Genomic DNA, 65,140 nt, shown 5'->3' with positions numbered 1-65,140 from the left:
GACCGAGACAACAGCCGGATCTCTCTTTCTCGTAGGCGGCAGTTGCGTTGATTTGTAGCGGCCCCAAAAGGTAATCGGCCTCTAAGTTATGTCAAAGGCTGAGACAGTTCCTTAATTGAATTTCTTGGCCAAGCAAAGCTTAACATGCAGTTAAAATGAATTTTCCAAAAAATAACTTTGGGGTCTTAAAACAGAAGCCACTTTAAGTGTTAAACAACAGAGCAAAGAGCTCATGTTAAGAGTTTGCTGTTAAGCTTAACAGATATATTCTCTGGAAATAACATTTACAAGGTCCTAGGTTTATATTTTATATACTTCTCTACAGATTATACAATCTTTCACAAAAATTTTAAGCCCTTTTTTAAATTCTCATTTAAACCTTCATTTCTTGCACTCAACCCAAGTCTGAAGTGTTTCGCCTTTTTGAGTCTCGTGTTACGAATTTTTTTGATGGCCAAAAATGCCGAAAATATTTTACAGTTTATTATGGCTGATTGAAATTTGTGGTGCCCCGTCGCGGCACCAAATTGCAGCAGAGTGCAAATGTGTGTTTGATGCGGCTGCAGGTGTTGAAGCAACTGCATTTTTATGATAAGATAGCGCCCCAAAAAAGGCGAAACTTTAATGAGCCAAAGGGCAGCGGCCTGTGGACTGCCACTTGCAGCAGCCGCAGCAGCAGCAGGGGGGCCGGACTCCAAGCTGGAGCTGGAGTTGGAGCTGCATCCCATGGCGAGGCCATAAAGATTATAACGTAAAACGTTTAAGTGCCGTTGGAATGGAATGGGAATTATATAACCAGGTGAACTGAAGATTGAAGAGAATATAATCTGGTAGAAGTTTTCCTGCGGCAACGACTGGAAAAAGTTGCAACCAAAAACCGCAGTGGGATTTGAGCTGGGAACAACGCCCGAACCACGAACCCCGACACCCCGACGCCCGACAGCCGACGCCCACGCATGTGCAACATTGTTGCAAGTTGCTGCTTGTTGTTGTTTCTATTCGCTCGCAAATTGAGTTTGCAGTGGCTTTTGTTTGCCTTTGCGGCTGGCCCACAGCTGGCATCGCTGCCTGGACAAGTGCGTGGGCTATGCCCCCCGCTCAGCCCGTTGCGACAGCAGCTGCCACAAAGGGTTCGAGCATCGCGAGCCTGTTCCAGGCGACATCTGCGCCAGCAATCTAAGCCGAATGCCCAGACAGCAACCACGTCGACAACGTCAACGCTCGCTTCATATATGGCAAACGAGCCGACAAGCCGACGAGCCGCCGAACGCCGCCCGCTGACGTCTGCCGTTGGCATCAGTTCCAGATCCAGACTCGGCAGTCTGTGCCTGCATCCATGTAAGCTTCGAACATTGCTGTGCAGCTGCAGTTACTCGTAAAATGTTCTGCTTTGGCTCATTTATGGCAATGCCTGGGCAAATCTCTGTACAGGATGGGCAGGGGGGTGGGGGTCTATTGCCTGTTGGCTGTTGGCTGCGTGGGCTATGCTTGCAGGTGTTCCATAGACTGATGGGCGCCATTTCAAATGCAATTGCAGTCCACTTAGGTGGGACTCGGCCACGCCCCAGTTAATTTAAAGGCGCCAACTGACAACAAATTCAAATTAAATGCGTTGCGCGTCACATAAAAGTCGCCTTGTGTTTAGCATACTATGCAAATTATCAGCGACAACAACAACAGCAGCAACAACAACAATGGGTGACACATAAAATGCAAGCAAAGGTTGTCCACTCGCTCGTCCGGCAGCTCGGCGCTGGTCAGCCAGGCTAGTGGGCTACGTTGTCATCGTAGTCGTCGTCGTCGCCGTTGTCGCTGGCCGTTTATAAAGTCAAAGGGGGCACATGGCGAGTTTTAACTGACAGACAATTACGCTAATGGGACACAAATGGCAAATTAATTAGCTGCGGGGCCAACCACCAAGCATTGTGGTGGATGTTGCTGCTGCTGTTGCTGCTGCTGCTGTTGCTGCTGCTGTGCCTCGGAGTTGCTGTTTGTTTGGGCGCATAAATCACAGATGATGGCGCCTGGAATAGACCCAACACCGAGTTAATAGACAAAGACTCCTACAAATACCAGCGCCAAGCTGTTGCTGCAGCAGCCATGCTCAAGTATTTGACAGCACAGAAACTTTATAAACTTGAGATAATAGAAACAGCTAAGGAAATATCTGATATGTGTTGCTTACAGTTAAGCCTGGCAACACAAAGCTCAAAGATAATAAAAATATCTGAAGTATTTATTTCAGAGTGCAATTAACATATTCGTTGAGCTTGCATTGTCCAATAAATAAGCCAATTTTCCAATTGCAATTAAGTTACACAGTCATTTGATCCGTTGTAGGAGGAAGATGACGAGGCGGAGACGGAAGAAGAGGTAGAGCGGGAGAAGGCGGGTGAAAAGCAGATAGAGTAGGTGGAAATGGAAGAGGTAGTGAAGCGGGAGGAAGCGAATGGGAAGCAGGAGCCGGCTGTGGACTGAGGAGAGGTGGTGCAGCGGATGGAGGCTGATAGGAAAGACGAGGTGGAGATGGAGGAGACGGATAGGAAAGACGAAGTGGAGATGGAGGAGGCGGATGGGAAGCAGGAGGTGGACTGGGAGGATGCGGCTGGGAAGCAGAATAGGAAGCCTTTTAACGTTCTGTGTAAGAAAGTTCTCTGAATCCAAACCGTGAAGCGTGTAAGACCTACCTCTTGAATTGGCCAGTTTTTCAATATTCTTGAAAAAAGTGCTTTCCAAGCAATTAATTCCAAGTGCGGTTGAAATTTAAAAAATAATTGCACTATAAAGCTTTATAATTAACAAAATTCACAGCTTTTCTTAGAAGTAACAGAAAAGTATATCAAAAGAATTCCATTAAGAAATTAATTGCTTACCCATTAATTGCTTACAGATTATTCCTAATAGATATCATATAATAGCATTCGATTATCTGTAAAATTGATCAATAAGCTTACCTTTAACCCTCATTAAATGACTTTTCAATCAGTTTTGGTCTTACATTCCTTGACAATTGTCAAGTGATATTAAAACCGCCCAATGAACGAGTTAGCAATGCGAATTGACTATAATTTGGAGCTGGCATAATTTTGCACAGGTGTCGGTCAACAATCTGTTGATTTTTCGCAAACACAATGTAAAACATCTTGTTTTGTTATTGTTGCTGCCGTTTGTTGCTGTTGCTGTTGGTGGTTGTTGCTGTTATGGATTGGATATTTTCGGTAGCTGTGCGAATGTGGGACCGCCTCTTTGATTATTAACCGAGCTGCAGGCGCTACAGCATGTAAATGTGTGTAGTAGCCAACAATAATGTCCATAATTACAAAGCGCGGCCAAAGTCAACCGGCGAGCGACGACAACAATGCTAACAACAGCAACAGCAGCAGCAGCAGCAACAGCAGCAGCAGCAACAACAATGTGAACAATGGCAACGTTCTTATCGCTTACAACTTGTTTCGATTCCATTGACCAACTATGGTCAGGCGGCGGGCAGACTCTTAATTTGGCCAACAGGCGCATTGTTGTTGTTGTTGTTGCTGTTGTTGCTGGCAAGCGAATTGTTTAATTGCCGGCGTATGCGGCGCCATAAATGCGCCACAATGCAGACATGGACACACGGCCCAGACAGATGGACAGACAGACAGACAGACAAACAGTCGGACCGTGTTCCATAATTGTTGCAAAGAGCTATTGATGAGCGCACACTTTGAATCAGATCGCACATGTCCAACTCTGAAGCTAATGATAGGCCCCAATGCCAAGTGAAAAGAACATTTTGCCAGGCGGCAGCAACATCGAGCCCAAAACATCAGGGGCTGCGGCTGGGGCTACAATTGGTGTGAAATTGGTGTTCCTGGAAGATTCCGAGCTGCGACTCGTTGCCGTGTCCATGTAATTAGGCGCGATTCGGTGCAGCAGCATTTAGAGGTGTTGCCCGTCGCTGGGCATTTATCAGTGCAAACAAGCGCTAAGCGCTGCCCAAAATCCCAACGAAATCGGGCAAAAGCCCTTTGGCAACAAATGTTTTATGCCACGGCCGCGGTACTAATAAGGATAATTGCAAGTCAGAGCCACTGAGCCGGGAAAATTTTGACAAATTGCCATCAGCTCTTACTGGAGTCGACGTGTAAACGGTTGCAGGTGTTTTGACTGGGCGTGGTCGCGGCCCATTGCTGCCCAGACCCAGGCCCAGGCCCAGCCGCAGTCGGAGTCGCAGTCTCAGTTGCAGCAGTTGCGATTTGTATCGCTGTCCAATTAAGGCAGCAACATGCGGTGGCAGCAACATGTTGCCAACTCGGCTCAGTCCAGGCCAATCCAATCCCAGCACAGCCCAGCCGAGCCGACGATATTGCTAACGAAGCACTGACAATGAACGCGTATTGCCGTCAGTTTGACACTCCCGCAAAATCGCGTATAACGAAAAATTCATTACGATTTCGATTTAAGTTGAATAATTATTTATCTAGATAATGCTACTCACTCAGTTCGTTCACTCGCCCGGCTTTTGCCAGCCAGCGTGATTCATATCAGCGCAATTGCAGGCGTGTCAACGACAGCAGCAACTGTTGCTGGCTGCTGCCCGCAATCACAGCCAGCTAAGCTGCTGCTGCTGCTGCTGCTGGCGCAACTGCAACTGCAACTGCTGGCCATATGCACGGGGCTCAGCACCAAACTGAAGCTAAGGCTTGACATAAAACAAATAGACTGTCAGTTTATGTAGCATTTGGAATGACTAAATGTTGCCGTGATTGGATTTTGCATGGGCTTGTACATTAGATAGCATATAAATAGACGCTTGATATGGAAGGTGGACGAAGTGCAGCCACAAGAGCGGATATGGCGGGTGGGAAAGATGATAGAAATTGGAAATTAAAGCACACATGCTTAAAGAGTTGAGAGGGTAGGCGACATCGAACTCATATAGCGTACATATATAGTATTAACAAGCGGTTTCTGTCAGTCGGATATCTATCTGTCTTTCAACATTGATACTATCTTGATCAAGTGTTGCTAAATGCTACCCTTCTATGCAATTCTCATGAACTTAAGCTTGAAAGTCCAGAAAGTATAGTAAGTGCAGTGTTGCAAAAGTGTGTTGGCGATCTGGCCATGTTTATGATGTGCATATGTGTATGTGTGTATATGTGTGGGCGTAAGGACAGAAGTATGTATGTGTGTGTGTTTTCATGCTGGTATGTTGTCGTTTACCAAGTGCAGACAATGTTAACTTCACGCTGCACTTTCCATCTTTTAAATTAAAGGAAGAATTAAATAGGATGCCAACGTATTTGCTCCTTTTGTGAACTTCTCTATTTCCACTTTATTGCAATTTTTCCGACGTGGTGCATTAATCGATCTATTTATAGCTTGATCTCGGTATGTCACCATCGCAGCATAATGAGCCTTAACAGATCGCTTTGCTGAAATGTTGCCTGCTGATGTAATGGGAATGTTTATGTCATGATATCTTGATCGGATTAACATGGAGCCAGCGCTTGCCGCACTGACTAATCATGTGTGTGCGACCTGCACCTGCCACCTGCCAGCTGTCAGCTGCTGCTCAACGACAGACGCCCACCGTTTGGCAAAGAAAAACTGGGCGTGTCCATGGGGCATGCTTAGCATATTTCTTTATGCGCGCGCGCAATTCAATTAACAAGCTGCACATTTGCACACGACATATCTGCAGATCGAACTGGATACTGGATACCCGAGTGGATACCCGAGTGTATACCAAATTACAAGTACAACCAATTCAAGTGGAGGCATTAAAAATGCGTGAAAGCGCGCTATGTTATCGCGGCCCAGAGTCGGACGTGGAGAGCACGTAAATAAATCAAAGCTCTGCGCTGCTTGTGGACCAGTTTCACTTTAAGAGCGGCTCAATTGATAAAAATATATATATGTATATATGTTTATATATCCATTGCCAGGCACAACAACAACAAGAACAAGAAAAAGAAATAACAACAACGACAACTTTGTTAGGCAACGGCAAATTTTAGCCAAGATTTATGTGGCCATAAATGCGATTACCGAGCCCCAACGAAACGTCAAACAAATAAAATAGTAAAAATAAAGGCAAATACAAAACTGTGAGTCCAGTTTGCACTTTACACGGTTTTGTAATTTATTTCTGACGCTTCGATTGCATTCTAACGACAAGTGCAGCCGACGCCAACGCCGACGCCGATGCCGATGCCAATTCTTTGGCATAATTCACAGAAAGTTGCAGTCGCTTCGAGCTGTTGCTGCTGCTGCTGCTGCATGTTGCTGCTGTTGCTGTTGCCACTGGCGGCGTTCACACTTCAAATTGCCAATTTGCATATTTTCGGCATACGTAATGCAATTGCAAGCTGCAGCTGCAAATGCTTAACCAGAAGATACCCTATAACTAGATATTTAATAGGCGAACCACAGCATTTCTTAATATTTCTATCAAAAAATGTTGGGAAATTATCACAAAAGACTTTCAGGATACATGCTGCAAGGATATAAATGGATGATGGAATGAATGGATGAATAAACCTAAAAGAAATTTGTCGCCGATTCGTTTCACGGTTTGAACCAGCTCCCTGCTATTAATTTCGTTTTATGAAGCTGAGGTTATGGTTTAATCCTTAATTAATCATATACAAATGTTCAACATTTATATAAATAATTTTATTTTTTAAAATTTGATTGCCCGTCTTGCTGAAAATATTGCAAACCATGAATATCTTCATATACAAGATGCGGGCTAGATTTGATCTCTTCCCTAAAATTGGCATCTACTAAATATTAAAAAAAAATTTAATTGAATTATCGGAGCAATATCGTGATAGGTTTAACCAGGAGACAATCGATAATACCCCATACAGTTGAGGTACAACAGAAATAGCGTATGATTTCTTCGAGTTTCCTAAGAGTTGGTGCTACAAGTCGCATACAATTTTAAGGCCTTAAGGGGAATAGAATTTGATATTATTGTAGCTGTGTCCAGCATTTAGTTGCTTACACCAGCTACATAAGCACAGCTCGCCTCTTTACATTTAGCTACAGGGTAGGGCTCACAGCTTATATTGCATAAATCAACAGCAAGGCAGCCGACGCGTTTTCGGCGCGTTTTTTATCGCGCGCCAGCATCTCTGGCTGGCAATTCATCTCATTCTCATGCAGCACACTCAGATTTCGGATGTGGATATCTTGGCAATATGCGAGAATTTGTTAGCTTGAACGCTGCATTTGCCATAATTAATTCCGATTGCACATGCAAACGTTGCGCATACGCCGCGTAGACAGGCAAAAAAAAACGTAAGTGGATGTGTGTGTGTGCAGCTGACTTATGCTTTGAGGCGCATTTGACACGCCCATTTTGAAGCTGTTCATGTGGGAGTTGTTGCTGTTGCTGTTTGTATTGGCTGCGGCCTGTGTCTAGCCTGGGAAGCTGTTGATGGGTTTGTTGCTGTTATTGCATCGGCTGCTGCTGCTGTCGATGCTGATGTTGATGTGTTTTGACTTGTGCGCTGATTTACGGCCCAGCGCCTGCCGAGCAGCAATTTGTTTGGCTGCCACGAAGCGGAGGGGCAGTGAGGCAGTTGCAGACTGTAAAGAGGCAGCCAAGGCCAGGCCAGGCCAGGCAGCAGGCAGCAGGCAGCACAAATTAACGCGCCAGTCGCCACATAACTTGCCGTACGCATAAAACATGTTAAGTAATCAATTGCTGATGTGCAGAGGCGGCCGCAGAACGTGCACTATAGACCCGGCACCAAGTGTTCATTGCCAATGCCAAAGGCAATGCGGCCACATTTTAAGGGCAAGAAACACGTGCAACTGCTGCTGCTGCCAGTTGTTGTCGCTGGCAACTTCAAAGTATCCTGCGGCATAATGCGCTTAATAAACCATGAATCACTGTCCAAGCGGCTGTCAGGCGGCTCCGACTGCAGCGTCGGGGCAGCAACATTGATTTTGTCACGACGCAAACACTTTAAAAGCAACAATTGCTAAAGTGCGCGAGCTGCGTCCAGTAAATGATGTGCGCATGTGATAAAGGGCCCGCAAACGAGCCACGGCTTGCTCCAGCAGCAACATCCACAGCAACAGCAACAACAACAAAAACAACAACTACAGCTATAAGCCCTAGTCCCAGTTGGCAGTTGTTCAGAGTTCGAGTTCAGGTTCAGTACCAGCTCTGGCTCAGGCGGCTGTTGCTTGTTTTGGTCGCCTTGTCGTCGCTTGAGTGGCATAAAAAACGGCTTGCACTTGGACTTGAGAGCTTCGCTGGTTCAGTTTGAGTTTCTGTTTGAGTCTCTGGGCCTTGGGCTCCATGGGGGCTATCAACATTCTCAGGTGCACCGGCGCAGCCTTTGTTTGGCCAATGGGCAACTTTTGTCAGCTTCTTTAGCTGGCCAAAAATTGTACTCCCGTCTGCTCAGTTGTTGTTGTTGTTTTCGTTCTTCTGCTTTCTGTATGCTGCTTGCGTTTTGGCCACAACCCTAAGCCCACCATCCAAGCTAGTTAAGTTGTTAGCTGCCCTCGAGCACCAAGCAGCACAGCCTCAATTCGAAACTCCCAATTGCACAGTTGTATGCAAGTTCCCTTTGCCAGCCAGCCAGCCAGCCAGCCAGCTAGCCAGGCATCATTAATCAGCTCGGGTTCATCAGCGGCAACATGGTTCATTAGCTTTGGTTAGTTGTTGCTGCTGCCGTTTGCTGTTGCTGCCGTGCCCGTTTGGCGGCCTCCTGTCGACGATTCTAATCATAAGGCACCGGCAGCGGTTGCGGTTCAGCATTCGGCATTCGGCATCGGCAACGGCTTCGTCTGCCAGCACGCCAGTCGCCAAGTTAATTGGCTAGAAGTTTTACATAGACGCAACTGCAACTCCCAACAGCAACATTGGCGGCAAAATCTGAAACATCTTGCCAAACTTTACGTATGCTGTTGCCTATGTTGTTGGTATTGTTGTCGTTCAGCTTATTTGGTAGCAAAGTCTGCGACAGCGACACATTATCAACATGCTCATGCTGATGTTGCAGCTTCAAATCCCGCTGCTTATTGTTGTTGCTGCTGCTGCTGCTGTGCCTTATGCATATTTACATGTTGCGCCAGCCTAGCCGAGGCTCTTTGGCAGTGATCTTGTCGGAACGAGTGCCACGTCTGATTAGCTTGACAGTTTCCAGCAGCGTTTGCAGCTACTGTTAGCTTTGCGCATCGTGGGAAATACAAATCACAGACAGCTTGGCTAAAGGTTTACCGCAAGCAATTGTTTCGATTTAGATAAAGGCTTTATTTAGGGACTCCAACTAACACAAAGAAAAAAAAATCACCAGCTCTAACTCTCTCTCCCCTTATCTCTCCACTCTCGCTCTTTAAAATGTCGCCTTTCTATGCGATTTTCATGATTTCAAGTAAGGCTTAAGGATTGAGTGTGGGTAAGGAATTATAAGAGAGTGTGGGTGAATATGTGAGAAAGACATGTTATAGACCAAATAGAAACGCATTTAAAAATGCATTTCACAGGAAATATCGGACCTGTTTTCACAGAATTTGTTGGCATTGATCAGGCTGGTTAGACTGGCCAGGCGCACCTTGGCTGCTGGCAGCGTGCGTACATCCGTGGGCATCATTGACAAATCATGTTGGCAACTGTTTGGCGCTGCCAACAAGTCTATCAAAACTTGAAAACATTTGCATCTGGTTGCCGGTTGAAGCTCGACTCAGACAAGATCATATTTATGTGTGTAAAACCAGACACAGACCGGCTACTGTTGGCTTGGGACCTTGCTTGGACGCTCGGCTTGGCGTGGACTACTGTGTGTAAGCGACGGCGGCGGCGACAGGATGCATAAAATTTATGAAACAACGACGCCTTTTGCGCACATAATTAAATCAGACAAAGCGCAGCTCATGTAAATCCAGGGAAACTGGCCCAGCCCACGGAGGCTGAGACTCAACCGGATGCGGCGCAAGAAATGCAGCTTGACTATTTTTAATTACCACTGTCAGTGGCAAAGGCAACAAACAGCTGCTGCTGCTGCACTCAATCTCTGCGCCACAGTTGCATCTGTGCGGTGTGGGGTTGCTGCCTGGCACTGTAATTGTTATAGTTTGTCAAGTGGGGCTGTGGAGCTGAAGCCAGCAGCTTGGGGCTGGGATTGAGATTGAGGCTGAGGCTGGGGCTGGGGCTAGTCGCAGGCATGCGAATCAATTACATATTACTGCGCCGGTTGGCAATCGACGTCGCGTCGCGTCGTTGGCGATTAACTGCAGTGACTTTACCTGTTGGTTGCGGCCAACGACGCTTTCATTAAAGTGCAAATTATGACTTGCCAGTTCCGCCAGGTGTTGGCCTGGCCTATTTGTCTTTAGCCGGCTCAGATGCGACTACCAAGCCGCCCTTTTATATATAAAGTTATCAACGCCATCGTCATTGTGCGATTATTACCTACTGTTTTTGCTGCTGCTGCTTTTACGACATTAATTACCGCTCTTCTGGCTTTCAGAGATTTATAAATAAATTTATGGGCCAACAATAAAAGCAACTGGCGCTAACAGCTTTGGTTTAGTCATTTTATACATACATATATATGAATATAAACATCAGCTATATGAACTTGGCATTCACAAACTATATCTAAGGAACATTTGTACTTTAGGTCTAAGTTATTTATTCTTTAAAACTTAAAGCCCGGATTAGGCACATTTGTAACAGTCGATCGCCTCCGTAAAATAGATGTGGCAATCCAATATCTCATGCACTTTTTCCTGTATGTTCGACTCGATCTCATTGTACGCCATGTGCCAGCGACAACAGCTGGCGCGTTTGGCTTTGATGAGGCGACACAGGTACTTCATGACCTCGTAGACTTTATCCATTTTGTTCTCTTCCACCAAATAACAAATGTTCATGTACATTAAGTCCACATCGGCTGGTTTGGGCACCTCCTCCGATTTGACCCAAGTGGCCAGCATATTTTTATAATTAGGATCCACAAACACATTCTCATGTTGCGCAGGGTTAACAGGTTGCTTGGCAACCGGCGCCACAACATCCGCCGCAGGAGGAACTTTTGATATAGTATTGTTTGCTGTGAGATACTGTAAGATGGCGGGATGCATGTGCTGTGGCAGCTCCTGTACATAGTTAGCCACAATTTGATCAGCACGACAGACGCGCTTCTTATGCTTGGCCAAGGCCGCCTTCGAGGTGGAGGGCTGCAGGTCGCTCTCATTTAAAGAACTCGCGGTAGGACACGCAACCCGCATCGACGGTGGCGGCGGTGGAGGCGATGACGAACGGGATCTGGACCGTGAGCGCGACTTCCGCTTCTTTTTGTTGGCTTTATCCTCGTGGTCTTTGGCTTGGATGTCTCTTTTGCCGTGCACGGTGCTCTTGGTCATGCGTAAATACTCCTCGGGATAGCAGAGTATCTCGCGTCGTATTTCATCTGGCAGCTGCGCCAGAACATCTACATCAAACTGTGTAATGGCTGGGGGAGCAAGAGGCGGGGGAGCGTACTCGCTGCAAACTATTGTCTCTCCTGACGGAATGGCCTGAATACCCGTTTTCTTAGCCGTTGGGGCGTTCTTCAACATTGTGAGAACATTTACTTCTGGTGGTTTCGCTTTCTTTTCCATAGGCTGCTTGCGTGTCTCCGCTGGTGGTACCACTAGCGATTCATTCGCGTTGCAGCTTGTTGATATTCCCACCGGAATGGGCTCAAAAGCGGATGACTTCTTGTTGACTGCTGCGCTCTGCAACATGCTGAGGACACTCACGTTTGCCGACTTTGCTTTAGTCTCTACTGGCTCCTTGATTGACACTGCTTCATTTACAGTTTTCTCTGGATTGGCAAAAACTGTCAATTTTGAAACAAATGACAAAAGAAATTCGGCCTACCCTTTTGCTTTTCCGACATCTTGAAAAACATATTCTTGATGACATTCTCCTTTTTCGAATCGACTATATCATCCAGCTTGCCTAAATGTATGCCAATGCCACGCAGCTCATGTGGCGGGAAGCCAGACTCTTTCATTAGCTTGAGCACGTTTGACATAATTACTTCAACATCGTCGGTGCTTTGCTTCAGCAGCGAAGACTTTGTCTGATTGTCACAGACGCCGTGACCCATAAATTTAGATGTTTCAACAGGCGCCTCTGCAGCACGCACCATCAGCTTCAAAGTTATCAATTTTGTCTTGCGCTTTATCTCGACCAGACGGCTGTGCACTTCGATGCTAAGCTGCTGTAGAAACTTCTCCAGCTCCTCGTTCTTGGTGAAACGTATGCCGTAATTGACCTCAGCAGAGACAGATTTGCGTTGCTAGAAGAAAAGTGGATATATTATGGATAGTAAAATAATATGGATATAAAAAGGTCTTACCTGTTCATAGACTAGAGGACGTGGATCGATGCCACGACAGTTTTGGTATAGTGTTTGTGCCATTTTCTTGCCCAGTAGCATTTCCAGGCGCACCAGCGATACCAACTGAACATCAGCGCATGTGATAAGGCCTGCCTGATTGAGCTTATAGGTCATGCTGCTGCCCACACCAGGCAGGATATCTAACGCAAAGGGCGCCATATATTTGGCCGCATCATCAGTGTCCAGCAGATGCTGTCCATTAGGTTTCGCCAGCTTGGTAGCCATGCGAGCCAGCAGTCTGTTAATATAAACGTGCGTAATAAGTTCCAAATTTAGATAGTCATTCAGCTTTACTCACTTATTGCCACCCACGCCTGCGGAGCAAGGACAATCAGTTATATCACGCACTTCCTGGCGCAGATGTGTCACAAACGTCATTACATCGACTTGTAGTTCTTGCACCAAATCCGTCAGATCCACAAACATTTCATCGCAGCTAACAGCCTCAATATTGAGCGTGTACTGTGCCACAGTATCATACAGAGCAAACGCCACCTGAAATGACAGGCATTCATTACCAGAGAACCTGATACGTTAACCAAACGCGATGCATACCTCTCGATAGCCCTCAAAGTCGTACGGTATAGTCTTGAGGTCGGGGCATAGCTTGAGCGCCTGGCCAACAAACATGCCATTCTTAATACCTTTTTCACGCGCCTCGTAGCTACATGAAGCAATCTCCGACAGCGACATTTTCTTTTCAAAACCGTAGCGCACCTTGTCCGCTCGTATGTTGTCGTGTTTAAGGTGCTCAAAACGTTGGGCAAACAACTCCTGTTCAACTTGACGGTCAGCCTGTGGGTGCACGGGCACATCGGTGGCTGCGCTTCCACCTTTGGAATGTGTTACAGCAAGGGGCAGGCCACGAAGCTCTGGATGCTTCCGCAGACCCACAGATACAAAGAAGCAGTCCATATCAATATGCATAACATAACGTTTTGGAGTCGTTATCGAAATGTCTGGCTGCTTGCAACCTAGTTGTGAACGGAGTTCGGTGCGCTTCACAAACGATTTGTTGCCATGCGCCTGACGCAACTCGCAAACATATTGCTTGAAACCGGAACCGAGCGTTGCAATATGATGCAAACGCGAGTTTTTGTAGAACTCACTGAGGAATGCCGGATCGACGGCAGTGCGTGCGCTGTTGCTGGTACTTGTCGTCGTAGCGGACACATTGGTCACAGTGGATGAGTTTTTGTCGGGCGAAGTGGCCACAGCCTGCTGTAGCTCCTTAAGTATGCCACCCAGGGCGCTCTCCAGGGTGGCCGATCCTTCGGACACTGTTGAATCGTTGTTTTTACCCTTCCCAAAATTTAGACGCGGCTGAGTAGTTTTTTGATTGGTATACAACAAATACGGCTTGTAGTCGACAATACGCATCTGTTGTACACAATCTACTACCCATTGCGCACTAATTATCCGACTGGTGTCCATTTTACGCACCTTCACATCCGGCAAATTGGACGCAATGATGAAATTCGTGTGCGACCGTTCATAGTGATGAAATGTGCCGCCATGTACCATCATAATACGCTTGAGCTCGTCGGCTGAAGGATTGGTCAGGCCATTTACAAAAATCGAAATGCCATCAAAGAGATTTGACTTCCGAAATGGATCGCTAGCGGCCGCAAATTGCTCCTCGAGCTTTGCCTTTTTCGCTTCAAAGTAACCACCCTGCAAGAGTTATTTTAGACGCTGCTTTAAGTTGTTTTCTTTTCCTTAACTTACCCAATCACTAAATCCATTGTCTTCTTCGCGGGTCATTGCAGCGCGCTACCAAAATTGGGTAGCCAAAAATTTAAAACTCAGAAACAGCGTAAACTTGTCCGATAAGTACCTGTGGCTGGTTAAAATAAAACGATGGCCGATTGTTTCTTTTATTCGATATTTCGATAAGTGGCAACTCTTTCACGGTTAGTGCTGGTAAACCAGCCAGTTTTTATTGTTTTTGTTTGCCTCCGGCTTTATAGTTGTTTGTAAAATGTGGAAATTTGGTCAAAATCAGATGAACCAAAGTCCGCAAGGTGGAGGGGGACCGAACATGATGCCTATGGGTGGTTTTATGCAGGGAGGAGCCGGCATGCACATGTCGCCCCAGCAACAACAACAGCATCAAATGAACATGATGAGCGGAGGTGGACCGGGCGGACCCGGTAGCATGCAAATTAATCCCAATCCAGGTTCTGGAAGTGGACCGCCTGGTTTAATGCAAGGCATGGGTATGTCGCCGCAACACCAAATGCAGCAACAACACCAAATGATGCAAGGTGGCGTCGGCGTACCGATGTCAAATATGCCGCAGCAGCAAGCGAATGCAATGCAACAGCAAATGATGGGTCCTCAGCAGGGAGTGGGCATGGGTGGCGGTGGTGGCCCACAGCAACAACAAGCCAATATGCCTCAACAACAACAGCAACACAATCCAGGCACCAGTGCAGCTGGCGGAGGTGGCGGCGGCAACAACATGCTGGCAATATCTCAACCGAATCCGCACAAGGAAATCAATATAGTACAGCTTTCGCGCTTGGGCCAAGAGACAGTGCAGGATATTGCGTCTCGATTCCAAGAGGTCTTCTCAGCACTAAAGAACATACAGCCTACATCTCACAGAGACAATAACACGGAGAAAAAGGTTCAGGAATATTTTCGCACTATAAGGTTGCTCTTCAAACGGGTGCGCATCATCTATGAGAAGTGTAATGATGCAGGCATGGATTACATGAACGCCGAAAGCTTAATACCCTACAGGGATGAGCCCGATCCGCGTATAGAGCCATCGCAATGTGACGAATATCGAAAGGTATTGCAGGAGAACCAGGAGCTAATCGAAACTGTGAAGCTGAAAAACCGACAATTAAGAGAGATTATTGATAGAACGCGCATAATAATATGGGAAATTAATACTATGTTGGCGATGAGGCGTTCTTAAATCGAAATATTTTAATCAATTCCAAGCTATTGTTTATTTATGTAAATGTAATAAAAGAAACAACAAATAATTTTTTGATTTGATTTCTGCGCTTACCAACACTGCTCATTTGTGTTGCAGTAGAGAATAAGCAGTTTGTGTTTGTACGCGAAGACGGCGACTCAGTTTCTCATTTGCGCAAAATAACAAGCAAATAACAATTTCAATCGTTTTCTTGAGTGAAATTTAACTAAAACAACAACATCATGGCGAAGATGGCATTTCAGCATCAGGCCGGCACGGCTATGGAATGTTTGAGCGTAAGTTGTAAATTTTAGACACACACATGCACAGGTAGCAACAGCGTTCTTCCTGTATGTGGGTGCGTGTGTGTGTGTGTGTGTAATTCGTGTTCGTGAAATTGGGTCGCATATCATAGAGATGCATCATAAACAGACTTTCACACTGTTACCCAGTTATTATTTATGATGTTTCCCCGCGATAGATACCCATAACGCTGCATAAGGAAACGGACTACGACCAGGAGGGCAGAGAGATATTGAAGTGTGGCTTTAAAATAGGTGGCGGAATCGATCAGGACTACAAGAAGAGTCCACAAGGCTATACGGACTATGTACGTATTATATATTGGATGCTCTTATATACTAATCTACCATAAAACCGCTCCAGGGCATATACGTGACGGAGGTGCACGAAGGTAGTCCAGCTGCTCGAGCTGGTCTACGCATACATGACAAGATACTGCAATGCAACGGATACGACTTCACAATGGTCACCCATAAAAAGGCAGTTAGCTATATACGAAAAAACCCGATACTTAATATGCTAGTAGCACGCAAGGGTGTCACATCCACATAATTATATTGGCTGGTCCCCAATTCCATACAAGCAGCAGCATTCAAGCGGTATATAAATTTACTATCTAGTACTTCATTGCCTCTCATTGCTAAGGATCTCTTATTAGCGCTCTTTGGAAACTACTCGAATACTTATTTATATATATATAAGCATATATACTTACCTTTACACTATGCATATCGCGCACATATTTAGCTGTATTCGTAACAAAACATAGATGCATATGTGAATGTAGCAGTAGAAAAGCTTCTTGTTAAATTTCTGTTTCTTTGACTTGGCCTAAGTTGATAGCTAAAACCCCCGAACTAGGTTGTTATATTCTCCGCTCGTTGTACGATTTGCCAAGAAACCGTATAAAGAAAATTACCAAAACTAAAGGCCACACACAACAAACAAAATATACAATATGTTAACATAAGCTAAGTTCAACAACGGGCTGAATTTTTGCCCGATTTCTAAAGCATTAAAAAATGTATAAAACAAATTTCTCATGTACATTCTCAGCCCGTATTGAATAGTGAATCACACTCGTAAATACGTCAATATTAATATAAACAATTTTGTACTTTTATACACCTATCAAATATATACATATGTATGTATGCAACAAGCCACAGCTCTTATACAATCAGCAGCATTCCAAAAACACGCATAGTTGTTGAAACTAAATATTACATAATTGTGATAAATGCCGTTACTTGTGCAGATGTGTTTTTTTTTAATATGTATACACATTTATTAAGTATTTTTAAAATCAGTTTTTAAATGTTTAATTGCATTGAATAAATGTTTGCCTCTAGAAGCAGTTACCTTGAATTTGACCTTCACCTTGCAGTCGCACTGTAGCGATAGCTAATCATAGTAAAAATGTCGTAAGGTGCAGCTTGTTGTTTTTTATTACCATGTACTTTGGGTTTACATGCACACAGACACATACATACATCAAATTTTGTAACATTTTGCACTTCTGACAAACAAATTATAAACAACTAGTTGTACGCGTTTTGCTAATTAGAATAATTACAAATAACTGAAGTTTGAGGAGCGGTTGAGGAACTTGTAGAAAGAAGCAGTTGATAACAAAACAGGATAGCAGAAAGAACGTGGCACGATTACAGAACGACGACCTTGCCACGTGGAAGGCAAGAACGCATCAATATGAGAAACTGCCAGAAACTATTTATTGGCATAACCATTGGGATTCTGACTCTGCCAGCGCCACGTGTCCTCGCACATTTTATCAATGCCGCGTGTCGCCTTCCAGCCGAGCGCACGATATGCCAATTGAGCATCCGCATAGCAAGTGGCAACGTCTCCTGAACGCCGATCGACCAGCTCATAGTTGACTTTCTTGCCGGAGGCACGTTCGAAAGCATGCACCAGCTCCAGCACAGAGCAACCAACACCGGTGCCAAGATTGTAGGCAAAGAAGCCTGTTTCAGCAATGTTGCGCAGCTTGTCCAAGGCCTTGACATGACCCTCAGCCAGATCCACAATGTGTATGTAGTCACGTACGCCAGTACCGTCCTTGGTAGGAAAATCGCTGCCGTAGACACTGAGCTTTGGACGACGGCCAACTGCCACCTGGGCAATGTACGGCATCAGATTGTTGGGCTCACCATTGGGATCCTCGCCAATGCGACCGCTTATGTGGGCGCCCACGGGATTGAAGTAGCGTAATGAAACAACTGCCCAACGCTGCCAATAGAGAATGTTTAGTTTAAAGGGAACAAGGCAATAAGTTACGGATTGGTCCTACCTTATCTGACTTGCACAGATCCTTCAGTATTTCCTCTGTAAAATATTTGGTTTTGCCATAGGGTGATGTGCAATTGCCCGTTGGATGCTCCTCAGTAACAGGCAAAAACTTGGGTTCACCGTAAACGGTGGCGCTCGAGCTGTACACAAATTTGAATACATTATTATCGGCCATGGCCTCCAGCAGGACATTGGTGCCCGTCATATTGTTGTGGTAGTACTGCAGCGGTATGCGACAGGATTCCCCAACAGCCTTGAGAGCCGCAAAGTGGGCAACCATGTCGATTTTGTGCTAAAAATAAAAACAGTAGCCAAAGATTAGTATAATAGCAATCAGATTGTCGCCGCATCGAGTGCAACGTCAATGTTGACGCAGTCGCTTGCCAGCACACCAAGTTATGTGGCCGAGGTCACGCCTATGCCTTAGCGATCGTTGGCGCGGGGCGCGTCGCAAGTGTGCGCCAGCTGAGTAAACAAACGCTGAGCGCTGATAGCGTTAGCAATTGTGATAAGAAAGATGGAATACTTTTCGTATGAAATGTGCCACATATATCCAATTCATCAACATGCTGGCGATTTGCTGACGTGCCACTTTGGCTGCTACAACTCACCTCCTGGAATACGGAGCGGACTTGCTCGCGATCTGTTATGTCCACGCGATAGAAGTGAACCTTTTTGCCGGTTATTTCCTGTACACGACTCAGTGCCTCGGGCAGCTTTGAGGCACCTCCGCTGTAGGCATTGCACAGATTGTCCACACAGATGACATTGTAGCCAGCGTTCAGCATTTCCAGCACTGTGTGTGAGCCAATGTAGCCCGCGCCACCAGTAACTAAGACAGTTGGTGGTGCCATTTTCGAACCGTACGCTGCAAGCTTGTACTAACGACTGCTCTGGAGCTGGAAAGTGAAAATTGGGCCAAACTGAGCGAAATTCTTATTGACGTCACCAAAATTCTCCACGCACACATACATGCATCGGCAGAGTTCTGGTTAACGGTGCTTGCCAACGTGTGTATTTGTGTGTGCCACTCACCTCAGTACACGATAATTACTTGGCTGACTGCGACTACGCTGAGCAGCTGAATCACTTGGCTAGCTGCTGATATACACACGTTGCTTCTGCGTCTACCCTTGAAATCGAATGTTTTATTTTGTTTTGTTTAAAAAAGCACACGCACCAGGCATGGGCTGCTAATGGTGATGCCGACGCTGTTTAGGAGGAGCTTGGAGCTGGTTAAAGATCGCTGACCTCTCTCTCTCTCTCTTTTTAAGTGTGTCTAAATCTGAACGCTTCTTCTGTGTTTTGTGTGTTGTTATCGTAACTCGTTTCTTGCACTTGTCGTGTCGTCTTCGCACGTTCATTCATTCATTTGCGGGCCTCCTTACTTAAGCACTTGGCGATTTTTGTACGTCTGTTTTGCTGGGCGGTTTGCTCGCAACTGATTTCTGTTTTTGTGCCGTCCGCTTTTAACTTGTATTTCCGCTCCGTATGCTTGGCTTATCAACTTGCTTTTTATCAATGTGAACGCCAATGCAGCCAGCGCTCGGTAAGCTGCAACTGTTGGTTGCCGCTCTTTCTATATATGCCTATTGACATGCTTATCAATAACGCTCATTTATGGAAAAATTAAAGCAGGAGCAGGCAATAAACTCGCACTCAGAAGACCGCTCTCTGCTATTATCAGCAAAAAGTAAACAATTATGACGTTGGCGTTGCCACACCAGCACTCATCATTATCGATAACTTATCGATATGCTGCCACAGTGCGATAAAAAACTACGCAGGCAGCAAGCAAAAAAATATGCATTAAGTTATAATTAAACAATTTTTCATTTAAATTAGTAAACAGTTAGTCAAGCCACAATTAAATCATGGCATCCGCAACGGTAAGAAATGTATGTATGCCACACTAACAACTAATGCGCAGAAGTTTCGTCTGCAACTACCACAAAAACCAGACAACGTTAAAAACTAACAGCATCTAATCGCATCCAAGCCCAAATTCTGTGACTAAGTTGCAAACATTAACTAACTAAATGTTTTGCACAGGTGCCATTGCTAGACGATGATACGATACCTTTTGGTGAGGAGGACGAAATGCGCGATCCCAGCACTGCGGCCCAGAAATACACGTAAGCAATAAAAGCGTAAAATGTGTGTATGCGTTGCGTTAACCTGCGTCTGCTGCTAGGCATCCGTATGTCACCTTCTTTCACCTGTTCTTCCGCGGCGCATCAATCGTCATTTACATGTTCTGCGGCTGGTTCAGTGACTCCTTCATTACTAGCTTTGTATTCGTTGTGCTATTTCTATCCGCCGACTTCTGGACAGTGAAGAATATATCGGGCAGACTTCTGGTCGGACTGCGTTGGTGGAACTATGTTGATGACGATGGCAAATCGCATTGGGTGTTCGAGTCGAAAAACGTAAGCCATTCAAAATATAAAATAGCATTAAAACGAGATGATAAATGTAACGCAGTCTCCATCCTACCAGAGCCGGATCAACAAGAACGAGCAGCGCATATTCTGGTTGGGGCTAATTCTCTGTCCGTTGTTTTGGGGTCTCTTCTTTCTGATGGCACTGTTCGGACTGAAGTTCAAATGGCTGTTGTTGGTCATGATTGCCATAGCACTTAATGCGGCCAATCTCTACGGCTATATCAAGTGTAACTATGGTGCTAGCAAAGATTTAAACAGCGCCGCCACCGACTTTGTCAAAACGCAATTCTTTAAAAATGCAGTCGACATGATGACCAAACCCAGTGCGGCACCACCACCGACCAATGTGCGCCCAACCGGCGTTGTCTAAACTTGAATGCAAGCCTTTTTGCCAACATTAGCTGCGGCGCATTCCAAAGAGTATGTAGAGTTTATGGTCGATGTCTGTGTAACATATGTAAAACTTAATTTAGCATTAACTTTTCTTACATTTACGCTGCTTTCTATTGAGTAAAGAACATATGTATGTAATGAAATCTGTTTAACAACTCGTTAAATGGAGTACATCAAGTTTCGCCTAGTAAATTGTAGCCAACAAAATCTTAAAGCATTACAATTTCGCGCCACTTCAAAGTACGGTAACGCCAAAAGATATTTATATTTTTGGTATTTTATGTTTGTCCCATATGCGGTCACATTGAACTTACGAAACTGGCAACCTGCTTAAACATAAATGTCAACTCCTAACTTATTTATCGATTAAATAAGTGCACATCCCTAGGACATTAGCCATTGTCGGAAAATTTTTTCTTCGCTTACGGCTTGTCCTACAGTTGTGAAACATAAATCTAAAAAATAAGTGCAATCTCATTGCGCAAACGCTTAAAACCAAAAACTTAAAGCGTGTTACTTTCCGTACAATAATACAAAAGGTAAGCGAAGTGATATTTTGCTGTATTTTAGGCTAAATGTGTTTGCTACCAATATCGATTTTTTGCCGCTGTCAACGCCGGCGCCTGGTTTGAGGTGCTGGTAAAAGGGTGCTTCGCTAGACAAAAAAAAAAAAAAAGAAGCAAGTGTAAATATTCTGTGCTTTAAATTGTTGGTTTATTGTGTGCATGTTTGTTTGCTTTCATAGCAAAATGCGTGGTCGCGGCAACTACATTCCACGAGGAGGCGGCACAATGCGTGGCGGCGGCGGCTACTACAACAACCGCAATTCCAGCAATTACGTGAACACGCGTACCCAGGGCAATTACCGGCCAAACAACGGACGCTATGAGAACAACTATCAGAACAATCGATACAGTGGTGGCAACAACGCTGGTTCCAACAACGACCACTATGACAATCGCAACCGCGACAAGTTCAACAACCATCATAATTCGAGCACCGGCGGACGCTATGACTCCAGCTCCAGTCACAAGCGCAGCTATGTGAGTAAAAATTAAACCAAACTTGAGCTCGTTTCTAAATTATTCTTATCATCCGGGCGAACAGGATTCGTCACGGGATCGTAGCGATGACCGAAAACGGCCGCGTCAAGACGTAAGTTTATTTTTGACCCTACCAATAGTAAATGTGCCCAAAAAAAAAAAAAAAAAAAGTTTTCAGGTTTTTTAAGACATATGCATACGTACTGCGGTCATTGTATGTGTAATTTTAATGAGTTTCCAAATATTTATAGCACTATTTGTGAAGTTTTAACACCGGATTCTAGAGCGTAAAAGGAAATTGCACACATAAAAAATAGTTGTGCACTCAAAGTAGTCAGAGAAAAAGACTTTGAGAACGCAAGAACTCAATTTATATTGCAAATATATCTTATATATTATAAATAGCAGCAGCAGCTACGCATATAGCAAAGATTTTGCCACAGCGATCGAGATATATACATATATGCATATATATATTTTATATGCATAGAAACTGCAGCCATGGCTGCGATCGAGCCTGAATCAAAACATGATTGAGACCGTGCATTGTGTGTCTGTACCCCAAATAATATATATATCTTAATGCCTGTAACAGCAGACAATTTCTCCGTTCCGACAACAGATATCTATACCTACAAATATATACAATTAACATGTATATTTGTGTAATCAATCCATCTAAATAGCTCAAAGTATAAGGTTTGTTCATCATGCTACTACTACTACACACACTTGCTACAGGATAACGATTATTGCATTTGAGATAACCCAATTTATATAACTATATAAAAGTATAAATATATAGCAATTCTTTATCATCCACAAACAAGAAATTTATATGTATATCTACCTATGTATTCGAATATCAAATCAAAACAAAAAACAATGCTCCTCTACACTCCTTCCTACTCATCAATCGTCATAGGATTACCGTCGCACGTCCTCGTCAAATGATCACAATGATCGTCCATCGTCGTCATCGCAGAACATGGGCTCATCATCGTCCAGTTATCATCAACGGAACAGCACCGGCGGTGGTGGCGGCAGCTCAAGCTCGTATCGGCCACGCGATGATTCTGGCAGTCAGCGACATCAGCGCGAGTCGTCAATGGGACCGCCAAAGCGTCCGCTGTTGCGCAGCGTTGCCGGCACCAATTATATATCACGCCCGCGGGGCTCAATGTCCATACGCGGCGGCATGATGCGCAACAACATGCGTGGCGTTGGCAACATGCGGATTGTGCGGCCGCGCATCAACGAATCCAATGATCTGCGCACCATGCGCCGCCAACTGCTTTATGCTCAGCAGAAAGATCGCGCTCGTCTGCTCAAGATCCAACAGCTGAAAAGGTAATTAGTCAAAAAGTATTACAAACAAAAAAAAAAAAAAAGAAAAGTCGTCCAGTATATAGCGCATTTCGCTTTCGTGTGTAAGGCAGTTATGAATCCTATAAAGAAATTCAAGGCCGATGATAGTTTAAAGCACATACGCCATGCGCCAATGAAGGGCGACGGGCTCCAATCGAAGAGAGCATCAAATACATTTGGCTATGTTACCAATATGAATATGTGATATGAGCACTATGACTATTTTATAATAATAATATGCCACATATATGACTGAGAATTCCGAGGTTAAGAACTATTATTGGCCAAATTGAAAAATTGAAGGGTTATTTAAGAAACCATTGTTATATCGAGATACTAGAGAGATTTGAGATCTTCGCATATCTTGTAAACTGTTGTAACTGTATCTATAATCGTGTAGAGAATCAAATCAGACTACGACACCCGACACACTATGACAATGTATTTGTTAGCTTACATCTTAATATATGTGTACTTACCACAACAATTTGCATTTGCGCCTCCCCCCTTCACTACAAATATCAAAAACAAACCAAACAAAAAAACAAAAACAAAAATTCAATTCGAATTCCATGTATAGCTCGTTGCGGCGCCAACGCCAGGGAGGGAATAGCAGCGATAATTCTAGTGACGATAATGATGACTCTGATAACGCTGACAAGGAGGACGATTCTGATAAAAAGAAGAAGAAAAGCAATGACGATGATGGCGAAGACGATGGCAACGACGATAAAGATGGCGCCGATGGGGAGGAGAAGAAGAGCGAAACGACTAAAAAGTCGCCAAGCAAGAAGCGTAGCACCAAAACGGCAACCGAAGATGCCGAGGGCAAGTCCAACGATGAAAAGGATAAGGATGAGGACGATGAGCAGGAGCACGGCGATGGCCATGAATCGGAAAAAAAGAATGCCAAATCGGTTGGCTCCGATGATGATGATGATGAGGCCAAGGGCAAGACCGATGAGTCCGGTGATGCCGATAAGCCCAAAGAGAAGGGCAAATCATCGAGCACAGCCGAAAAGTCGACAGGTAAGAAAAAAGACAAGGACGGCGATGACAAGGAGTCCAAAACGAAGAAAACGTCCAGCAAGAAGGAGCGCTCCTCGCGCAAGGACAAAGATGAAAGTGACGATGAACGCAAGGAGCGACGCACCACCTCCACCTCTCGTCATCGCGACGACGATCATAACAATCTGCGCAAGCGTACTTTCATCAAGCTCACCTGTGTTCACTGTCACATCAAGTGCGTTACCTTTAAGGTAAGTTGAGAGAGGCCTATCATATCAAAATCGATGCACCTATCAATTATATGTGTATATGTATATGTTGACATATTACACAGGAATACCACTATCATTTGAACTCGCGTACTCACAAGAACTCGATGCGTACTGTCGCTTTGCGTCAGCGGGCGGATTTACAGCGCATGCGCGCCCGTCAACGCACCACACAGCGTGAGATCGAGGAGAATAGCAAGGAGGAGTATGAGTCCCGCTATTGCCGGCTTTGCCGTTTAGCCTATCGACAGCCGAAGAACCTGCATCAGGCATCGGAGCACCACAAGACGATCAAGAAGTTCTTGATGCCGTACTGTGGCTCTTGTCACTTGGCCTTCAAGAATGCTATGCTCTATGAGAACCATCGCTGCTCGCTGGAGCACATAAGAGTGAGTTTTGTAAGAAATAGGATTTCTTTTTTCCATTATTTATTAATTGTATAAACTGTCTACAGAATAAGGCGCGTAACGACGAGTCTGGATCGGAGGACAGCGTTGATGAGCGTGAAATTGATTTAAACAAATTCCTTACCGTCGATTCGGTGGGCGAGATCGATGACGATGTCATGGATGCTGATGTTGATGCAATGTTGCTTGAGGCTGAAACAGCACAGAAGAGCGCCGACGAGGAGACGCGCAAGCGCGGCCTTATCGGCCTGGACTTCATCAAGGCTGTGGAGGCATTCTATTGCGAATTGTGCAATCATTACTCGCCCAAGTTGAGCGATGATACATTGGACGCGTACACAAAGAAGCATTGTCTGCAGCACTTGCATATAAAGAACTATTTGCGCCACAAGGATGAGACCGAAAAGTCCAAGTCCAAATCTGATGCGGGCGATGACGATGACGACCATGAGGTCGATGAGGAGGGTAACAAAATACCCAAAGAGGAAGCTGACGCCGAAGAGGACATTGAGATGGACGGTAAGGATGATGATGAAGAGGACTATGAAGGCGAGGATGCTGATGAATCGCACGATGAAAAACTGTGGGAAGAGGTTGACAAGGATTTGGGTGATCTGTTGGCCGAGGTTGAGCCATTGGGCCAAGAAGAAGAAGAGGAGGAAGATGAATCTGTGCTGAATATTGACATCGAAAGGTGAGTTGGATTTAATTTAATACCAATCTAAGCAACCCATAATGTGCAACCATTATTGCAGTGAGAAGAACAAGCTTAAGGATGTCAAAGATGAACCAAATGGAAATGCCGAGGAGGCTCCAAAAGAAACCAAGCCGACAGCTACAAAAGCGGCAGATAAAAAATCAACTACAGCAATAACAACACCAACAACAACAACACCTAAAGCAGCAGCTGCTGCAAAAAAGGAGGCGGCACCGCCCAAAAAAGCAACGCCAAAAGCAACCGTGACCAAGGCCAATCGACCCGGCCCAGCCTCAACGAAACGTCAGGTCTTGGTCAGTTTGAAGCGCACTTCAGCGGCGACCATCAAGGCGGCCACCAAGTCCGCGGCCGACTCCAAATGAGCTCGATCTGTCCACAAACCAACCATACACACATAGATAACTGCAATGACCAAAACCCAGTGATTTGGCTGCAGCAAAACACCAACAACAACAAAAAATACACATTTGAAATTCAACTTTTACATGCACGTTCAAAAGAAACTCCACACAACAATGTGCTACTTGTGCGCGAGGCATGTTTAATAAACTTTTAGACATAAAATTAACTAAACAAACCACCTGTGCAGCATATGGAGCACTCTCTTAGTGTACCTTTCCAAGAGCTGTGGCCTTTCTAAACTTAAGCACCAAACAATGAGCCAGCGAATTGTGCTTTATCCGCCAATTTGCTGGGCATTGCAGGGCAGCAGCCGTTAGAGAGCGAGAAATGGCAGTTGCTTAATTTGATTAAGTGGATTTTTTGGTGCGCCGCCTTTTTATCGGATGTATTTATTAACCTTGTAGACGACGAGTGTGCTGCTGGTTTTTATTTCCGACCCGAGCAGACAATGCGGTGGCAATGGAAACTGAAAGGAAAACACATTTCATTTCATAATTTTTCGCCAAATTAACTTTCACTGCATGTCACGTAGGATTGCTGTGGATGGTGGCGCCGCAGATGTGGCAATGTCTTTGCATGTGCCACACATTACACAATGTGCCACTTAATATGCGTTAATATGGGGGCCTCCTTTCTCACTCCAATGCAGTTGCTTCCTTTTTATTAAATCAGCCAGCGCTGACAGACAATGTCAAGTTTTGATTTGATTATTGCAGCCAGCGGCTGCACTTTTGATATATCTGCTGCCTGGCTGGCTGACTGTCCACTTGGTTGGAGCCAGCATCTGTTGCTGCGGCTGAAGCTATGTCGTTAATCCCTGACAATCGCTCATTCGGCGCTTTGGTAAATTGCATTCAAGCTGTGTCGCGAGATTTATGCGCGCATTGTTCTGTGCCACAAATCCGGTTTTTCTTTATTTTTTTTGTTGTTTGCTGTTTGCCGGCTTCAGAGTTTGGAGAGCCCGTTACTATTAACATTTAATCTGTGGCTCCAACTTGTTTATTTTTGTTTCGAGGTTTTTGTTGCTTTATTTTTGAGGCTTTTGGCGCTTCTATTAAGAAATTTGAACGGGCTTTTTTTGTTTTTCGATCTTCCTGTTGTGCAGCTTGTTTTTTGCACTTTGCCACATTTTAAATGCCAAGGTGGTGGCTTGTTGGCCGAATCAAGTTTCCTAGATAGCCGCAGCACAAAAAATGGTTTTTGTTAATGTGGATAGCTGATAAGTTACGCATTTACCGCTGGGCATTGACATTTCTCATGTGTGTATAAAAATTGTTGTTTAATTAAATCATTTGGCGACTCCATTGAAATGTCACTTGAATGTGGCCAATTCGCAAAGACAATGTTTTCTTGTGCGGGTGCGTGCCTAATTGCTGGTATTTAAGCAAATGCTTTGTTTTGCACATTTTCACATCGTTAAGTATATGTTTTGGTTTTTGTTTTTTTTTTCTTTTTGTTTCTTGTTTATTTCTAGCTTTTTCTTGTAAAAAACCTTGGCACTCAAAAGCTGGAATTTGCATACATTTACGTGTATTCAAAATTATATCTGTTGTCCAAAATGTTGGTAATGATTTGATTGTACAATCAACGGTTTTGTAACGCAAGGTCTTAACTTTATGTCATTGTTTTTTATTTATTTTTTAAATGAATGAAAATTAGCCACTGGCAAAGACTATTAAAACGGCAACAGTGTTGTCAAATGACTGCAGGTGTGAAAATAGCACAAATATCGATAACGATGTAGTACCCTTCGCAATTCGAATTAGTAACGATTATCCTTGCCCATTCACAATGGCTTTGAGCATGCAAATATATTTGCATACCTATAAACATACATACATACAAACAAACATGCGTTTGTAGTTAATTTTTACATGCCCATTCTTATTGCAATGCTTAATGCTTAACTGTTATGTGTGAATATTTCACACGACTCTTTGGCAGCCTTGTGGCTTATCAGCCGGCATTTAAGGCACGTTAATGGAAAGAACTTAATTGTTGTGCGACCACAAAACCATGGCCAGCTGGCCGAGCTTTGGGTAAATAATCCCTAATACCAAATTGGTATAGCAGATTTTCAATGATTTCATTTTATCTTACATAAATAACTTCATATGTAGGTATTTCCCCATGTATACATGTTTACAAATTCGCAAGTTCCGCCTCAGTTTTACTTGGACTTGCATAAAAATGTTACATCAGACGGCAGATAGCTACTTTTTGGCACGCAATTTAAAACAGCACATGGGATATGGATGTGTAGATCTCCGCATAGATACCGTAAGGGCGGTGCCGGTGCGAATAAATAGCATACTACGACAAGATCTAATTAAAGCCAACCAGGTGCAGCTGCATCTGGGAAAGATGCCGCCCCAGCACTTGTAGAGTATATAGTATATCTGTGTGTCTATTTTGTTTGTCATATTTTTGCATGCCTCATTCATTCTTCTCACGCCCAAAATGTAAATGAAGTCGTTTGGGGTAAGCCGCAACGTCAAAGCCCCCTGGCTGAATGAGGAGGGGGGGGGGGGGGGGTTTCTGGGGCCTATTGCTAATGTTAAGCCAAAGACGAGTTTACATGCTTCGCTAGTTGCCGCTGTCAGCGGTCTTTGTAGTGTGAAAATCTTTTTTTTATGTTTTTGTGTTTATTTTCTATGATTATTTTTCGACATTCGGTGTAGCTAATCGCAGTCGTCATTCATAACTGCCATTGTACATGTGCATTGTTCGGCCCCGTTGACGTTTTTGGGGCTAAACTTTGGTTTTCTTTTATTGGTATTGCTGGTGGGCATTGGTATTTGGGCTGCATTTGTTGCATATTGCAACGCTTTTCTGATTTCTTTTATTAAGTTAAAGTCACAGATTCATTGTGCAATCGGCGATTACAGCGCCAGACTCTAATTTAGCAATGCCCAACTCTCTTTTGATCAAACCACGTAGTATGCAAATATTCACCTGTGCTTTTCTATGCCCTCTGACATTGTACGAGCTGGATTGCATATAGTGCATAAATCTATGCAAGGTCGCTGGCATCGTGCTGGGATCGAGCTGCAGGCAGGTCCATCAAATTGTCTGCCCACAGCTCATTATCGGGCGCATTAGTTGAACTGTGATGTGTGGCTAAAAGCGCATTATAGCTAACATTAAATCTCTGTTGATTTTCATGCAAGTGAAAATCAAGTGGCCAACCGTGCGGCACTTAAGCTGGCCATTAATTGAACCTGCCCGGGCCTGTGTTTATGCGTTGATAATGGCGAGAAATCGAAACACTTGGCTGCTGGCAGCCAAAATTAAAACCAGGAAAACGCAAATCATATAACAATGCGAGCCAAAAGTCAGACCAAAAATGATCGTGCCCCCGACCCACACATCATGTAATGCCAATCGCAATTGTCTACAGCTGACTGGACGCTACGCTCATTAGCAAATTATGTGCATACGAGTCCGCATAACGGCGTCTGTGTATGTGTGTGAGTGAGTGTATGTGTGTGGCCACGCTTCAGTGGAACTACTATAACCATAACAAACCCGGACTTAGACTCAGATACAGATATAGATAGATATAAGCTAAGATTCGAATTGAGACACAGCCGCAAAAGCGAATTCAAATTGGGAGTCGTCTCTTTGGGGGAGCTAGCCTGCAATTCACGAATCACGAATTTGTTTATTTTTATGGCTGTTTTACGCTTGACTTGTTCTGAAATATAAACGCTTTAACTTTAAGCCATATTAATTGTATTTAAATGTACTGAGGTAATAGCATAAACATAAATTAGAATGCGCGCCGTCGCTTTAATTAATGCAAAACCATTTTTGACGTTTATGATTTATGAGATTAGATAAAGGTTTCGATTTGGGCAACAACTGATAAATTAGACAGGCAGCTCCGAAGTCAAGCATTAAATGATATATATACCCTTTTATGAGCAGTTCTCTATTGTGTATATAAATAAACAGCATTAGTTTTATCGCCTTCCAAATGAAGCCTAGAACAATTCTGTGTAGAATGCGCTCCGAAGTATGCAATGAAATTTTAACTTTTTTAATTTGTGACACTTTTTTCTAGATCTAAGTTAAATGTAAATATTTAAGCACATAGCGTACGATATTTATTACATTAGCTACATATATTTTTTGTACTAAGGCTCTTTCTTTAATCGGACAAATCTCTCGTAGCTTCTCTTAACCCTCCACACACGTATGTCAATTATACAAAGTAAACTGACCCAATAGACACTGCCATAAATTGTCTCAGATGGTATTTTAATAGTCAGTTAAATTATACACACATTACCTGTAATTATTATTACCAGCTATATCATTATCGTGTCATATAGCGGTAAAGCTAGACTGTGTACAAAAAGTTGCGATATGTACATTTGACATATGCACGACGATTATGCAATCCCCATTGTCCATTGCACATTTCATTAACAAGAGCAGCAACAACAACAACTTTGAAGAAAAAACTTGAAATAGTTTCGCGTAGATTCTGCCAATTAAGATCTCAGCAAATGTTTTCGGAGTATGTATATCAAAAGCATAAGCTAAATGCTAAGGTTGACTACTGTCCACACAGCCAACAGCCTGTCGCGCAATAAGAATTTATACACATAAAATTTAGAGCATAAAACTGTCGACCGCAAAAAGCATCAGGCACCACAACATTCTGCCAATAAAAAACTGAATGCAAATGCCAAACTGCGAAGTGCAATTGCCGTTGGCACTCGAGAGCATCAGCAGCAGCAGCAACATCATCATCATCATCATCATCATCATCATCATTGTCTTCATTATGATCATTGATTAAAGCAAAGTCGAATGCAAACTGTTGCATTTCTGGTAGCCTGCTGCAAAAAGTGTTTGCAATTAAAAGAAAACAAAAACTTGAATACAACAATAAGGTAAAAGAAAAGAAGATGTTGCCACTGTTGTTGTTGTTGTTGTTGCTGCTGCTGCTGTTGTTGATCGCATCGTTGTTTTGGTTGTTGCTGCTGCTGCTGTTGACTTCGTCTAGCATGCAATGCAACAATTTCACAAGCGACACGCAGACAACTAAATGACAATGTGAGCAACCCAACAACAACAACAACATGGTGAATTTATAATAAATAAATCCCATGTAGTTGTTGTTGCTGCTGCTTGCAATTGATCGATGTTGCTGAGCGCGGCGCAGTTGCGCAAATGTTGGAGGCATTTTTGCAGTTGCCACAGAAAGATCTTCAGCTTAATTATCAACTTATTTATTTGGATTGTTTTGGCTGCAATTGTCTTAATCAATTTGTTAAGGATGAGGAAATGCCGCACACTCTATAATTTGTCAGGCCATTCAAGCGGATTACCTCAGCGCCAAATTTCACAGCTACCGTGTTAACTTTGACACCACCAACAACAACAACAACAACCGCAAGCCGAGCAAGTCGACAGCCGCGCCACGAAGACGGGCAATTAGCGTTGGGTAAGAGAGTTTGAAGTTTGAATTAAATCGCCTTTGCAATTGGCCAAATTGATGGAGCTGCAGCAGTCTGGCCCACGCATGCGCTGAAATGTTTATCCGCAATCGCCGCGCCAGTTGCCCGGTGGCAATTGCAAATGTCAAACGAAAGACTTAAGCAGCGAACTTGCTCTATTGGGGGCGGCATCGGTGACGGCGCGTTATTAAATATGCAATGCAAATGCAACTGCAAATTTAGAGCTTGTTAAATGTAATGCGCACAATTTGCGCCAACTAAACAGCAACTAAACACAAATGTGCCCTTTAGCCTCGGCCAGGCCAGGCCAGGCCCAGCCCCAGATCCGGGCTTAGGCCCAACAGCGGCGGGCGGGCAATTTAGTGTCACGTTAGCATTTTGGTGGGCCAGACAGGCGGGCGAACGCTTCCAGGCGGCTGCCAAATGCACGGGTGGCCATTAAACAAGCGCCTAACCAGCAGTTTCGGCCGTCAACGTTGAATTAACCAAAGTAGCCCCCTGAAACGTTTGCTTAAAACCCATTGAGAAGCCTATAGAGAAGCTGCCGCTGCTGCCGCTGCCGAACCTTTCTCTTTGTGCCCACCGCAAAGGTCGGCAACAACGGTTCGTGGCTCGAACCGCGTCTATGCTTTCGGTCTTAGTCTCGGCTGTGTCTGGGCCGCGGCTTTTTATAAATACAAGTGTTAGCCGCACAATGGCAAAGATTCGTTTGTCGAACGTGCAACGCGCGCGATCAAGACTTTGTGCTCCGGCTGCTGCCAATTTCTCGAAGCATAGGCAGGAAAAACAACAAACGGTAGATCGTCGCCAACATCATCATCGTCATTCAAAACAATTGCAATGGCAACCAAAAAGCGTTAAAACTTAACGCTTTTCGCTTGTAATTCAAGACGCGTGCGCGTCCAAGGATTAAAAGCCACAATTACAGCGAACGTTTTCAATTTTTCAGTTACGGATTGTGTCGAATCTTCACAACCATTATATAACTCTTAATAACCGTCGCATATATTACGCTGACTTTTGTTTGTGTGTGTTTCTGTGTGTTTCCTGTGTGCTGATGTTCGATGTTGTTTGTCTTCTTTTCGCAGCCAGCTATGTTTAATGCATTAATCCGAATTGCGAGCATTTGACAAGGAAAACGAGGAAATTCCCAAGTGACTGTGAAAGTAATAAACAACAACAACAATAACAATAACAACAACAACAGCTAGGAGCTGTAAAGTATATACAATTACTAGTCCGTTGCCCACAACGACACAATGAGAATTCAAATATTGGCCTTAACACTTTTGCTGGGTGAGTATCGAGACGGAACCTGACAAAGATCGTGAATGAAAATGTCTCTTTTTCCCGGTTCCCCCGTCTTGAAATTGACTAAATTATATATGCATTAGCTGGCTACAATGTAAAAGGTTTACAAGTTTTCTTATTTCTTTATATATCTTTCCATTTTTGTTCTGTTCATTAAAGAATCTTCATCTCCATTCTATTTACTTTAACTACTTAAAACAGCAAAATATTCTATTCACTATTCAATTATAAATCTTAACAAATTCTAGACTTTTGTTTTGCATTTAATAAATTCTTTAATTATTTAAAGTGCGCTTCAAGTCGTTAATGTGATAATCATGCGACGCTTCTCAAGAGTTAAGCTTTGAAGTAATCAAGCAATTATTAAAGAGCACAAAATATATGCATCAAAGTTTTCTATGAGTATATTTTTTGAGTTCTTGTATAATTGTTGGGTTTTTTATTTTGCGTACATTAATGTTCATGTTTAACACTTACTTAACGTTGACTGCTTTTTTAGAATCATAAGACCTGATATAATATTTAGCAATTGCTTTTTATCATTCAATTAAAAACGCTTTAAAACGTGCTCGCAAAGTCTGTTTTAGATAATTTTATCAATTAATTATTTATTTTATTATGCATAAGCCTGTATTAGAATATATTTAAGAATAATACACAAGCTAAAAAACAACTCCCTTTGGGTGCAATTCCCTACGAAGTTTTCACATCCTTTGGCCCAGGTTTCGTTTCAAACCTTGATTTGTCATACAGTTTAAAAATTTGCAGAAAATTAATTTATTTAATTAATTACATTTTAAATTTACATTTGCGCGCCTGTCCCACTGAGAATATGTCAAGCCATACATATTTTCATATACAAAATGCGCGCTAGATTTGTTTACCAAAAAATTTGCTTCTACCAAATATGGCTAGATAAATGCAATGGCAGTTGAGGCCCAAATTAGTTGTACATGAGTTAGTTAGTTGTCTCCCTTAAAAGCTTTTTGATATTAAACCATGTTTGTTAAAATATATGTTTTGGCTTAGGTTTCCTTTTGGCTGCCTGTAAATGCTTGAGAGTCGGGAAATTTTCTTCAATAATCGAGTTCAATAACCGTTTTGCAGCCTTGTTAACTAGTTTCCATTGTGGTTTCACGTGATTTGAAGACAATAATCGCCTTTCTATTTAAGCGCTTTTCAAAAAAAACTAAATTGAAAACGAAAACTAACTAAACTTAAAGCTACCCACTGTCTTCTCATCTGCGCCCACGCAGGCCTCGTCAGCGTTCGAGCGCTTGAAGCCAAAGCAAAGAGCGACAGCAGCGCCGCCCCCGCCCAGGTGGAAACGGAAGCGACCAAAGACAAGCGACAGGTGAGCAGCAAGGAGACGGCCCTATATCCGAATCATCGCAGCGAGGCCGCCGAGGCAGCCGACGATCCCGAGGATGGCCAGGAGACGATCTACGGCCCGAAACCGAATCAGTTCATCATACGCCCCATTGCCCCGCATCAGCATCAGCAACACGAGTCGCATCAGGAGCCGCAGTTGCGCAACTTTGCAGCGTCCAATTCCCGTCCGCATGCCGCACAGTTGCTCCAGCAGAGCCAAGAGGTGAGCTAAGAGGAGAAAGGTCTGTCTCTGTGTTTTTCTTTTGTGTTTTTGTGTTTGTGTTGGCGAAGGGAGCTGGGGGTCAATTGTTAGCTGTCTTTTGCGGGCGTTTCGTCAAAATTTGGCAGCCCGCGGCCACAGAAGCGTTGTTAATCGTGACTCAACTGAATTACACGATTCTTTGCAAAATGCAGGATGTAAAACTGTGGCAACAACAACAACGACAACAGCGTCGAAATTGTCAAATTGAGCCTTTCGCTGGCCCCCAGCTTTGGAAACCTTGACCAATATTTGCGGCACTCGAGTTGAGTTTTCATCATTTGGGAACAAATTGCGATTAAGGCAATCGCAATTATCTAAAAGACAATGTTTATATTACAAAATGTACAAGAAAAGATTGTTATAAAAAAAATTAAAAGCACTTCGCGAATATAATAAATGCCATTTGTTGCGGACAAAATGTAAGTCACGAGCAGCAACAACTGAATAATTGCAAAATTATTATTGTTGTTGTTGCTGTTGCTGGTCTGACGCGTCAACAGAAACAATAATAACAATAACAACAGCGACAGCGACAACAACGGCAACATGCCACATCCAAGACAATTTGCACCAATGTGCAACAGCAGCGACTTCTTCGTCGTCGTCTTGGTCTACCACATAGCAGAAGCCAGCAGAAGCCAGCAGACGGAAGACCAAGTCCAAAGACAATGGCAGGCGTTGCGGGTTGTCGTGGGAAGAAAGTTGACATAATGTTATAATCAGCCTACTTCTGGCTGGTACGTGTCTCTCTTTGGAGACCTAATGCTGATGGCGCCTTGACATGGCTGGGTTTCATTTATTATAATAATGTGAATATTGCGAAGGCAACACTGTGCAACGGGTTTGTGTTTTTCCAAAACGACTTTTTCGCTGAGAGACATTTAAAAAAAACAATTTGTCGATCTCAGCTACTAGAAGAGCCATCAAGTTTTGTCTGGCTAACTTTATATGCTCACGCAGCTGGTTATTAATATAAACGCATCGCCGTTCTGTGCGATTCTCAAGAATTAACGTTATACAAGTGATGGGGATACAAGAACAAAATTGACATTAAAAAAGTTTATGTTTAATAGCTGCTACTCATTCTGACTCTCTCTCTCTCTCTCTCTTCTCTCTCTCTCTCTCCCTCTCTCTTTCTCCATCTCACTCTCTCTTTTTTATGGGTTTCCTTTATTTTCTCTCACTCCCACTATCTCTTTGTCGCTTTCTTTATCTTTATCTTTCTTTTTCTTAGGCACCCATATATTCCATATATTTACCATCTCTTTCTCTCTCTCTTCACTGCTCCGCCCCATTACCCTTCTATGCAATTCTCACGACTTCAAGCGACCCCGACATATCTTGCTCCTTTTTAGTGTTGCGTAAAAAACTAAAGTGATATTGTTTGTTGCACAGTGTAATGTAAATAATTGTTTTATGCCAACGCCGCCACCGACATGCGCATCGATTGCAACAGCAGCCCAAGTCAAGACCCCGCAACCGAAGCCGTGCCAAGACGGTGGCGAGGGCGGCCGCTGTGGTTGCTGTTGTTGCTGTTGTTGTTGTTGGTGCAGACATCAGCGTCATTTGTCGGCGCTGCCGCACAAGTGTTACATAAACTTTAGATGCCACACGATTCTCACAGCGCTCCACTCAAGCAGCTGACCTGATTGCCGTAGGTGGGCTCCACATTTAAACGCTGCCATTTGCCGCTGGCATTGGCCGTTGATCTTTCGCACGCCCACAGGCGCACTTAAACATCATAATTTATTGAACACGCCTTAACGCTTTGTCTCGCCCACGCCCAGATACAGCACTACGTTTATCTGCAAGACATTCAGCGGCACCAGCCCAAGGCTCACTCTTCGGCGTCTCAAGGTAAGACAGCAGCTGGCAGCGCGCCCGCCAAGAAGGCAACGCCTGTCGCCGAGGAGGAGCAGGAACAGGAGGCGGAACAACGCTATGCGGTGTCCATACAACCACAGCCAGGCCTCAGAGGTGGCCCCTATGGACCAGGACCCTATCAGCTGCCCTTGCCCCTGCCCGCACCCCAACATCAGCATCAACAGCAGCAGCAGCAGCAGCAACAACATCTACAGCAGCAACAGCAGCCCTATCAGATCATACCCGAGGAACAGTTCCTTAAACTGCTCGAGGAGGAGCTGCAGGCGCGCGCCTATCACGAACAGCTGCGTCAGCAACAGCAGCAACAGCAACAGCAGCAGCAGCAACAGCAGCAACAGCAGCAACATCAGCAGCAACAGCAACATCAGCAGCAGCAGCCCCAGCCCAAGCCCTTGCCCATACACAGCACAGCAGCCACGCACAAGGTGCTGCAGCAGGCGGAGCCTGTCCTCGGCCTGGGCGGCTATCGCGATCGTTATGTGACCGAGCAGCAGCTGGTGCAGCCCAGCTACTCGCGTGGCGGACCCAAATATCTGCCTTTACCGCAGCAGCAACAGGAGGAGGATGAGTCGCCGGAGCACGTTCCGCAGCAGCGTCATCAGCCGCAGCAGCATCACCAGCAGCAGCAACAGCTAATTTCTGGCCTGCCGCCGCAGATTGCCTACTATCAGCCACAGATTAGCTACAAGACGCTGCCCAATCATCCGCTGGCCAAATCCTCGCTAGAGAGCGAAATTGAGAAGTTGCTGGCCGCCAACAAGCCCGGCTCGGGTCAACAGGCGCTGGCCTACGTGGACAGCAGCAATGAGCCGACGCTGGTCAATCATCAGCAGCATGCGACTCGTCTGCCGCCGCCACAGCATCCGCCGCCGCCCACCTCACATCCGGCGCTGCGTCAGCCGAAGGCTTATTTGGCCAGCACGCCCAATTCGCTGCTGGATGCCAACAATCAGCCTTTTGTGCCGTCGCTTTTCAAGTTTAGCAGCTTCCAGCAGCCCACGCCCATTTATCCTGGACAGCAGCAGCAACAGCAACAGCAGCAGCTCGAGGCCAAGCGACTAGGCCCCGTTGTCTATCCAACGGGCGCACCTGCTCAGCCACAGCCCTCGCAGTACTACTACCAGGAGGCGGCGCCCACAGCAGCACCGAAGCCCAAGCATTATCGCACCAAGCACTACAAACTGCCCACGCCCAGTCCCACCAAATCCTATGAGAAGGCCCTGCTCTATGCTGACTATGCTGAGCGTGCACAACCGCCGTCGCCGGCACCCACAAACGCCCACTTCTATCCCAGTCCACCTGATCCCATCAAGCATGCGTCCCAGCGTACTGTGGTGCCCACAGCGCAGCCGATTGATTATCCGGCGCACCCCTCACCCTCGCAGTCTAGCATTTATGTTTCCCAAGGTACTGGCATTGCCACGCCCTCGCGTGTCACGCCCACAGCAGGAGCTGTGCACAAGCTGCGAACACTGGACGAAGTGAAGCAGCTGAATCTGCCGCCACCCAATGGCAAGCCCCTCACCCAGGCCGAGTTCCAGGCGCTCGTCGAAGCGGGCTACCCGGTCAAGGCGGTGCCAGTGCCGGTGCCCGTGCCCTATGAGCAGTACGTCAAGGAACATCCCGAGTATCGCAACCATCCGCCCGTAGACTATGCGCATCTGATGCGCCTGGCCACACGTCAGCTGGCTGCACATCAGCATCAACATCAGCACCAGCTGCCGCATCAGCGCTCAGCACCCTCTGAGCCGTCAGTGAAGATCCTGTCCACGCCCACTTCGGCCGAGGCGCAGCAGACGGCGACGGGCCTTGGTGGCGGCAGCATCACCTATTTGCAGCGCCGGCCACGGGATGAGCAGGACACAGCCGTGGCTGGCACGGAGACGAAGGCAACGGAGCCCGAGCCGACGAAGGCTACATAAGTTGCGATCCTTTAGTTAATGTCACTCGCCCCTTGTCTAGTTATAAGTATTGTAAAAATGTTTCTGCATATTCAGCACTTTAATAACGTTAAATTATAAATAAATCAAAAATTAAAAATCTAATTACTAATCACAGCTACCCGCAGCAAAAATGGGTGCTGAATTTTCCATCCATTTTCATATAAGAAATGCATGTGATTCCTTAACTTTTTTCAATTTTAAGACATTTATCGCTTTCATTATTTTATTTATGTTACAAGAGTTATTTTTTAGAAAATATTTTTAAAATCATCTCTTATCCTTTTCCTATTTATCCATATTTTATATGTCAATTTTCAAGTTGTTCTGATTTTAAGCCTGTCAAAAGTCAGATGCGATCTGCAAAAAGAAAGCTATGTCTGATACAATTCTACGAAATGTTATAACTTAATTAGTTTATTCACTTTTCACGTTAACATCGAATTAATTGCTTTCTCTAAACATTTGTTGCTTAACTTAGTTCAGGCCCATCGGGGTATTACTGTTGCTGTTGCTGCTGTCCGCGGAGCTGAGGGTTTCGGGCGTGGCCGCCTCCCTTGTCTGCAGACGTGAGATTTGTGGATCCCTACGATCTTTTTCCTTGCGCTCGCGATCCTTGTCCTTATCCTTGTTGTGTTTGTGCTTGTGCTTATGCTTATGCTTCTTCTTGTCCTTCTTTTTCTTCTTCTTGACACTGCCGTCGGCTCGCAGCTTGCTCTCGTCATAGCTGCTCTCGTAGCGCGTCGTCTCGCCCACATCGAGCACCGATATAGAATTGTCGTCTTCCGTATAGATCTCGGTTCTGATGCGTTTGGTCAGGGGCTGCGATTCGCCGGATCCATCCTCAGCTGGCAACACATTCACCTTGGTTTCGCTGTCGAAGGCCTGCACTTCAATTGGCTCGTCCACCACTGTGATCTCCTCACTGCGCTCCAGCTTGATAATCTCATCTCCCACTTCAAAGGCTTCTGTGGCAGTGCGTTTTATGGTAACCATGGCAGGCTTGTGCCGCTCCTGAGGTTCGATCTCTGTAGGCTTGGGCTCGCTGGCCTTCTTAAAGGAAACGCTCGACCCGCTGTTTTCCTTCATCAAGTCCTTGTAGAAGTTCTGGTTCTCGCTGGCCTGCAGGCAGTTCGGCCGCTTGCTGCCGTAGAGCGCATAGTACAGATCCACAATATCGCAGCGCAGCTTCGTGTCGTAGGCCAGTGTATTAATACTCAGCCAGAGGCGCTCCAGCAAATTCGGTTTGTCCAGGCGGCTGCGCGATTCACGCGTGAAAGGTGGATTGTCAATGAGCAGCTGAGCGAGGCCATGTCGAGCTGCCGGATCAGGATCGGTTTCCAGCAACGTTATCAAATGCTCCAAGTCCTCGCTACGTCCATCCACCTTCACAAAATCCACCAGGCACTCCATTGCCGCAATGCGCAAATCCAGAAAGATGCCATATTCCGCATAGCTACGATAAATGTGCGGCAGCGAGGGCAAATGGCCAAACTTTTGCAGCTTGCGTATGACCTTAAGGCAGGATACGGACACCATATACTTGTACGAGGGCAAATGCTTCTCCATGTTAAGCAGGCGCGTCACCTCGTCCAGAACCAGTCTGTAAACACAGCCAGAAAATCTAACATGAGCTTACGAGGCATATAATAGTGTCTATTATAATTACTTGGCATCCGTGGAAAGGCTGTCTACGGTGATTTGTGTGCCGTGCATTGCCACAGATACGACGGGTGTTAGTGTCTCTCCAAGCGCCTCGACCAGTGCAGCTCTATAGTAGGCGTCCGTATAATGATTGCGTGAATTCTCATTGTACTTGAAGAGATCGAACAGAAAGCGCATCACCTCCGGCGGGCAGATACCATGAGAGGTGCGCAAGCCTATAACGAGAAGGAAAAATTACAAATGGAACAGATCAGGAACATCGTGATCCACTCACCCGCCATGGCCACGGGAATTGCCTTTTGCAGGAAGTACAATTGAAAGTTAGAAAAGTTGTTTAGCTTGATGATGTGCGGCGCGCTAAAGGAGCCAAAGAATTTGCGAAAAATGTTAAGCATGGCCGGTGGGCCACTCCATGAGGCAACCATTTGATTGGCCACCTTGGTGAGGCTGTGCGCCGCCTGGCAGCGCACCTTGTAAAAGCAGGATTCGCTCTCGATGGTGTCGGTTAGTGCCATGCGCGTGGCATTTGTGGGATACTTTTGCAACGCCTGTATAGCCTGAAACTGGGCAGTCACGTCTCGCTCGTGCCGCAGCTGATACTGCCACTGAAAGTCTGGTTGCTCAATGATAAGATCCCGCAACAAAATCATCTCCGGATCCAGACGTATCCACAGCACAGGTGAGTCGCTGTGGAATAATAGAGATAATAGGAAGATTAAATAAAGCTTTTGTTCATATACTTATAATATAACATACTCCATGGCAGACAAGTCCATGTCCACCTCCTCGCCGGTGCACAATGGAATCTTTTTCTTCTTGTTTCGCCTGCTCTTTGAATGGCAGGTTATATCCGCCTTGACTAAGGTATTCTCAATCTGTAGCGTATGCTTAAAAGTGCCATCCAGCTCCTGCAGCTGCACCAGCAACGGTCCATTGTACTTGCGTACGCCGCGCTGGTTAACAAAGTCCTGTCGTATCTCCAGTTCGATGGTGTTTCGCTTGCGATTGAACACCGAGGTGAGCGAGAACTTGGCATGGCCACCCGTTCGCACCCATTGATCCATAAAAACCGACATGTCCTTGCCCGTGACCGTGAAAATTGCCTTGATAAAGATGTTTGTGGAGATGAGCAGCTGCGACCACAAGCCGGCACCGATTTTGGTGCTCGCTGCATTCGTGGCCAGCGCCAGCTGTTTGTTAAACACCTGTATCAGCAGCTCCTGGCCAATGCGATGCTCCAGCATGCGTATGACCAGATGCGCCTTGCGCCGCATCGCCTCCACATATTTGGGCGACACCGTGTGCAAACTCTTGATGGGAAAGTAGTGCACAATCTCTTGCTGTTTGCTGGCAGCAGCCGCAGGATTCGTGCTGGACACGGGCAGTGGCGCCGGCGGCTGGCTACAGTCGAGTATGATGCCGCCATACTGTTCCTCGTACCTAACCACGCGAGCCAGCTCCGTTTGCACCCATTCGCGATACTCGTTGTTGCCAAAGCACTTGCGTGAGTAGAGGCCACACAGATACTCGGCTATGCCCTTCGCCAGCCAGGTGTCCGACCAGTGATGCGAGGTGATGAAGCAGCCAAAGAACTGCTCTGCCACAGCGCGTGACATGAAGGTTCTGGAAATGTAGGTTTGATCTATAATGGCTATGGAGTGCAACAGATTAACGGAGGCTATCGTCATGGTCGCGTAGGCACTAATGTCCGTGTCGAGTTCATCTACAAACACCTGTTTGTAGCAGGAGAACGGATACCGTGTGGAGAGCGTCTCCTCAAAGAACTCAAAGGCCTCGTGCAGATATCGCACCGTGTTCTTCAACAAAGGCAACATGCCGGGTAGACAAAAGTGCGTCACTTCGTGCATATGCGGATCCACGTAAATTTCGAAGGGTCCCACCGCCAGCGCTATGTTGGGCGCACACACAGGCGTCGATACCGTATAATGAAATGTTTTCTTTCTCAAATCCGGGGTCATGATAACCTCAACCAGTTCACCGCAGGAGACAGCTGTTAGATTCTTGTCCACCGTAAATTCCAGTCGCCATGTGCATGGATCAGCGAAGCTATCAACGCAGGGGAACCAAAGGCGGGTCGAATTCTCATAGCAATTGGTATACATGTGCGCACAGTTGAGCTGCGCGGTTTCATCGTCTGTTGATGTTGGCGGCAGAACAAAGTGCATGCCACTCTTTGGGTTTTCGGCAGAGAACTCAATACGTATCCGCAGGCCACGTCCTTCTTGAATCAGCGAATAGCCCTCCGGCGGCACTTGTATAAGCAGCTCCCCATTGTTGACATCCGGATCTGTGATTTGGGCTGCAGCCAAATGATGCTTTGAGTAGACCTCCAGAGAGCGGCTGCATTGTGTGTGTATATGTATTATGTTAAGGAAGGGCAGCCACAGCTAATGCTTAACTAACCTCTTGGGTTCCTTGTGGCAAATGTCCTGAAACGGATCGAAGTAAACGAACTCCGCGTGGCAGACATCGTTGAGCACCACGCTGTAAATGCGCAGCTGCTTGGCGTTAAGGCGTATCAGTCGAAGGCTCTCGTTATTGGGCACTATGGTCAGCTCTACCATGCCCTGTGAATGACATATCATTTATTTCATAATTCATATTGTGCAGTTTTTCTGTCAGAAATCTTACAATTATGCTGCGCCGCTCAAAACTAATTCCGGTGAGGCTCACAACCTGATGCGCCGTGCTGGAAGGAAAGGAAAACATGAATTGCCGAGTCTCAAGGGCTAGCAGAGCAAAACTTATAATTTGAATGGCCGCAGCGGGACCTCCGGCACCTCAGGTTGTGTGTCCATAATTTTTTGGCGTTGATTTGCACACTTTTTAAAGGATCTGTATATTGTTATCAATATCACCGCATTGTTTATTTTTTCACATTGCGTCTTCTTCTTCTAACAAACTGCAGCTTTAGCTAAAAATGCCAGCAAAATATAATACTAAATGTTGCAGCATGGCAACTCTATATCGCGATTTGCAGCCCTGAGTACTACCTTTAACACTGATGCTGCTCATGGTGTTATTTTAAGGCATTGATAAATATTATATCCAGATGTTTTTTGTTCAACTGCCCTGTTAAATGGCATAAAAGTATTTAAATTGACCAAATTACAAAAGTTAAAAGTGTAATACGTGTTTATCAAAGACTTCCTCAACAATTACTAATTAATTTGGATAAATTACATTGTAAAAAATATACATACACACAAGTGTTAAGATGTGAATCATCTATTCATAAGAAAGTTAATTTTGGATATATCTTCCATTTAAAACGTATTTTTCCCCAGTCGAGTCAGCAGTTTTCACGCAACAGCGTCGAGCTGCGTTCCCTCTAATAGTTGTTTATAATTTCAGTGCTGCGTAAATCAATAAAAAAAAATTAGAAGTTGATTAATTTTAGAAGAAAAGCACAAGAAACAGTGATATAAAATGTACGGCATTGATAATTATCCAAAAAATTATCATGCGAGCGGAATTGGCCTTGTCAATCTGGCGGCCCTCGGCTACAGCAAGAATGAAGTCAGCGACGATGCGCCGAGCAAACCGAAGTCTGGGCTGTACCCCTCGCTGCCCTACCCTTCGTCGGAGTCCGTGGGCGGCATGCCATATGTGGTAAAGCAAACGGCGCAGGCACAAAATGCCTCGTATCAGGCCGGCAGCATGGGCATGCCACAGCCGCAAGCAACGCCGTATCCAAGCGCTGGCTTGTATCCCAATCTGCCAGCGATGCCGCTGCCGTATCCATCCACGCCCCTGGCGCCCATACCGAGTGCATCGCCATATCCCAGTGCCACGCCTTATCCGAGTGCCACACCTTACCCGAATGCAAGGCCCTATCCGAGCGCAGCACCGTATCCGAGTGGATTGCCGTCACTGCCTTATCCATCGGCTGGCGGAATGGGAATGCCCGGCATGCCCATGCCCTACGCGCCCTTGCCGACCAGTCCGGCACCGCAGTCGATCTACCCATCGATGCCAGCGCCATCTGCGCCGGAGGCCAGTGCACCCTCGCCCGAGGAGGAGCCATCCGTGGGCATACAGGAGCTGCAGTTTACCAGTGTCAAAGTGCCCGAGAATCAAAACATGTTCTGGATGGGCCGCAAGGCCAGTACAACGCGTCAGAAGAGCGTCCAAGGTACCGACTTTGCCACGCTGCGTGAGTCTTGTGTGTCCAATGGTACAATGTTCGAGGATCCTGATTTTCCGGCTAATGATGCCTCACTGATGTTCTCGCGTCGTCCGGATCGCTACATCGAATGGCTGCGACCCGGCGACATTGTGGACGATCCGCAGTTCTTTGTTGAGGGCTACTCGCGCTTCGATGTGCAGCAGGGCGAACTAGGAGATTGCTGGCTGTTGGCCGCAGCTGCGAATCTGACGCAGGACTCGAAGCTCTTCTTCCGCGTGATACCACCGGATCAGGATTTCCAGGAGAACTATGCGGGCATATTCCATTTCAAGTTCTGGCAATATGGCAAATGGGTGGAGGTCGTCATCGATGATCGTCTGCCCACCTACCACGGGGAGCTGATATACATGCACTCCACGGAGAAAAATGAGTTCTGGAGCGCGCTGCTGGAGAAGGCCTACGCCAAGCTTCATGGCTCCTATGAGGCCCTGAAGGGTTGGTTGAGAGAAAAAACATGATTTGTTTTGGATAATTCTTAACATCTTTACTTTTACAGGCGGCACCACTTGCGAGGCCATGGAGGACTTTACTGGCGGTGTGACCGAATGGTATGACATCAAGGAGGCTCCACCGAATCTATTTAGCATTATGACCAAGGCTGCGGAGCGTGGCTCGATGATGGGCTGCTCTCTGGAGCCGGATCCGCATGTGCTGGAGGCCGAAACGCGCGAGGGTCTGATACGCGGTCATGCGTACTCCATAACGAAGGTCTGCCTCTTGGACATATCGACGCCCAATCGTCAGGGCAAGCTGCCCATGATACGCATGCGTAATCCTTGGGGCAATGAGGCCGAATGGAGCGGCCCCTGGAGCGACAGCTCGCCCGAGTGGCGCTTTATACCGGAACACCAGAAGGAAGAGATTGGCTTGAATTTCGATCGTGATGGTGAATTCTGGATGTCCTTCCAAGACTTTCTCAACCACTTTGATCGCGTCGAGATTTGCAATATGTCGCCAGACTCGTTGACCGAAAATCAGCAGCAGAACTCGCGCCGCAAGTGGGAGATGTCCATGTTCGAAGGCGAGTGGACTTCGGGCGTGACGGCGGGCGGCTGCCGCAACTTTTTGGAAACCTTCTGGCACAATCCGCAGTATATTATTTCGCTGGAGGATCCCGACGAGGAGGACGACGACGGAAAATGCACGGTGATTGTGGCCCTGATGCAAAAGAATCGTCGCAGCAAGCGCAACGTGGGCATCGATTGCCTGACCATTGGCTTTGCCATTTACCATCTGACGGATCGCGATATGCAGGTAAAGCCGCAGGGCTTGAACTTCTTCAAGTATCGCGCCTCGGTGGCGCGTTCACCGCATTTTATCAATACACGTGAGGTTTGTGCACGCTTCAAGCTGCCTCCCGGTCATTATTTGATAATTCCCTCGACCTTTGATCCGAACGAGGAGGGCGAGTTTATAATACGCGTCTTCTCTGAGACCATGAACAACATGGAGGAGAACGACGATGCGGTCGGTTTTGGCGAGACGGATGATCGCATTGCGCCCGCACTGCCACCACCCACACCCAAGGAGGAGGATGATCCACAGCGCATTGCACTCAAGCGTCTCTTCGACAGCGTTGCGGGCAGCGACGAGGAGGTGGACTGGCAGGAACTCAAGCGCATACTGGATCATTCGATGCGCGACGTCATGGTCGGCACCGATGGCTTCTCCAAGGATGCGGTACGCTCCATGGTCGCCATGCTGGACAAGGATCGTTCCGGCCGTCTCGGCTTTGATGAGTTCGAAGCGCTCCTCACAGACATTGCCAAATGGCGTGCCGTATTCAAGCTCTATGACACCCGACGCTCCGGCACCATCGATGGCTTCCACTTGCGTGGCGCTCTCAACTCTGCAGGCTATCATCTGAACAATCGGCTGCTCAATGCGCTGGCCCACCGCTACGGCTCACGGGAGGGCAAAGTGCCCTTCGATGATTTCCTCATGTGCGCCATCAAGGTGAAGACCTTCATCGAGATGTTCCGCGAACGTGACACAGACAATTCCGATACGGCATTCTTTAATCTAGATGATTGGCTGGAGCACACTATCTACTCCTAAAGAGCCACTCACCCAACCAGTTTAATCTTAACTAATCCTAAGTGCCACGTTTACTTATACACGATATATACATATATAATTAGATGCTGTACGGATGATGATGCACTCATGACGCTGCAGCGAATCAACAAAGGCGAACCTTATCACATAACAAACGCTACAGTAAGACCACAACTAAACGGAAATACAAATTCATGTGTACATTAATTTTATTGACCTTCAGGCGCCTCACGCGGCGGCGCTCGACTAGGGTAGAAAAGAGAAAAAAAAGTCAAATAAAAACCAGAAAATCAACAGAACATGCCGATTGCGCTGTGTGTACAGAGGCATTATACATGTAGATACTGGCCCAGTATATATGATATATATATAGTATATATAGCGTGCGCATAGTTGTATTTATGACTAATGGCTAAATGGAACTGGGCCTTTATTCACATTCTTCGCAATAGCCAAAAAGCCGCCAGTACAAAATGATATATGTGCTTTATAGTAACTAACAAAATGCTGCAGTATAAAGAAGTTTTATTATTAAAATATCTATCTTATGTATATTTTTTACACTATTGCAATCTCTTGTTAAATATTTTGTTCAAACTCGGAAGCTAATCGATCAAAAATGCGGCTATTAAATGAACTCTCCTCTGTATCTAAGGGCAGCTATGGAAGCCACAACGAATCACATTTAAAAGTGTTTATATGAATAAAATATAATATAGTTTTGACTAAATACTCAGCAAAACAAGTTTGTATACAAAAAAAAGTGATTCGAAACAAGTTTACAACTCGAATTAAATATGAACTAATTTCTATGTGCAATTGTTATCAACTTTATGACTAAACGTATTATTTTATGCTGTTTTTTTTCACATTATTAAATTTAAAATTTGTGAGTACAATTATTTAACCACGACTATTTCGGTGGCGCCGGTGGGCGGTCCAGCGGCGACAAGTGTGTCCTTAAAATCCTCATAGTTAATATCAGCGTCCATGCTCAGATGCTGCAGCACCTCAAGGAAATCCTCATACTCCAGACGCCACTTTCTGAATCATAGAGAAAATGAAATGCGTCATCACATCAGATCTATTACAATAGTTAACTGTGGATAATATTGTACTTGTAGCGCATATAGATGAGTCCAGTTTGTGTGCGCGTTATGGGCACCGGCATCAGCTTGGCCTGCTGCAGCCAGTTGTCCAGCTGCGAGAGTAAAATGCTGTGGAACTCCTCGTTCTCCAGCTCGTTGCCCAGCACCTGGATAAAAGTATAAAATATATAAAAAAGTGAAAAGTCATGTGAATATATAGACAAATTGTGACCTTGTGATTGCAGTAAACATGGAAGAGCGAGTCGAGTGTGTGTTTCTTTGGTTTATCCTCATCATCGGCCATGGCGCAGCGCAAAGGATCGTAGCTGAAAGCTCTAACAACCAAATAAACTAGAACTATACTATATACAAGTTGTGTGTTTCGGACGGTTAATAAAAAGCAGAAAGTACACACAATTTCGTGTGTATATTTGGAAATGTTTTTGTTGACAAACAAAGCGCCAGGCAACTGAACTGTATATAAATTATGTGTGTTAATAATTCATGTGTGTGTATGATGGGTGAGTGTATGTGTGTGTGCGTGTGTGTGCGCATGATTTGTTGCCAAGTGTTTCGGTTGTTGTCGTCGTCGCTTGCGTGGGCGTCCCGGCATGTATTCCAGTCTTTGTTTATTTGGCTGCCACTTCCACGTCCGCGTCCCCGGTGCCGTTCTGTGCGTTGAACTTGTCGACCAGACGCTGCACGTAGCTGACCAGCTTGGGCAGATTCTGCTTGGCGGTTATGTCGCTGGTGCGATAGGGCGGCGCTATGGTCACCTGCTGCAGCACCAGTATGCTGTCCAACTGCCAGGAGAGCTCGCTGCTGCCAAAGTGCTTCGTGAGCATTGTGAACATTTGCCTGCCACGCGGTGTGGCATGCTCATTGCGGCTGCGCAGCAAGTTCTCGCGCTGCTCCACAGACTGCTGCAAACGCTGATCGAGCTGCAAGTGGAAAATTAAGAGAAATACACTAAATTGATTGTCTTCATTCAACCTACGCGCAACAGATTGAGGCGAGCCGGCGGCTCGTTGAGGTTAGTATCCGGTGTCTTTGCCTCGCGTATGATTTTCAAGTTCTTGCAAAAGTCCAAATTCACAATGCTCTGATTGAGGCACTTTTTGCCTTTGCTATCCTTGCCCGGGCAGCTCAGTATTAGCATTTTCACGCTGTGCTCGTAGGTCACCACCTCGCCAGTTATGTGGTCGCCAAAGCAGGTCTCCACGTGCAATTGAGTGCCAATAGGGAAAGGATTAAACGACATTTTCTTCAGTTCAGAGCTCGAAAAAAATTGCTTGACAGCGCTCGGAAAGCGTTTGACGTAACAGTGCTGCCAAGTGTTGCCAAATTCTAGCTAGCTTTGCGATCTCGCTCTAGCAAAGGCAATTAATCAAGAATAAGAATATATTCCCTTGACAACAGAATTTCCCCTGTCGGCACTTACAGCTGTATATTTCTTAACCAGTCAGAAAAATATAGGGATTTTTTAGTTTTTTATTTCACTTTATTTACAATGTATGTGTATGTATGCTAAATATATAACTAAATATAAATGTTGTGTATATATATATATATATTTCAAAAGTAAACCTTTCCTTTTTAATATAATGTATACGATGTTTAACCGCTTTTTTTTTGTTGCTGTCTAAATTGTTGTTGCATGAGCGTTGATTTTCTCTATTAGATTTTATAATTTTTATTTGTTCTTCAAGACATATTATTTAGTTAATTGTAGGTGTATATACGCAATTATGTACCTTCATTAGCACTATTAGCTATACGCTTTCGATTATATCTAACGCCCCAAAAATGTTAAAAACACATGCTGTTTGTTGCTGTTTCTGCGTTTGGCGTAACTCGAGAAAAGTGCATTATTAAATTCTTAGTACGTTGAAAGAAAGCAAAACTAAAAACAAACAATTCTAAGCGCATTATTTATCGAGAATAAATATCGAAAGATATGGAACAAACACGTACACAAAACATATTTATACAATTCAAGAACACAAACGTATAAAATTATACATTATTGTATATATAGAAATATGAAAAAATGGCGCTTAGATATTTATAAAAATTTGCTTTAATATGCTATAGATGTGGTGCAATTTCGTCGGTCCGTCGGTCCGTCTGTCCGTCGTCCCGTCCCGTCCCCCTTGAACGAATAACTGCCTACTGTTTTTAGTTTCCATTTTAGCACTTTCAATGTAATCGCTTTTAAGCATTTGCTTTGTTTTTGTGTTTACGGTTTTGTTTTAAATTAGGTTTTACGCGCTCGGCTTAAAGTCTTAATTATGCTTTTAGAAATCACTTTAAATGGGGAGTTACTTGCTGACGAATTTGCTAAGTTTAATATTAATTCAACACGAATAACTCTTTAAAGATGCGCGACAAAACAACGTATTCTGTTATTTCGTTATAATATATATATATATATATATATGTATGTATATATATATATTACTTTAATTAGTAGCTGGCGGTTCTGCATATGAAAATTGTGGTGGATTGCTTGCCCTTTTGTTGTGTTCTACTTGCGTTTGTTTTACGGGGTTTTGTTTAATATCAAAAGGAATGAATTATATGCATAATATATACGTATATATGTTGACACATATATATATTTATAAAAATAAAACAATGCACTTCCATATTAACCGACACGCCGCGAATCTTACATGGGTCCATCGATCGCGCTCACTTTAAGCCGGAAATAGTAAATGGAACGCGCCAACATGGTAGCCGCAATGAAAAACAAGGCAATATAAAGGATATACATGCCGCCATGATTCTGTTAACAAAAGGAGAGAGTATTTAGTTACGGGCGATTGATTATATTGAGTGGCACCTACCGATGCATATGAGATGGTGCCAACGGTCAGGCCAATGCTACCAATAAGGAAGAGCAATGCGACAATAGCAAATAAAACGCCGCGGCTGTTGGCGAAACGTGAGCCCACCGAGGAGACCTTCCTGCAGTGTGGGCAGCGAGCCAATGCGTTGTGATAGGTGTTAAACTGTGGGCAACAAAGGAGATTCAGTTAAGTTTAAAATAAATCATATATAAAATTCACAATATAACTCAAACTAGACTACACTGGCATAGTAAATAGCAGCTCTGGTTATTCTTAGTGATTGCTCTTACCAAAAACGTGTCCGAGCAGTGGCCACAAGTGACACGGCACATGCCCGGCATGGTGGGCACGGGCGGTGTCACTGGACTTGGAGCCAAATTGATAATGCGCTTGCAATTGGGGCGTGGGCAAGCGATGCGCTGCGAGGAGCTCTTGCAGATTAGCAAACAATTGCAAGGACAGCGCACGTACTTCTTGCCGGGTGGCGCATTACGTATGGGCTGCAATAAAACATTAAATAGAATACACAAAAGGAGCTATAAGAACTCTACTCACAGTTGCCTCATTGCAGTGGGTGCACTTGACCACGTGTTGCTCCCGTTTTGTGGTTATGTCAATCATGTTCTGGCACACGCGACAGGTGACCATGGGCACGCCGCCGGTTCCGCTGCTCTGATAGGGCGGCGGCAGCTCATCGGGACCAATAAATGGCACCGACTGTGCAGTGCTGCCTGGAAAAACCAAAGAAAAACGAGATGTCAGTATTGGAAAGGGGTCACCCATGACAACCATAAACCTTTAGTGTAAAACAAGTACATCTTGCTGCAGTAGCAACTGCCGTTGCACTACAGCAGCTGATACTGCAGCATCTGCGAGCTGCATGAAAGCGTTCGATTGATATCTCCGTATGTGGGCGTGACAGTGTTTACAGATAAATGCAAGTGTGTCAATGTTTAGGCGTTTCGGTGGGCACCTTTAGCTAAGCAAGTCAAATCGGCATTTGTGCCACATTTGGATGCCTCATTGCGGTTTCAAACAAGCTCGTACTTTGTGCACCAAACTGCAAGCCCAAGATGTTAGGGCAACAAGACATTAAGCGGCAGCTATAAATAGCTCACAGCCTTGGCATGAAAGGGTGTACACTGATCAGGTTCTGGACAGCGACAAAGGCGCTGCGACGGCACGGAGTGAGGGGGACTCACGACATTGTCTCTGCACAACGATAATGGAAAAACAGGCGCATGACTCATGCAGTGCCTCTTTGCCTGCTGCCAACCATCGCATCGCTGCTGCTGTCGCTGATTAAACAGCTGAACGACGACGCTACCGTCGCGTTTCTGCTGGCACAGCTTTGATATCAGGGCAAGAACAAAACAATAGGCATATGAAAAGGTTCAGAGTTTTAAGTCGATGTTTGTATGTTTCTTAAAAGCTGTTAGCTGCGATTATTATTTAAAAACTATTTCATATTTCAAATATATACTATAACTATACTCTGGGAAAAAGCATCAAAAGCCCTTTGAAAATCAAAGTGTGCGATAATAATAACAAAGTATAGTAGTAAAAGTTTTTCGTAACTTTTAGTTTAATATTATTAATGATTTAAACAAAGTTACGCATCTATTTATTTTAATTAAATATGTGAATTTCACATCAAATTGAATGTCTTCACATTTAGATCCCTAATAATTTTAGATAGATCAATTGAGAAAACCAAAATGAACACATAAAGCGCATTCCCCACAGATTTTGCCCACCTGTTACAAACGCTACGACATAGTTGCGATTGCCGGCACAATAGTGTGTTGAACAATGGCAATTAGCTGCGAATTCGACTGCGATTCGGCATCAAGTTACGAACTTTCTGCGAATGTCGCGTAAACGGGTAGGCATGGCGCCCACGCCCAGCCCAGCCCACTATATCCATGACTCAGTTAGGGGAAGTGTGAAAAGCTAGGCATGAAATGGAAGACTAGACTTGAAATCACAGTGGCTGCTAAGTAGAGCGCACACTTGTTGGGTTTCCACCCGAAGACAGTCGGACCCCGCATATGCAGATCCGTAAGACCAGTTACACACGCATGCGGGCGGACTGTCGGTCGTTCGGTTGGGGTGTTGCGACGAGTTGAACGCACTTATTTTGCCTAGGGTTAGATTAACTATACGTACCGTCTTCATTATTGGCTACAGCACTGCTGCCGGGATTTTCAGCGCCCTCGGCTGGAAACGATGTGTACGAGGCCGTGGTCGGCTCGTCTTTGTTGATCAAGCTCTGGCGCTCGGGATCAGACATATCGGTGCTTTTTCTCTATGCACAAACGCAACTCCCGTTAGTAATGCACCCAAATTGCAATTGTCGCCCGCTGCTGTTGTTGTTTTTGCTGTTGCTTCTTTTTGTACACCGCAACGCAAATGCTTCAACTGCAAATAATAAAAAAATAAAAACGCACACAGTTTATTGGTGCCCTATAAGCATATTTTTAGTTGCTTAACAGTAGATCGCGATTTCTTTGTTTGGTGCATAGGCTTGTTTTTTCCTACATAGTTTTTTTTTTTCTGTTTTACACTTGCTGTTGAATCCTCCCTTTTCGGCATGCGCCGCAATAATCAATTTTATAGCCGTTTTAGCTGGATCGGCAGCATAAATCCAGCATACAGTTTTGATATTTATCACTTGCCAAGTTGATGTATACAATAGTGCTAATTGTTTAATGTTTATAGGTTTATTGTTCTACATTTTACCTTATTTTGTTGAAATTGCACTGCTGCTGATTTCGACGCACATTTGAGTCGATTGGCCACACTGTTGCCTTAATTCTGGTCAAACTGGCCAGACTTTTTGTGCACCCCTGCAGTTGCTTCTGTGACCCTGGCATAGTGCTGCCACTACAGCTCAGCTGATACGCGTGTTTACCATACGAATGTACAATTAAAAGCGGCCAAACTTTAAAATGTCTCAGAATAATGAAAAAGAACCTATAATAAAAGATGCAGAGGAAACAATATGCAGTACTTCAAAAGATAATGACGACCATAACAATTCCAGTGATTCGGAAACACAAATGATAAATCTAAGTCTGCGACGCAAATCCCGCCATCGTCTGTTTACACAAAGCTTCTCATTTAATGCGTTGCCAATGCGGATTGTTTGCGCCGGGGAAACGGAATGCATTCGTGCTAATCCAAGTTCCACACGTGAAGTGACTTTAAACGCCCCTCAAGTTATTGACGATGGCTCGGATATAGATGCGGATGCTGAACTTCATATATCCAATGACAGCAGCAGTGACGGCACAACAAAAAAATCTATTGTATATCCTGGTCGATCATTGGCAAAATCGGATTTACATGTGACGAGAACGATACGCAGACGTAAAATTCGAAGAAAGTTCATACGTTACAAAACAATGTAGAAATATCGTAAAATATATATGACTAGTTAATATAAATTCTGCATTTAAATTTAACTGCAACAAAGGTATCGACTGCACTGCACAGGGCTGGTTGCCACGCGTACTTTACAACACTGCGCCAGGGCTACAGGTTGGTTTGTGCATTTTGGAGTAGTGGTAAATTTTTACAGGCATAACTATTTATATGCGGTTTTTATGTAAATAAACCAAAGCGAACATAGTCAAATAATTCGTAAAGTGTAAGTAATGCATGCCAATTACCATTACATGTGCTGTAATGACTAATGTCAGTCGTATTATGGCAAAACAGGCGTGTGAAAATGTGCGATGATTTCATTTTGTGGTGCTGCTGCTGCGCGTTGTTGTATTGGAAACTTCGTCGTATCTTTGCTTTGACGCGCTTGTTGTTGTTGTTGTTTTGCTGTTGTTGGCTTAGGTACGGGAAACGCAGAGCCAAACTGGCGGCGACGTCAGCGACGCGAACAAATGTTTATGTAGCTGCCGATGTAGGGCGGCATAGACAACAACAACAACAGCGATAACAACAACAATGCTTAGAACACCTGTTTCTAATTGATTTTTCACATTTTCAGCAACGCTTTCAGATCCCTGACTTAACCGCAACAACTGTGTTTTGGCATTATTAAAATAGAAATTCGGAAGTGAAGTGCCACAAAACATAATCAACAGGCCAATTAAATAACGAATTTGCTTAGTAATAGTTAGATAGAAAAGCCAATAAGCAACGAACGAACGAACATTTCTAACCCAGTTTGAACACCGACGAGTAAACATCAAATAAAGCACCCGAAATGGAGGCCCCACCAATGTTTAACAGCGTTGAGGATGAGTGCAGATACTGGAAAGAGCGCTCAAAACAGTACCATAAAGAGTAAGTGGAAGAGGTAGTGGGAGTTCTCCCCCAGCTCATGCCATGAATTTGCGTTTCTGTAGGTGGACAGATGTTAAACAGGAATATGATGAATATGTTGAACAGTCGAGAGAAATGGAAGCCGAAATGGACGCAACTCTGGAACAAAAACAGAGTATAATCAAAGATCTCAGAGCCAAGCTTAATATGTTAGAGAAAGAAAATGATTCACTAAAGGTGCGTCTAGTTAAGAAAAACAAATATCATTTAATTAAACTATTATTTCTTCTAAAGCTCAAGCTAGATTCACACGGCATCGAAATGTCAAATCTGGATAAACAGTTCGAGTCGGTTAAAAAAGAACGTGACTCCATGAAAGAATACCTGCGACAGTTGGAGCAGAAAAACGATGATCTGGAGCGTGCGCATCGCATACTCAATGAGAGCATAGTAGACTTTGAGAAAATGTTGGACAAAGCCTATGAGAAAAATGCACTCCTCGAGATGGAGGTGGACGAGAAGGAAATGCTGCAGGAGAAGCTGCAGCGGCTAATGGACGAGACCCGCGGTGAGTTACACATGCAAATTAGTTAAATACTTCGTTTTACTAAAACCTTATTGCAGATCTCAAACAAGAGCTTAATGTGAAGTCGCGCTATACGCCAGCTAATGGCACAGCAGCATCAGCCGGTAACAGCTCGATGAACTCCTCAGCATCGCTGCCCAATGGGATTTTGGCCAACGGTGATATATTGCTGCAACATGACAATGCCGCCACAAAGGCGTCTAGCATGAGCGTTAGTGCGCTAAATGGCAGTTTAGCTAATAAGAACGAATATAATCAACAGCAACATTCGCTTAAAAGTAAGATACTCAATTCATTGAAGCAAACAAAACGCGCACTTAAACTATCAAAATCATGTCGCCATTCCAAGCCAACAAATTGCATTTAGTTTAGCTAGGCTACAATCACAACACACTGCGTGTCCACACCATGAAAATTGCACATTTTGTTAATTGTATATTTAAGTTTTTTTAAATTGTTTTTTTTTTCATATCTGTATTTGTACGCACAAAATTATTAAATGTAAGCTAAATTTTTCATATTTGCAACATTTCTCGTAGGCAATGCTTGTGTGTGTGTGTGTGTTTGTGCTTGTATCTGTCGTTAAACCATTGTAACTAACAATCATCTTGTCATCATGTTAACTAATTGTGTTTAGGCCTAGTCTACTTATATAACTAACCAAGCTGTGTTGTGTGCTTCCTTTGCAGATCCCGAGAACCTTATCAATGGCAACGCTATGAATGCCAGCTCCCGCACCACGGCGCTCAACATTGTGGCCGACATGTTAAGAAAATTGAACGTAAGTCCCTTAAAAAAAAAACACACTCCATGCATGGTGTCAGGAACGCTTCTTCTAACTTTATCCTTGCTATAGCTATATTTTTACGTTTGTTTTTGTTGTGGCTGCTTTTGTTCAATACTTTCTTCATATGTTTTTAGTGGGACAAGGCCTTGTTATGTCCTGAATGTCAAAAGTTTCGTTGCATCTGCGAACGTGCCTCGCTGTCATCGGGCAGCGAAACTAGTCTTTTTCGCCGCGCCTTTGGCAGCGCCAGCGGCGCCGGCGGCTCGCTGACAACGCCCAGTAGCGATGGCGGCTGGACCGACTGCAATGCTGCACAGCGTCGCGGCAGTTTAAGTAGCCTGCAGTTTGGCACAAACATATTTAAGCGTTTCGCGGAACGCATGCGCACCATACAGGACTCTGAGCCTGTGCCAGAGCCGCCTGTCTTGTGACGCATAAACCTGTTTACAAAAACGATTTGTAATTGCTTTTGGCTTTTGTCTTTGTTTGGCGCTTGCATTTATTAATTGCTTTTGTTAATAAATAACAATTTTTATTTTTGTAACTTAATCTATGTTTGTTTTTTGTATTTGTTGCTGTTTCTGTTTGTCGTCTGTTTTGCCGTTTGTCCATTTATTGATCACTTTTTTAATTGTATTGCAGGCCATGGAGACGAAGCTGAAAACATATCGCGAGCATGCGCCGCCGATGCAGCCACGTCAATGACCAGCAGCACCAGCAGCAGCATTGGCACTGCATTAATCGCCACTATTACTGACTGGGGGACGGCTGCCGCTGGAGGCGGAGTAGCAGCTGGCCACCAAATGTGGCAGTTGCACAATATTAATTGCAGTTGTCGTTTGTTCAGTTTTATTTTATAGTTACAGTTGTGCGCTACTGCCCGTTTATTTATTTCATTGAAATGACTTGTAAAAATTAACTATATTTTACTTATAAATAATACACAATTATTTACATAGTATGATGACGTCTGAAGTCGCCCCGCCCAACATATAACGCCTTATTAAGTACTTGTATGTAAACATTAATCTTAAGTCTGAATTAACCGACAGTTTTGATTTTCCTGTTAAGCATTGTTAATGGCCTTCAAATGTTTAATTTGGCTGCCGCGATAAGCACATTCATGGAATGTATATTTAGATTTAGTCATGTCCCAGTTTAGTTCACGTACACAGCACACAAACGCAAACAGCAGGCCATTGTAGCAAGCAGAGCTTTGATAGTGCACCAAAACATGTACATTCAATATCAATACACACACAGACACACACACACAGACATAAATGTACACAATTTGGACATGACTGAACATAGTGCTAAGTTCTTTGTGTAGTAAGTAGTACATCATAAGTTCAGCTGAGTAGAAAGTATTACAGCTCCCAGCAGCAGCCCTAATACACAGCATAATAAGCAACAAATACTCGTAGCATTAGAGAGGTTTATGGAGATACTCGTGTGGCAATTACACTTAAGTTAAATACAATTTATGACAACCCCACACATGAGTCCACAATCCTGCAACATTTAGTTAAATTTAACAACGTACAAACCCATACTGAAATATAATGATTTAACACGTTCTAATTTTCGGTTTATATTTTGATGCGAATATAAATTTTGTAAAAATGCAAAACTGTTATCATTATTATTATTATTAATATTGAACATTTTATATATATATATTACAACTTGTATATTTATAAAACAGCAACAATAACACACGCTAAATTATAAATAAAGAGATGATTAGTTTTAATAGAAATCCAACCCATCAACTGGTTCAAGTTTCAATGTCAACCACAACGTCAACGTCCACGTCACGTCAAAGTCGAAGTCACTGTCAAAAAGTTCTTTGTTGCTCTCATGTGCAATAAATAATTAATTAACAAAATATTTGTATTAATTTAGCAAAGGCTCGTAAGGGCTGCGTCAGTGGCTATGCCAAGGATATGCTGCCTAATACCGCATGTCCATACACACACACACACACACACACACACGCAGACACGCACGCACACTCACACGCACACACACATACGCCTGCACTTAAGCTTGTAAAAGCTTTAGCTGCAGCTTTTGTTTGCGGCTTTCTCCTGCGGCTTTTTTAGCACATTTTGGTGCGGGTTGCGCCTGGCTTTGCCCCAGGAAATTATGCTGTGCCTTAGCGCAGGGGCAAGCTATTGCCTGACCTTGCCACACAAGTGAGGGCGGGAGCTTGAGGATTGGGTGACCGTGAGCGTTAAGCTAATGAAAGTGCTTTGGTTTTTCGAAGCAAGCAGCACGGTCGAGTGTTGGCATTGAGTGCAAATATTTTTCATAAGCAGCGACGGCAGCAGCAGCAGCAACAACAACAAAGAGCACCAGCTTTAACCATACGCAAAGCACTTACAACATCACCAGCCCCCCCCCCTCCCCCTCCCCCTCCCCGCTCCCCCTCTAACCCTCGCATCAGATCAAGTGTTGTTGTTGAGTGCATTGCTTATTTTGTCGCATGGAGATGTGAAGCCAAAGCCTTGCAACCTGCAGCTGCAGCTATAAGCGGATTGGGACTGGCACAATGCAATTCCCGTTTGAAAATAAAAAGGCGCTGACACAAAGCTAAGCTTGTGTGGGTGCATGTGTATGTGTGTGTGTGTGTGGGTGTGGGCGAGTTTGTGCGCGCGTGTGAGCACTTGCTGGATATTTTTAAAAACAATTCGGAGAATTTGAGCTCTTTTTTGCTGCTGCCTGCTGCCTAATGAACTCCCACGGGCAGCAACAAATCTGCGTCAGCTAATTAACTGTTGAAAACTACAAATAGCACAGCAGCAGCAGCAGCTAGCTAAATAAATATGTGCTCACCCTCTTGCGTAGCACAGGGCGACAGGTGAGGGGCTGGCAGCAGGCTGTTGCTAACAACCAGGGGTCAGGTAACGGCAGCCATAATAATACACGGGACGCCCACACACACACACACACGCACACGCACACAGAGAATTTGTGGGTGGAGCAAATACATTTGGAAAAACATTTGGAAGCTCAAGTGTAATTGTTTTCGCATAAGAAACAGCTCGAAAAACTGTAGCGAAAAGCTTACAGATCCAATCGAGAGTTTCCTGTTACCATGTCTTTAATACAGGGTGATTTACTGGAGTTACTGGATTTGGATAAATTTACATTTGGAGCCGGTTTTATTGTTGTGAGCCTTAACCAACTATTTGCCTTTGGGTTCGGCTCAAGAACATGGTTTGCCCCAATTATGCTCCTGGGTTTAAGGTCAGCTTAATTACTGATTATTAACCTTATTTTAGTGTAACAATTTAAGTTTGTCTGTAAGTTTGCCCGCTGTAATGAAAATATTGTTAACTATACATATTTTTCTACACAATTTCCGGGCTAAATTATTGCAGCCACAAATGGCATCTACCAAATATAGGCATAAACATTATTGGTTTGGGGCCCTAGTTATATATGCTTTGGTCTCCCTCACAAGTTTTTTTTTTATTTTATTAAATTTGAATTCCCGGAGCGGTTCGATATAATGGATAACTATATACTATAACATTTAAAAGGAATGAATGAATGAATAACAATTCCATATCTTGAAAAGTAAATTTGTTTATATGATACTCGCCTTTTCATGCTTTCGCCATAAAATTTTTAAAGGGATATCGGATAATAGAATCGGATATGTTCCATATCGAAATTTGGTAAGTTCCTGACTCCCATTCTAGAGTAAACAAAATTATTTCATTAAATGGGATTTCTTATTCTACCAAACAGAATGCCGGATGGTTCTCAAAAGTTGATAGCAACATTTGGGATATGAAGGACACCCTGCACATACAATGAGTATACATATTTGGCATTTACACACTTTAAATATTTAAAATACGCGGTAAGTAAATGCTAACTCAAGCATCAAGGTGGGTCAACGAGGACGACGAGGAGGCTGATGATGTTGATGATGATAATGCGACTGTTGCGCCTTGGGGTGGCTATCCGTGGCGTGTCCTGGGCCGCTTTGGTCTGCTCTAAACATCAAACAAAATCGATATGTGGGTGGTTGTTCTTGTGCATGATTTTCGGCATAAACAAGCAATGTAAACATATACACATATGCATGTATACACATAAATTGGTCATGGTTGCGGCCGTGTTGGCAGCCCTCAGGTGCGGGGACTTTGCTTTGTTTGAACGCCGCAGGACGCTCATTTTTCGTAATGAGTTTGCCCGTGTGCAGGTGAAGCAACAGGACTAGCTAAACCGAAATCAGGAGCACTCGATTCGTCGTGCGGTTGCTTTGGGGATATTTTCGTTGCTGTAAAGGCTGCAATAATAAAAGGCATAATTTGCTTTAATACGGAGCCACATACATTTTCTACACACACACACACACACACACATGTTCACACAGACACACACAAGCGTGTACACGCACGCACCGGAAAGCCCCGAGGACATGTCGATGCTTGTTAACAGCAGGCAATGGCGTCGTCGCCATCGTTGCCGCCGCCATCTTTGCCGACTTCCGGCTGGCATTACATCCGGGCTGGCAGGTATAGGTAATCGCCAGCGATTTCCAGGTGTAAATTTGTTACAAATGAATTTGATTAGCTTCAGCTCTACGGCTGATCAAATAACGAGCGCCAACTGCATTCGATTGCCTGTCTGCCAATTAGTTAGCGTGACAGCCACGCTTGCCACGCCCACCTCAATTGTACCGACCGCATCTCAAGTGCACATCATTAGTAGAGATTGTACAGATTTAATTAAATTGAATTGGCCATTGGCAAAAGGACAATCGAGAAATCTCTTTAGCTTTGCATTTGATGCACCTTGCTGCAATTAGTTATCAGTGTGTGTGTGTGCGAGTCTGTGTATGTGTGGGTGTGAGTGTGTGTGTGTGTGGGTAGCTAGCACTTTCACTAATTGAAGCAACTTTCTATGTGCAAGTTAACTTCGCATTTTTATACCCTAAACACATTGAAAATTAGTAAAAAGAGTATAATGGTTTTATGCAAATGTATGTAACAGACAGAACATATATATTCTTGGTCAATCAAAAGCCGAGTCTGTCTGACTGTCTGTCCGTTTGTTTGTCTGTCAGTCCGTCTGTATGAACGTGTAGAAACGTAGGTTCCTCCCATGCCACATTCATTTTTTTTTCAAATTATCGATAACCTTTCCCCTTTTCCATGAAATCGATATCGATATCCGGTTTTGTGGGCGTATCTCTGAGCTTACCCAAATTGTAAAAACTTAATTTATCTCTGACCTTTGGTACATAACATTTTTTATATGCCATTCTAAAGCCTTTAAATTTTCAGCAGATTCGACTTGGAGCAACGAAGCTAATCAAGAAAGCATTTCCCAGGATGTATGGTTAGGGGAAGAAGAAGCATCTCTGCTTGTGTGTGTGTGTGTGTATGCTTGTGTTTGGGTGTGTTTGGGTGTGTTGTCTGTTTGATGGAGCTGAAATGAATGTTTACAAGAGCATTTTTATTGAATGCTTACAACAGCAGCTCGGCGCTTTGTACAGGATATCTTCTAGTTGGGCACTTCCGACTAATGCACTGTTACTTGTTGTACATAGATTTGTTGCTTTTGTGTTCCGTTTTCAGATATTGCTGCCGATGGCCTTATAAATTGCCCAGTGAAACGAGCTGAAGCCATGTGCAATCTTTTTATGGCCCCAACGAGGCGCACAAGTTGCTAAAAAACAACGCAGCTCTGTGTCTGGGTGTTTGTGTTTGTGGGTGTGTGTGTGTTTGAGCTTGTGGACAAGGCCAGCAGCTAAGCACACACACAGGCACACACACACACACGCACGCTACATGGCAATAGCAGGCCATTGTCTGGAGCTACTCTCTGATTTATGCCCCACAAAGAACACACACATAAAATCTTATTCAGACGTAGCACAATTTTGAGTGCTGTCCTTAATGTTATTTTCTTTGGGAGTACATTGCAAGGTGAACCAGCAAATGTCCTGCGCTTAAGTTGAGTTTTGGAAGCCTATAAAATATGCAACACTAACACAATCAGCAGAAAACTGAGCTTCATTTATGACTCTATTTAATTTGTGACTGTTTGTGATGCATTCACTGAGCATTTATTTTGTTAGTCAGACAAATTGGGGCAGACTCTTTCAACTGCTGAAACTATATATGCCAACCAACTATCAAGGTCAGGAATAAGAAGAGTTTTTGTTTGGCTTTCTGGGAATCCCATTTGTCTTAGCTTCAACCTTATGTCACTATTTGATCAGATTTTGAATAAGATCCAAAATCTATATGTGCTCGTATCTCTATCTTTACTCTGCCATATAGTCACTGTCGCACAGAGCATACCCACGTGTAGGAACCTTGTGCAGGGTATGGCATAGGAACGCGTTGAAATTTATGTTGCATACTTTTCGGGTGGTTGCGGCTTGTAAGCGTAGTCCAATTAGGCGTAAACAAATTTGTAGCTGCTGCCGTTGTGCTGTGTAACGTGAGCCACTGAGCGGCCACTAGTTGCTGCCACATCACGCTCGCCGCCCCCAGCCCCGCCCACGCCGCCCGCAGCCCACGCCCACCATTGACATTGACAAAGCTGTTAACAGCGCGCGTCGTTTTGTTTTTTTGCTTCTTTTTTGTTTTTGTAAATATTTTGAACTATTGATACGCACACGCTGCTAATGATGTTTGGCTTGATGATGTTGTCCATGATGATGATGATGATGATGATGACGGGGACTGGGCCACCGTTTGACCCTGATGCCAACAAACTGTTGCTTTTTGGCCCATGGTAGGTGGCGATGTTTAGTACTGGGGCAATTGGCGTGGACATTTCTCCGCCGAATTTTCCCCCAAACTTTCCCCAGCGACGCAACAGTTTTGTGCCCCATGCGGCAGCTCGTGGCGGTCCGTGCGACAATTTCGTGCTTTGCCGAACTCCAAAATTTCGAGTTGAAGCATTAGGCAAAGCAGCGCCACGGCCAGCTCCATGGGCTCCGTGGGCTCCACATCCAGCGACAAAATTTGAGTCCGACTGCCGCAGTCAGTCTTCTGGGGGACTTGACAGCGTTTGCCCGTGTCTGGCGCTAGGTTTAACCTATATATAATCGTATAGCCAACTATAAAGCGTTGTGATTCGCGTGTCGCGTTGTATTATTGTGTGCTGTATAACATACATATATAGAAACGCGAGTGGCGCCAGTTTTGGACTTCAGCAATTGCGAATCGTGAGTAAATAGATTACGAGGCGTAACAATAAAATGCGGCTTGATGTTATTTACACCAAGTGTGATGGCTATGGGAATGGGAATGGGCATGGGCATGAGGGGGGGGGGGGGGGGGGCGATTGGGTTTGGGCTTGGAGTGGCACTTAACTTGCTTGTAAATCGGCCTGTTAAGAGGATTACAATGTTGCAAGTAATTATTATCGGTAGCACTTTGGTGCGAGCTTTGTTGTAAGTGCTGATAGGAATTAACTTTGTTTCGATATAGCCAAGTTGTGACAACATAGCCCAGCGGGCAGGGGAAGCGGGGGGGGGGGCACAATAGGAGCGCAACAGGCAGTACTTTTTGCCATTTAGTTTTTAGTGCCATCTAGCACACATACACACACACGGACACACACACACATACGTGAGCCCGTGATACACTTAATCCGACATTTACAATTTTTGCTTAAGGATTTATTTATGGATTCAATATGTGTTCCTGCCGTGCGACAGTCTCGTGCGTGCGTGTGTATATATATATTTTATTTTAAAATGCTTCAATGGCTTCGCATACAGAACCCACCCCAAACAGCCAGCATTTGCCCATCTGCATGCGCACAACACGAAACAGTTTGAATACACGCATTTTAAATTTTGTAATTCATTTTGTAATGCATAAGGATAGACAGATAGTGTGTCTGCAACCAGCCAGGTCCTTTGTGCTCAACCAGAAATGGTTGGTAGCAGCGGCAGCCAGCAAAAACCCATGACGACCTCGACTCTGGCTCCCGGGGCTCTAGCTTTGATATGTACTCTATTTTTACATATGCATTGAAGTTGCACTCAATATATGCACCAAGGCGAGCGCTGAGCGCTGCCAAAGGAGGCAGCTTTAAAGGAAAAACTCACATGTTATTTACTTTTTACGCGCAATGTTTTCAATGCACTGCATACCAAGAAATTGATTAAAGAAACGATGTCTTTTCAGCTGTAAACTGTAAGCTACAAAGCAATAAAAAGAATACTAATGATTGGGTTTGTACTATAAACCTCGCATTTGGGTTCGGTTCCTAGTTCGTAAACCATTTTCTGCTTAAAGCATTCCTCAGCCATATTCTTTTCAACTCGAACTGATATAATTTAGCTAATTATATTTACATACAGCTGGATTCGGGTACCAGGCTAGTGTATGGAAGTAGTTTTCTCTTACCCGAAGAGTAAGACTGTAAGCATGTTACTATATCCTTTGATTAAAAATAATAATAATAATCACAATCATAAAAATAATAATATACATATATATTCATTGAAATTGGTTACATATGAAGTTTAAAAAATGTTGCCATAACATTTTTAAATATAAAAAAAACAAAAAAAGGAAACTAAATACTATTCTACTCCTTTTTTATACAACATCACGCACAATTCAACAACCAGATCTAAATACTTCAAATTGAATTAAGTGAAAATCTGATACATTTTTAATAATGCGCCAGCATCATTTTACAATTCATATTATTTATGTATAATTAATAATTGTGAGGCAATTGAAGCTGTCGAATGTGTAAATGATATTTCCGCAAACCGACAAATTTAAAAGACCAAGCGAGGGTTGGTTATTTTGATGCCAGTAATCGATACAGCAAAAGGCAAATATTGGAGCATAAATTCCGCCATGTAATTGTGCATTTGTTGAATGTTGAAATTGGGCTTGTGTTCGGCTTAATTAATTGCCAGGCATAACATAAATCATTTAGCTAAGGCTCAACAATAGCTGGAAGCCCATAAATTGTAATCCACACAATTGTGCAAAATGTTGGACTGTTCATGTTGCAGCTACATGTTGCTGCCCCAGCCATGCGCTGTTCGCCTGCGGCCATAGTAATTGCAGAGCTGTTTGTTTTTGTGAAAAATTCATGGCTGCCACAATTTGATTTCTTGTTAATTCTTATTGTTTTCATTACGCGCAGCTGCAGCTGCAAAAGTCTGCGCTAGGTCGTCTCATTTTTCCCCAGTTGAGCCCTGGCACGGGCACAGCTCCCCGCCAGCCTATGTCCAGCTCGACTATTTATAGATAGTTCAACTCCCACATTTAACGCACAATGAGCAACAACTCCCCGTCATGGCGAATATGACGACAGCGTGTGCGAGGCACACTTATGGCTGTTGTTGTTGTTGTTGTTG

The 65,140-nt window shown here is 44.4% G+C and overlaps 13 protein-coding genes and 1 long non-coding RNA gene across 21 annotated transcripts; 7 read left to right on the top strand and 7 right to left on the bottom strand.

Annotated features, from left to right (window-relative positions):
- Nucleotides 1–10,531: 10,531 nt before the first annotated feature.
- On the bottom strand, nt 10,532–14,275 carry Rev1 (Rev1 DNA directed polymerase). The gene is made up of 6 exons (XM_064683945.1): nt 14,130–14,275; nt 12,957–14,075; nt 12,700–12,896; nt 12,360–12,639; nt 11,876–12,299; nt 10,532–11,819 (listed from the first exon to the last, which is right to left on the bottom strand). The coding sequence occupies exons 1-6, from the start codon at nt 14,163–14,165 to the stop codon at nt 10,669–10,671; spliced, it is 3,207 nt and encodes a 1,068-aa protein (XP_064540015.1). The 5' UTR covers nt 14,166–14,275; the 3' UTR covers nt 10,532–10,668.
- A 70-nt stretch (nt 14,276–14,345) lies between these two features.
- MED30 (Mediator complex subunit 30) lies at nt 14,346–15,392 on the top strand. Its single transcript, XM_064683949.1, has one exon. It carries the CDS (start codon nt 14,383–14,385, stop codon nt 15,328–15,330), a length of 948 nt encoding a protein of 315 aa, XP_064540019.1. The 5' UTR covers nt 14,346–14,382; the 3' UTR covers nt 15,331–15,392.
- Nucleotides 15,393–15,443: 51 nt separating this feature from the next.
- LOC135429608 (tax1-binding protein 3 homolog) lies at nt 15,444–16,993 on the top strand. The gene is made up of 3 exons (XM_064683954.1): nt 15,444–15,629; nt 15,815–15,943; nt 16,000–16,993. The coding sequence occupies exons 1-3, from the start codon at nt 15,576–15,578 to the stop codon at nt 16,186–16,188; spliced, it is 372 nt and encodes a 123-aa protein (XP_064540024.1). The 5' UTR covers nt 15,444–15,575; the 3' UTR covers nt 16,189–16,993.
- A 68-nt stretch (nt 16,994–17,061) lies between these two features.
- Gale (UDP-galactose 4'-epimerase) lies at nt 17,062–19,540 on the bottom strand. Of its 2 annotated transcripts, none has more exons than XM_064683948.1 (5): nt 19,127–19,540; nt 18,982–19,078; nt 18,558–18,845; nt 17,948–18,238; nt 17,062–17,886 (listed from the first exon to the last, which is right to left on the bottom strand). In XM_064683948.1, exons 3-5 carry the CDS (start codon nt 18,798–18,800, stop codon nt 17,365–17,367), a joined length of 1,056 nt encoding a protein of 351 aa, XP_064540018.1. In that variant the 5' UTR covers nt 18,801–18,845; nt 18,982–19,078; nt 19,127–19,540; the 3' UTR covers nt 17,062–17,364. The 2 variants fall into 2 exon arrangements, with proteins under 2 accessions (XP_064540018.1, XP_064540017.1); XM_064683947.1 differs by having other exon boundaries at nt 18,982–19,073.
- A 144-nt stretch (nt 19,541–19,684) lies between these two features.
- Nucleotides 19,685–20,926, top strand: LOC135429607 (uncharacterized Golgi apparatus membrane protein-like protein CG5021). 4 transcript variants are annotated; one of them, XM_064683951.1, is made up of 4 exons: nt 19,685–19,835; nt 19,999–20,081; nt 20,141–20,375; nt 20,431–20,926. In XM_064683951.1, exons 1-4 carry the CDS (start codon nt 19,821–19,823, stop codon nt 20,758–20,760), a joined length of 663 nt encoding a protein of 220 aa, XP_064540021.1. In that variant the 5' UTR covers nt 19,685–19,820; the 3' UTR covers nt 20,761–20,926. The 4 variants fall into 4 exon arrangements, with proteins under 4 accessions (XP_064540021.1, XP_064540023.1, XP_064540020.1 ...); XM_064683953.1 differs by having other exon boundaries at nt 19,686–19,835; nt 20,446–20,926; XM_064683950.1 differs by having other exon boundaries at nt 19,697–19,844.
- Nucleotides 20,927–21,162: 236 nt separating this feature from the next.
- On the top strand, nt 21,163–26,173 carry Ciz1 (Ciz1 zinc finger protein). Its single transcript, XM_064683946.1, has 8 exons — nt 21,163–21,322; nt 21,529–21,826; nt 21,891–21,938; nt 22,752–23,176; nt 23,775–24,453; nt 24,537–24,860; nt 24,926–25,572; nt 25,634–26,173. Exons 2-8 carry the CDS (start codon nt 21,533–21,535, stop codon nt 25,956–25,958), a joined length of 2,742 nt encoding a protein of 913 aa, XP_064540016.1. The 5' UTR covers nt 21,163–21,322; nt 21,529–21,532; the 3' UTR covers nt 25,959–26,173.
- A 709-nt stretch (nt 26,174–26,882) lies between these two features.
- LOC135429610 (uncharacterized) lies at nt 26,883–27,669 on the bottom strand. The gene is made up of 2 exons (XR_010436432.1): nt 27,235–27,669; nt 26,883–27,169 (listed from the first exon to the last, which is right to left on the bottom strand). It is a non-coding gene; the product is annotated as an uncharacterized LOC135429610 (long non-coding RNA).
- A 4,511-nt stretch (nt 27,670–32,180) lies between these two features.
- Nucleotides 32,181–38,342, top strand: LOC135429578 (ataxin-2 homolog). Its single transcript, XM_064683910.1, has 4 exons — nt 32,181–32,265; nt 32,558–32,765; nt 34,037–34,374; nt 36,201–38,342. Exons 2-4 carry the CDS (start codon nt 32,729–32,731, stop codon nt 38,217–38,219), a joined length of 2,394 nt encoding a protein of 797 aa, XP_064539980.1. The 5' UTR covers nt 32,181–32,265; nt 32,558–32,728; the 3' UTR covers nt 38,220–38,342.
- A 296-nt stretch (nt 38,343–38,638) lies between these two features.
- Taf2 (TATA-box binding protein associated factor 2) lies at nt 38,639–42,812 on the bottom strand. Its single transcript, XM_064683955.1, has 7 exons — nt 42,672–42,812; nt 42,555–42,609; nt 42,327–42,490; nt 40,659–42,263; nt 40,177–40,589; nt 39,907–40,117; nt 38,639–39,840 (listed from the first exon to the last, which is right to left on the bottom strand). Exons 1-7 carry the CDS (start codon nt 42,719–42,721, stop codon nt 38,715–38,717), a joined length of 3,624 nt encoding a protein of 1,207 aa, XP_064540025.1. The 5' UTR covers nt 42,722–42,812; the 3' UTR covers nt 38,639–38,714.
- A 290-nt stretch (nt 42,813–43,102) lies between these two features.
- On the top strand, nt 43,103–46,722 carry CalpB (Calpain-B). Its single transcript, XM_064683956.1, has 2 exons — nt 43,103–44,547; nt 44,609–46,722. The coding sequence occupies exons 1-2, from the start codon at nt 43,353–43,355 to the stop codon at nt 46,168–46,170; spliced, it is 2,757 nt and encodes a 918-aa protein (XP_064540026.1). The 5' UTR covers nt 43,103–43,352; the 3' UTR covers nt 46,171–46,722.
- A 254-nt stretch (nt 46,723–46,976) lies between these two features.
- LOC135429616 (uncharacterized) lies at nt 46,977–47,708 on the bottom strand. Its single transcript, XM_064683963.1, has 3 exons — nt 47,491–47,708; nt 47,289–47,425; nt 46,977–47,214 (listed from the first exon to the last, which is right to left on the bottom strand). Exons 1-3 carry the CDS (start codon nt 47,560–47,562, stop codon nt 47,070–47,072), a joined length of 354 nt encoding a protein of 117 aa, XP_064540033.1. The 5' UTR covers nt 47,563–47,708; the 3' UTR covers nt 46,977–47,069.
- On the bottom strand, nt 47,667–48,798 carry Hez (Hezron). The gene is made up of 3 exons (XM_064683962.1): nt 48,700–48,798; nt 48,256–48,628; nt 47,667–48,199 (listed from the first exon to the last, which is right to left on the bottom strand). Exons 2-3 carry the CDS (start codon nt 48,517–48,519, stop codon nt 47,888–47,890), a joined length of 576 nt encoding a protein of 191 aa, XP_064540032.1. The 5' UTR covers nt 48,520–48,628; nt 48,700–48,798; the 3' UTR covers nt 47,667–47,887.
- A 996-nt stretch (nt 48,799–49,794) lies between these two features.
- LOC135429614 (type 1 phosphatidylinositol 4,5-bisphosphate 4-phosphatase) lies at nt 49,795–52,994 on the bottom strand. Its single transcript, XM_064683961.1, has 6 exons — nt 52,853–52,994; nt 52,280–52,531; nt 50,666–50,841; nt 50,401–50,610; nt 50,108–50,272; nt 49,795–50,046 (listed from the first exon to the last, which is right to left on the bottom strand). Exons 2-6 carry the CDS (start codon nt 52,401–52,403, stop codon nt 49,930–49,932), a joined length of 792 nt encoding a protein of 263 aa, XP_064540031.1. The 5' UTR covers nt 52,404–52,531; nt 52,853–52,994; the 3' UTR covers nt 49,795–49,929.
- A 518-nt stretch (nt 52,995–53,512) lies between these two features.
- Nucleotides 53,513–57,529, top strand: nudE (Nuclear distribution protein nudE). Of its 4 annotated transcripts, none has more exons than XM_064683958.1 (7): nt 53,513–53,653; nt 54,117–54,415; nt 54,478–54,631; nt 54,689–54,962; nt 55,019–55,258; nt 55,670–55,761; nt 55,902–56,316. In XM_064683958.1, the coding sequence occupies exons 2-7, from the start codon at nt 54,336–54,338 to the stop codon at nt 56,196–56,198; spliced, it is 1,137 nt and encodes a 378-aa protein (XP_064540028.1). In that variant the 5' UTR covers nt 53,513–53,653; nt 54,117–54,335; the 3' UTR covers nt 56,199–56,316. The 4 variants fall into 4 exon arrangements, with proteins under 4 accessions (XP_064540028.1, XP_064540027.1, XP_064540029.1 ...); XM_064683957.1 differs by having other exon boundaries at nt 53,604–53,762; XM_064683959.1 differs by lacking the exon at nt 55,902–56,316 and adding an exon at nt 56,410–57,529 and having other exon boundaries at nt 53,605–53,762.
- Nucleotides 57,530–65,140: the final 7,611 nt, after the last annotated feature.

Source organism: Drosophila montana, unplaced genomic scaffold (genome assembly GCF_035044405.1).
Source record: "Drosophila montana isolate Dmon_TW-CO22-7 unplaced genomic scaffold, ASM3504440v1 contig_2668_1, whole genome shotgun sequence".
Taxonomy (NCBI): Eukaryota; Metazoa; Arthropoda; class Insecta; order Diptera; family Drosophilidae; genus Drosophila; species Drosophila montana.
This window is presented reverse-complemented; position numbering and strand designations above follow the sequence as displayed.

What these genes read in the sequence shown, in the direction of transcription:
- Rev1 (XM_064683945.1), bottom strand. Translation starts at nt 14,165, where the DNA reads ATGACCCGCGAAGAAGACAATGGATTTAGTGATTGG. An exon ending in ACTTTGAGGGCTATCGAGAG is followed by an intron (nt 12,897 to 12,956) that starts GTATGCATCGCG and finishes CTGTCATTTCAG; the next exon opens with GTGGCGTTTGCTCTGTATGA. An exon ending in GCAGGCGTGGGTGGCAATAA is followed by an intron (nt 12,640 to 12,699) that starts GTGAGTAAAGCT and finishes TTATATTAACAG; the next exon opens with ACTGCTGGCTCGCATGGCTA.
- MED30 (XM_064683949.1), top strand. Translation starts at nt 14,383, where the DNA reads ATGTGGAAATTTGGTCAAAATCAGATGAACCAAAGTCCGCAAGGTGGA.
- LOC135429608 (XM_064683954.1), top strand. Translation starts at nt 15,576, where the DNA reads ATGGCGAAGATGGCATTTCAGCATCAGGCCGGCACGGCTATGGAATGT. An exon ending in CGGCTATGGAATGTTTGAGC is followed by an intron (nt 15,630 to 15,814) that starts GTAAGTTGTAAA and finishes TCCCCGCGATAG; the next exon opens with ATACCCATAACGCTGCATAA. An exon ending in CACAAGGCTATACGGACTAT is followed by an intron (nt 15,944 to 15,999) that starts GTACGTATTATA and finishes AAACCGCTCCAG; the next exon opens with GGCATATACGTGACGGAGGT.
- Gale (XM_064683948.1), bottom strand. Translation starts at nt 18,800, where the DNA reads ATGGCACCACCAACTGTCTTAGTTACTGGTGGCGCGGGCTACATTGGC. An exon ending in TCCGCTCCGTATTCCAGGAG is followed by an intron (nt 18,239 to 18,557) that starts GTGAGTTGTAGC and finishes TTTTATTTTTAG; the next exon opens with CACAAAATCGACATGGTTGC. An exon ending in ATCTGTGCAAGTCAGATAAG is followed by an intron (nt 17,887 to 17,947) that starts GTAGGACCAATC and finishes CTCTATTGGCAG; the next exon opens with CGTTGGGCAGTTGTTTCATT.
- LOC135429607 (XM_064683950.1), top strand. Translation starts at nt 19,821, where the DNA reads ATGGCATCCGCAACGGTAAGAAAT. An exon ending in CATCCGCAACGGTAAGAAAT is followed by an intron (nt 19,845 to 19,998) that starts GTATGTATGCCA and finishes TGTTTTGCACAG; the next exon opens with GTGCCATTGCTAGACGATGA. An exon ending in ACTGCGGCCCAGAAATACAC is followed by an intron (nt 20,082 to 20,140) that starts GTAAGCAATAAA and finishes GTCTGCTGCTAG; the next exon opens with GCATCCGTATGTCACCTTCT.
- Ciz1 (XM_064683946.1), top strand. Translation starts at nt 21,533, where the DNA reads ATGCGTGGTCGCGGCAACTACATTCCACGAGGAGGCGGCACAATGCGT. An exon ending in GAAAACGGCCGCGTCAAGAC is followed by an intron (nt 21,939 to 22,751) that starts GTAAGTTTATTT and finishes CAATCGTCATAG; the next exon opens with GATTACCGTCGCACGTCCTC. An exon ending in TCAAGTGCGTTACCTTTAAG is followed by an intron (nt 24,454 to 24,536) that starts GTAAGTTGAGAG and finishes CATATTACACAG; the next exon opens with GAATACCACTATCATTTGAA.
- LOC135429578 (XM_064683910.1), top strand. Translation starts at nt 32,729, where the DNA reads ATGAGAATTCAAATATTGGCCTTAACACTTTTGCTGG. An exon ending in GGCCTTAACACTTTTGCTGG is followed by an intron (nt 32,766 to 34,036) that starts GTGAGTATCGAG and finishes GCGCCCACGCAG; the next exon opens with GCCTCGTCAGCGTTCGAGCG. An exon ending in TGCTCCAGCAGAGCCAAGAG is followed by an intron (nt 34,375 to 36,200) that starts GTGAGCTAAGAG and finishes GCCCACGCCCAG; the next exon opens with ATACAGCACTACGTTTATCT.
- Taf2 (XM_064683955.1), bottom strand. Translation starts at nt 42,721, where the DNA reads ATGGACACACAACCTGAGGTGCCGGAGGTCCCGCTGCGGCCATTCAAA. An exon ending in CCGCTGCGGCCATTCAAATT is followed by an intron (nt 42,610 to 42,671) that starts ATAAGTTTTGCT and finishes TCCTTCCAGCAC; the next exon opens with GGCGCATCAGGTTGTGAGCC. An exon ending in AATTCCCGTGGCCATGGCGG is followed by an intron (nt 40,118 to 40,176) that starts GTGAGTGGATCA and finishes TTCTCGTTATAG; the next exon opens with GCTTGCGCACCTCTCATGGT.
- CalpB (XM_064683956.1), top strand. Translation starts at nt 43,353, where the DNA reads ATGTACGGCATTGATAATTATCCAAAAAATTATCATGCGAGCGGAATT. An exon ending in CTCCTATGAGGCCCTGAAGG is followed by an intron (nt 44,548 to 44,608) that starts GTTGGTTGAGAG and finishes TTACTTTTACAG; the next exon opens with GCGGCACCACTTGCGAGGCC.
- LOC135429616 (XM_064683963.1), bottom strand. Translation starts at nt 47,562, where the DNA reads ATGGCCGATGATGAGGATAAACCAAAGAAACACACACTCGACTCGCTC. An exon ending in ATGTTTACTGCAATCACAAG is followed by an intron (nt 47,426 to 47,490) that starts GTCACAATTTGT and finishes ACTTTTATCCAG; the next exon opens with GTGCTGGGCAACGAGCTGGA. An exon ending in CTCATCTATATGCGCTACAA is followed by an intron (nt 47,215 to 47,288) that starts GTACAATATTAT and finishes TCTATGATTCAG; the next exon opens with AAAGTGGCGTCTGGAGTATG.
- Hez (XM_064683962.1), bottom strand. Translation starts at nt 48,519, where the DNA reads ATGTCGTTTAATCCTTTCCCTATTGGCACTCAATTGCACGTGGAGACC. An exon ending in CTCGCCTCAATCTGTTGCGC is followed by an intron (nt 48,200 to 48,255) that starts GTAGGTTGAATG and finishes TTCCACTTGCAG; the next exon opens with CTCGATCAGCGTTTGCAGCA.
- LOC135429614 (XM_064683961.1), bottom strand. Translation starts at nt 52,403, where the DNA reads ATGTCTGATCCCGAGCGCCAGAGCTTGATCAACAAAGACGAGCCGACC. An exon ending in CCCACTGCAATGAGGCAACT is followed by an intron (nt 50,611 to 50,665) that starts GTGAGTAGAGTT and finishes GTTTTATTGCAG; the next exon opens with CCCATACGTAATGCGCCACC. An exon ending in ACTGCTCGGACACGTTTTTG is followed by an intron (nt 50,273 to 50,400) that starts GTAAGAGCAATC and finishes TGTTGCCCACAG; the next exon opens with TTTAACACCTATCACAACGC.
- nudE (XM_064683958.1), top strand. Translation starts at nt 54,336, where the DNA reads ATGGAGGCCCCACCAATGTTTAACAGCGTTGAGGATGAGTGCAGATAC. An exon ending in GCTAATGGACGAGACCCGCG is followed by an intron (nt 54,963 to 55,018) that starts GTGAGTTACACA and finishes ACCTTATTGCAG; the next exon opens with ATCTCAAACAAGAGCTTAAT. An exon ending in ACATGTTAAGAAAATTGAAC is followed by an intron (nt 55,762 to 55,901) that starts GTAAGTCCCTTA and finishes ATATGTTTTTAG; the next exon opens with TGGGACAAGGCCTTGTTATG.